The 72089-nt window shown below is 45.0% G+C and overlaps 4 non-coding genes across 4 annotated transcripts; all 4 read right to left on the bottom strand.

Annotated features, from left to right (window-relative positions):
- Window positions 1-4631: 4631 nt before the first annotated feature.
- TRNAA-CGC (transfer RNA alanine (anticodon CGC)) lies at window positions 4632-4703 on the bottom strand. The gene has a single exon. It is a non-coding gene; the product is annotated as a tRNA-Ala (tRNA).
- Window positions 4704-10226: 5523 nt separating this feature from the next.
- TRNAA-CGC (transfer RNA alanine (anticodon CGC)) lies at window positions 10227-10298 on the bottom strand. Its single transcript has one exon. It is a non-coding gene; the product is annotated as a tRNA-Ala (tRNA).
- Window positions 10299-45257: 34959 nt separating this feature from the next.
- On the bottom strand, window positions 45258-45329 carry TRNAA-CGC (transfer RNA alanine (anticodon CGC)). The gene has a single exon. It is a non-coding gene; the product is annotated as a tRNA-Ala (tRNA).
- Window positions 45330-51837: 6508 nt separating this feature from the next.
- TRNAA-CGC (transfer RNA alanine (anticodon CGC)) lies at window positions 51838-51909 on the bottom strand. The gene has a single exon. It is a non-coding gene; the product is annotated as a tRNA-Ala (tRNA).
- Between the last annotated feature and the right edge of the window lie 20180 nt (window positions 51910-72089).

Genomic DNA, 72089 nt, shown 5'->3' with positions numbered 1-72089 from the left:
ATTACTCGAAATAAACAAAATCATCTCGTCAATGCAACGCGATAAACTTTTTGTCAACAAAAATAGAAACACATTTCTAACATAAAGGAAAGGGCACCGAAGTTTTAGTAGATTATCTCCTCGCATTTCATGGTGCCGTAGTAGTACAACACAAAAAAGATAGCGCAAAAGTTCAAATTGATTGATTTGTGGTGTTTCACGTCCCAAAACTACCATATGATTATGAGAGACGCCGTAGTGGAGGGCTCCAGAAATTTCGACCACCTGAGGTTCTTTACCGTGCACCCAAATCTGAGCACACGGGCCTACAACATTTCCGCCTCCATCGGAAATGCAGCCGCCGCAGCCGGGAAACGAACCCGCGACCTGCGGGTCAGCAGCCGAGTACCTTAGCCACTAGACCACTGCGGAGGGGCCGCAAAAGTTCAGAGAGCTCTGGAGGCGCCACGGTTCAAACCAGGAACATCTCACAAGCGAAGCAAGCGCTCTACCTCTGAGCTGCACCCCTGTTATGTCAGGAGCACTTATTTATGCGTTTGATGGTGCTCAACAGATTATTTTAACAACAAAATAAATTATTACTCGAAATAAACAAAATCATCTCGTCGTTGCAACGTGATACAATTTTTTTGTTAACAAAGAAAGAAACATATTTCTATCATAAAAGAAAAGGGCAGCAATGTTTTAGCAGAATCACTCGTCGCATTTCAAGCTGCCGTAGTATTACAACACATAAAAAAGATAGCACTAAAGTCGAGAGCGCTTTGGAGGTGCCGGTGTTCGAACCCGCGACTTCTAACATGCGAAGCAAGCGCTCTACCTCTGAGCTACACCCCCGTTATGTCAGGAACACTAACGTATGCTATTCATGGTGCTCAAGAAATTATTTTAACAAAAAAACTAATTAATACTCGAAATAAACAAAATCATCTCGTTAATGCAACGCGATAAATTTTTTGTCAACAAAGATAAAAACACATTTCTATCATAAAGGAAAGGGCACACATGTTTTAGTAGATTATCTCGTCGCATTTCATGGTGCCGTAGTAGTAACACACAAAAAGATAGCGCAAAAGTTCAAATTGATTGATTTGTGGTGTTTCATGTCCCAAAACCACCATATGATTATGAGAGACGCCGTAGTGGAGAGCTCCGGAAATTTCGACCACCTGGGGTTCTTTAACGTGCACCCTAATCTGAGCGCACGGGCCTACAACATTTCCGCCTCTATCGGAAATGCAGCCACCGCAGCCGGGAAACGAACCCGCGACCTGCGGGTCAGCAGCCGAGTACCTTAGCCACTAGACCTCCGCGTAGGGCCCGCAAACGTTCAGAGAGCTCTGGAGGCGCCACGGTTCGAACCAAGGACTTCTCACATGCGAAGCAAGCGCTCTACCTCTGAGCTGCACCCCTGTTATGTCAGGAGCACTTATTTATGCGTTTGTTGGTGCTCAACAGATTATTTAAACAACAAAATAACTTATTACTCAAAATAAACAAAACCATCTCGTCATTGCAACGTGATATAATTTTTTGTTAACGAAGAAAGAAACATATTTATATCATAAAAGAAAAGGGCAGCAATGTTTTAGTAGAATCACTCGTCGCATTTCAAGCTGCCGTAGTATTACAACACATTAAAAAGATAGCGCTAAAGTCGAGAGCACTTTGGAGGTGCCGGGGTTCGAACCCGGGACTTCTCACATGCGAAGCAAGCGCTATAACTCTGAGCTACACCCCCGTTATGTCAGGAGCACTTATGTATGCTATTGATGGTGCTCAAGAAATTATTTTAACAAAAAAAATAATTATTACTCGAAATAAACAAAATCATCTCGTCATTGCAACGCGATACATTTTTTGTCAACAAAGATAGAAACACATTTCTATCATAAAGGAAAGGGCACCGATGTTTTAGTACATTATCTCGTCGCATTTCATGGTGCCGTAGTAGTACAACACAAAAAAGTTAGCGCAAAAGTTCAAATTGATTGATTTGTGGGGTTGCACGTCCCAAAACCACCTCATGATTATGAGAGACGCCGTAGTGGAGGGCTCCGGAAATTTCGACCACCCGGGGTACTTTACCGTGCACCCAAATCTGTGCAGACGGGCCTAAAACATTTCCGCCTCCATCGGAAATGCAGCCGCCGCAGCCGGGAAACGAACCCGCGACCTGCGGGTCAGCAGCCGAGTACCTTAGCCACTAGACCACTGCGGAGGGGCCGCAAAAGTTTAGAGAGCTCTGGAGGCGCCACGGTTCAAACCAGGAACATCTCACAAGCGAAGCAAGCGCTCTACCTCTGAGGTTCATCCCCGTTATGTCAGGAGCATTAATGTATGCTATTCATGGTGCTCAAGAAATTATTTTAACAAAAAAACTAATTATTACTCAAAATAAACAAAATCACCTCGTCAATGCAACGCGATAAATTTTTTGTCAACAAAAATAGAAACACATTTCTATCATAAAGGAAAGGGCACCGATGTTTTAGTAAATTATCTCGTCGTATTTCATGGTGCCGTAGTAGTACAACTCAAAAAAGATAGCGCAAAAGTTCAAATTGATTGATTTGTGGTGTTTCACGTCCCAAAACCACCATATGATTATGAGAGACGCCGTAGTGGAGGGCTCCGGAAATTTCGACCACCTGAGGTTCTTTAACGTGCACCCAAATCTGAGCACATGGGCCTACAACATTTCCGCCTCTATCGGAAATGCAGCCGCCGCAGCCGGGAAAGGAGCCGCAACCTGCGGGTCAGCAGCCGAGTACCTTATCCACTAAACCACCGCGTAGGGGCCGCAAAAGTTCAGAGAGCTCTGGAGGCGCCACGGTTCGAACCAGGGACTTCTCACATGCGAAGCAAGCGCTCTACCTCTGAGCTGCACACCTGTTATGTCAGGAGCACTTATTTATGCGTGTGATGGTGCTCAACAGATTACTTTAACAACAAAATATATTATTACTCGAAATAAACAAAATCATCTCGTCAATGCAACGCGATAAACTTTTTGTCAACAAAAATAGAAACACATTTCTAACATAAAGGAAAGGGCACCGAAGTTTTAGTAGATTATCTCCTCGCATTTCATGGTGCCGTAGTAGTACAACACAAAAAAGATAGCGCAAAAGTTCAAATTGATTGATTTGTGGTGTTTCACGTCCCAAAACTACCATATGATTATGAGAGACGCCGTAGTGGAGGGCTCCAGAAATTTCGACCACCTGAGGTTCTTTACCGTGCACCCAAATCTGAGCACACGGGCCTACAACATTTCCGCCTCCATCGGAAATGCAGCCGCCGCAGCCGGGAAACGAACCCGCGACCTGCGGGTCAGCAGCCGAGTACCTTAGCCACTAGACCACTGCGGAGGGGCCGCAAAAGTTTAGAGAGCTCTGGAGGCGCCACGGTTCAAACCAGGAACATCTCACAAGCGAAGCAAGCGCTCTACCTCTGAGCTGCACCCCTGTTATGTCAGGAGCACTTATTTATGCGTTTGATGGTGCTCAACAGATTATTTTAACAACAAAATAAATTATTACTCGAAAGAAACAAAATCATCTCGTCGTTGCAACGTGATACAATTTTTTTGTTAACAAAGAAAGAAACATATTTCTATCATAAAAGAAAAGGGCAGCAATGTTTTAGCAGAATCACTCGTCGCATTTCAAGCTGCCGTAGTATTACAACACATAAAAAAGATAGCACTAAAGTCGAGAGCGCTTTGGAGGTGCCGGTGTTCGAACCCGCGACTTCTAACATGCGAAGCAAGCGCTCTACCTCTGAGCTACACCCCCGTTATGTCAGGAACACTAACGAATGCTATTCATGGTGCTGAAGAAATTATTTTAACAAAAAAACTAATTAATACTCGAAATAAACAAAATCATCTCGTCAATGCAACGCGATAAATTTTTTGTCAACAAAGATAGAAACACATTTCTATCATAAAGGAAAGGGCACCGATGTTTTTAGTAGATTATCTCGTCGCATTTCATGGTGCCGTAGTGGTACAACACAAAAAAGATAGCGCAAAAGTTCAAATTGATTTATTTGTGGGGTTGCACGTCCCAAAACCACCTCATGATTATGAGAGATGCCGTAGTGGAGGGCTCCAGAAATTTCGACCACTTGGGGTTCTTTAACGTGCACCCAGATCTGACCACACGGGCCTACATTTGCGCCTCTATCGGAAATGCAGCCGCCGCAGCCGGGAAACGAACCCGCAACCTGCGGGTCAGCAGCCGAGTACCTTAGCCACTAGACAACCGCGTAGGGGCCGCAAAAGTTCAGAGAGCTCTGGAGGCGCCACGGTTCGAACCAGGAACTTCTCACATGCGAAGGAAGCGCTCTACTTCTGAGCTGCACCCCTGTTATGTCAGGAGCACTTATTTATGCGTTTGATGGTGCTCAACAGATTATTTTAACAACAAAATAAATTATTACTCGAAATAAACAAAATCATCTCGTCGTTGCAACGTGATACAATTTTTTTGTCAACAAAGAAAGAAACATATTTTTATCATAAAAGAAAAAGGCAGCAATGTTTTAGTAGAATCACTCGTCGCATTTCAAGCTGCCGTAGTATTACAACACATAAAAAGATAGCACTAAAGTCGAGAGCGCTTTGGAGGTGCCGGGGTTCGAACCCGGGACTTCTAACATGCGAAGCAAGCGCTCTACCTCTGAGCTACACCCCCGTTATGTCAGGAACACTTATGTATGCTATTGATGGTGCTCAAGAAATTATTTTAACAAAAAAAATAATTATTACTCGAAATAAACAAGATCATTTCGTCATTGCAACGCGATAAATTTTTTGTCAACAAAGATAAAAACACTATTCTATCATAACAGAAAGGGAACCGATGTTTTAGTAGATTATCTCGTCGCATTTCATGGTGCCGTAGTAGTACAACACAAAAAAGATAGCGCAAAAGTTCAAATTGATTGATTTGTGGGGTTGCACGTCCCAAAACCACCTCATGAATATGAGAGATTCCGTAGTGGTGGGCTCCGGAAATTTCGACCACCTGGGGTTCTTTAACGTGCACCCAAATCTGAGCACACGGGCCTACATTTCCGCCTCTATCGGAAATGCAGCCGCCGCAGCTGGGAAACGAACCCGCAACCTGCGGGTCAGCAGCCGAGTACCTTAGCCACTAGACCACCGCGAAGGAGCCGCAAAAGTTCAGAGAGCTCTGGGGGCGCCACGGTTCGAACCAGGGACTTCTCACATGCGAAGCAAGCGCTCTACTTCTGAGCTGCACCCCTGTTATGTCAGGAGCACTTATTTATGCGTTTGATGGTGCTCAACAGATTATTTAAACAACAAAATTAGTTATTACTCGAAATAAACAAAACCATCTCGTCATTGCAACGTGATATAATTTTTTTGTTAACACAGAAAGAAACATATTTCTATCATAAAAGAAAAGGGCAGCCATGTTTTAGTAGAATCACTCGTCGCAGTTCAAGCTGCCGTAGTAATACAACACATTAAAAAGATAGCGCTAAATTCGAGAGCACTTTGGAGATGCCAGGGTTCAAACCCGGGACTTCTCACATGCGAAGCAAGCGTTATAACTCTGAGCTACACCCCCTTTATGTCAGGAGCACTTATGCATGCTATTGATGGTGCTCAAGAAATTATTTTAACAAAGAAAATAATTATTACTCGAAATAAACAAAATCATCTCGTCATTGCAACGCGATAAATTTTTTGTCAACAAAGATAGAAACACATTTCTATCATAAAGGAAAGGGCACCGATGTTTTAGTAGATTATTTTGTCGCATTTCATGGTGCCGTAGTAGTACAACACAAAAAAGATAGCGCAAAAGTTCAAATTGATTTATTTGTGGGGTTTCACGTCCCAAAACCACCATATGACTATGAGAAACGCCATAGTGGAGGGCTCCGGAAATTTCGACCACCTGGGGTTCTCTAACGTGCACCCAAATCTGAGCACACGGGCCTACAACAATTCCGCCTCTATCGGAAATGCAGCCGCCGTGGCCGGGAAAAGAACCCGCAACCTGCGGGTCAGCAGCCGAGTACCTTAGCCACTAGACCACCGCGTAGGGGCCGCAAAAGTTCAGAGAGCTCTGGAGGCACCACGGTTCGAACCAGAGACTTCTGACATGCGAAGCAAGCGCTCTACCTCTGAGCTGCACACCTGTTATGTCAGGAGCACTTATTTATGCGTTTGATGGTGCTCAACAGATTATTTTAACAACAAAATATATTATTACTCGAAATAAACAAAATCATCTCGTCAATGCAACGCGATAAATTTTTTGTCAAAAAAAGTGAAACACATTTCTATCATAAAGGAAAGGGCAGCGATGTTTTAGTAGATTATCTCATCGCATTTCATGGTGCCGTAGTAGTACAACACAAAAAAGATAGCGCAAAAGTTCAAATTGATTGATTTGTGGTGTTTCACGTCCGAAAACCACCATATGATTATGAGAGACGCCGTAGTCGAGGGCTCCGGAAATTTCGACCACCTGAGGTTCTTTAACGCGCACCTAAATCTGAGCACACGGGCCTACAACATTTCCGCCTCCATCGGAAATGCAGCCGCCGCCGCCGGGAAACGAACCCGTGACCTGCGGGTGAGCAGCCGAGTATTTTAACCACTAGACCACTGCGGAGGGGCCGCAAAAGTTTAGAGAGCTCTGTAGGCGCCACGGTTCAAACCAGGAACATCTCACAAGCGAAGCAGGCGCTCTACCTCTGAGCTACACCCCCGTTATGTCAGGAGCACTAATGTAGGCTACTCATGGGGCTCAAGAAATTATTTTAACAAAAAAACTAATTAATACTCGAAATAAACAAAATGATCTCGTCATTGCGACGAGATCAATTTTTTGTCAACAAAGATAGAAACACTATTCTATCATAAAAGAAAGGGCACCGATGTTTTAGTAGATTATCTCGTCGCATTTCCTGGTGCCGTAGTAGTACAACACAAAAAAGATAGCGCAAAAGTTCAAATTGATTGATTTGTGGTGTTTCACGTCCCAAAACCACCATATGGTTATGAGAGACGCCGTAGTGGAGGGCTCCGGAAATTTAGACCACCTGAGGTTCTTTAACGTGCACCCAAATCTGAGCACACGGGCCTACAACAATTCCGCCTCTATCGGAAATGCAGCCGCCGCAGCCGGGAAACGAACCCGCGACCTGCGGGTCAGCAGCCGAGTACCTTAGCCACTAGACCACTGCGGAGGGGCCGCAAAAGTTTAGAGAGCTCTGGAGGCGCCACGGTTCAAACCAGGAACATCTCACAAGCGAAGCAAGCGCTCTACCTCTGAGGTTCATCCCCGTTATGTCAGGAGCATTAATGTATGCTATTCATGGTGCTCAAGAAATTATTTTAACAAAAAAACTAATTATTACTCAAAATAAACAAAATCACCTCGTCAATGCAACGCGATAAATTTTTTGTCAAGAAAAATAGAAACACATTTCTATCATAAAGGAAAGGGCACCGATGTTTTAGTAAATTATCTCGTCGTATTTCATGGTGCCGTAGTAGTACAACTCAAAAAAGATAGCGCAAAAGTTCAAATTGATTGATTTGTGGGGTTGCACGTCCCAAAACCACCTCATGATTATGAGAGACGCCGTAGTGGAGGGCTCCGGAAATTTCGACCACCCGGGGTACTTTACCGTGCACCCAAATCTGAGCAGACGGGCCTAAAACATTTCCGCCTCCATCGGAAATGCAGCCGCCGCAGCCGGGAAACGAACCCGCGACCTGCGGGTCAGCAGCCGAGTACCTTAGCCACTAGACCACTGCGGAGGGGCCGCAAAAGTTTAGAGAGCTCTGGAGGCGCCACGGTTCAAACCAGGAACATCTCACAAGCGAAGCAAGCGCTCTACCTCTGAGGTTCATCCCCGTTATGTCAGGAGCATTAATGTATGCTATTCATGGTGCTCAAGAAATTATTTTAACAAAAAAACTAATTATTACTCAAAATAAACAAAATCACCTCGTCAATGCAACGCGATAAATTTTTTGTCAACAAAAATAGAAACACATTTCTATCATAAAGGAAAGGGCACCGTGGTTTTAGTAAATTATCTCGTCGTATTTCATGGTGCCGTAGTAGTACAACTCAAAAAAGATAGCGCAAAAGTTCAAATTGATTGATTTGTGGTGTTTCACGTCCCAAAACCACCATATGATTATGAGAGACGCCGTAGTGGAGGGCTCCGGAAATTTCGACCACCTGAGGTTCTTTAACGTGCACCCAAATCTGAGCACATGGGCCTACAACATTTCCGCCTCTATCGGAAATGCAGCCGCCGCAGCCGCGAAAGGAGCCGCAACCTGCGGGTCAGCAGCCGAGTACCTTATCCACTAAACCACCGCGTAGGGGCCGCAAAAGTTCAGAGAGCTCTGGAGGCGCCACGGTTCGAACCAGGGACTTCTCACATGCGAAGCAAGCGCTCTACCTCTGAGCTGCACACCTGTTATGTCAGGAGCACTTATTTATGCGTGTGATGGTGCTCAACAGATTACTTTAACAACAAAATATATTATTACTCGAAATAAACAAAATCATCTCGTCAATGCAACGCGATAAACTTTTTGTCAACAAAAATAGAAACACATTTCTAACATAAAGGAAAGGGCACCGAAGTTTTAGTAGATTATCTCCTCGCATTTCATGGTGCCGTAGTAGTACAACACAAAAAAGATAGCGCAAAAGTTCAAATTGATTGATTTGTGGTGTTTCACGTCCCAAAACTACCATATGATTATGAGAGACGCCGTAGTGGAGGGCTCCAGAAATTTCGACCACCTGAGGTTCTTTACCGTGCACCCAAATCTGAGCACACGGGCCTACAACATTTCCGCCTCCATCGGAAATGCAGCCGCCGCAGCCGGGAAACGAACCCGCGACCTGCGGGTCAGCAGCCGAGTACCTTAGCCACTAGACCACTGCGGAGGGGCCGCAAAAGTTTAGAGAGCTCTGGAGGCGCCACGGTTCAAACCAGGAACATCTCACAAGCGAAGCAAGCGCTCTACCTCTGAGCTGCACCCCTGTTATGTCAGGAGCACTTATTTATGCGTTTGATGGTGCTCAACAGATTATTTTAACAACAAAATAAATTATTACTCGAAAGAAACAAAATCATCTCGTCGTTGCAACGTGATACAATTTTTTTGTTAACAAAGAAAGAAACATATTTCTATCATAAAAGAAAAGGGCAGCAATGTTTTAGCAGAATCACTCGTCGCATTTCAAGCTGCCGTAGTATTACAACACATAAAAAAGATAGCACTAAAGTCGAGAGCGCTTTGGAGGTGCCGGTGTTCGAACCCGCGACTTCTAACATGCGAAGCAAGCGCTCTACCTCTGAGCTACACCCCCGTTATGTCAGGAACACTAACGAATGCTATTCATGGTGCTGAAGAAATTATTTTAACAAAAAAACTAATTAATACTCGAAATAAACAAAATCATCTCGTCAATGCAACGCGATAAATTTTTTGTCAACAAAGATAGAAACACATTTCTATCATAAAGGAAAGGGCACCGATGTTTTTAGTAGATTATCTCGTCGCATTTCATGGTGCCGTAGTGGTACAACACAAAAAAGATAGCGCAAAAGTTCAAATTGATTTATTTGTGGGGTTGCACGTCCCAAAACCACCTCATGATTATGAGAGATGCCGTAGTGGAGGGCTCCAGAAATTTCGACCACTTGGGGTTCTTTAACGTGCACCCAGATCTGACCACACGGGCCTACATTTGCGCCTCTATCGGAAATGCAGCCGCCGCAGCCGGGAAACGAACCCGCAACCTGCGGGTCAGCAGCCGAGTACCTTAGCCACTAGACAACCGCGTAGGGGCCGAAAAAGTTCAGAGAGCTCTGGAGGCGCCACGGTTCGAACCAGGAACTTCTCACATGCGAAGGAAGCGCTCTACTTCTGAGCTGCACCCCTGTTATGTCAGGAGCACTTATTTATGCGTTTGATGGTGCTCAACAGATTATTTTAACAACAAAATAAATTATTACTCGAAATAAACAAAATCATCTCGTCGTTGCAACGTGATACAATTTTTTTGTCAACAAAGAAAGAAACATATTTTTATCATAAAAGAAAAGGGCAGCAATGTTTTAGTAGAATCACTCGTCGCATTTCAAGCTGCCGTAGTATTACAACACATAAAAAGATAGCACTAAAGTCGAGAGCGCTTTGGAGGTGCCGGGGTTCGAACCCGGGACTTCTAACATGCGAAGCAAGCGCTCTACCTCTGAGCTACACCCCCGTTATGTCAGGAACACTTATGTATGCTATTGATGGTGCTCAAGAAATTATTTTAACAAAAAAAATAATTATTACTCGAAATAAACAAGATCATTTCGTCATTGCAACGCGATAAATTTTTTGTCAACAAAGATAAAAACACTATTCTATCATAACAGAAAGGGAACCGATGTTTTAGTAGATTATCTCGTCGCATTTCATGGTGCCGTAGTAGTACAACACAAAAAAGATAGCGCAAAAGTTCAAATTGATTTATTTGTGGGGTTTCACGTCCCAAAACCACCATATGACTATGAGAAACGCCATAGTGGAGGGCTCCGGAAATTTCGACCACCTGGGGTTCTCTAACGTGCACCCAAATCTGAGCACACGGGCCTACAACAATTCCGCCTCTATCGGAAATGCAGCCGCCGTGGCCGGGAAAAGAACCCGCAACCTGCGGGTCAGCAGCCGAGTACCTTAGCCACTAGACCACCGCGTAGGGGCCGCAAAAGTTCAGAGAGCTCTGGAGGCACCACGGTTCGAACCAGAGACTTCTGACATGCGAAGCAAGCGCTCTACCTCTGAGCTGCACACCTGTTATGTCAGGAGCACTTATTTATGCGTTTGATGGTGCTCAACAGATTATTTTAACAACAAAATATATTATTACTCGAAATAAACAAAATCATCTCGTCAATGCAACGCGATAAATTTTTTGTCAAAAAAAGTGAAACACATTTCTATCATAAAGGAAAGGGCACCGATGTTTTAGTAGATTATCTCATCGCATTTCATGGTGCCGTAGTAGTACAACACAAAAAAGATAGCGCAAAAGTTCAAATTGATTGATTTGTGGTGTTTCACGTCCGAAAACCACCATATGATTATGAGAGACGCCGTAGTCGAGGGCTCCGGAAATTTCGACCACCTGAGGTTCTTTAACGCGCACCTAAATCTGAGCACACGGGCCTACAACATTTCCGCCTCCATCGGAAATGCAGCCGCCGCCGCCGGGAAACGAACCCGTGACCTGCGGGTGAGCAGCCGAGTATTTTAACCACTAGACCACTGCGGAGGGGCCGCAAAAGTTTAGAGAGCTCTGTAGGCGCCACGGTTCAAACCAGGAACATCTCACAAGCGAAGCAGGCGCTCTACCTCTGAGCTACACCCCCGTTATGTCAGGAGCACTAATGTAGGCTACTCATGGGGCTCAAGAAATTATTTTAACAAAAAAACTAATTAATACTCGAAATAAACAAAATGATCTCGTCATTGCGACGAGATCAATTTTTTGTCAACAAAGATAGAAACACTATTCTATCATAAAAGAAAGGGCACCGATGTTTTAGTAGATTATCTCGTCGCATTTCCTGGTGCCGTAGTAGTACAACACAAAAAAGATAGCGCAAAAGTTCAAATTGATTGATTTGTGGTGTTTCACGTCCCAAAACCACCATATGGTTATGAGAGACGCCGTAGTGGAGGGCTCCGGAAATTTAGACCACCTGAGGTTCTTTAACGTGCACCCAAATCTGAGCACACGGGCCTACAACAATTCCGCCTCTATCGGAAATGCAGCCGCCGCAGCCGGGAAAAAAACCCGCAAACTGCGGGTCAGCAGCCGAGTACCTTAGCCACTAGACCACCGCGTAGGTGCCGCAAAAGTTCAGAGAGCTCTGGAGGCGCCACGGTTCGAACCAGGAACTTCTCACATGCGAAGCAAGCGCTCTACCTCTGAGCTGCACCCCTGTTATGTCAGGAGCACTTATTTATGCGTTTGATGGTGCTCAACAGATTAATGTAACAACAAAATAAATTATTACTCGATATAAATAAAATCATCTCGTCAATGCAACGCGATAAATTTTTTGTCAACAAAAATAGAAACACATTTCTATCATAAAAGAAAGGGCACCGATGTTTTAGTAGAATATCTCGTCGCATTTAATGGTGCCGTAGTAGTACAACACAAAAAAGATAGCGCAAAAGTTCAAATTCATTGATTTGTGGTGTTTCACGTCCCAAAACCACCATATGAAATGAGAGACGCCGTAGTGGAGGGCTCCGGAAATTTCGACCTCCCGGGTTTCTTTAACGTGCACCCAAATCTGAGCACACGGGCCTACAACATTTCCGCATCCATCGGAAATGCAGCCGCCGCAGCCGGGAAACGAACCCGCGACCTGCGGGTCAGCAGCCGAGTACCTTAGCCACTAGACCACTGCGGAGGGGCCGCAAAAGTTCAGAGAGCTCTGGAGGCGCCACGGTTCGAACGAAGGACTTCTCACATGCGAAGCAAGCGCTCTACCTGTGAGCTGCACCCCTGTTATGTCAGGAGCACTTATTTATGCGTTTGTTGGTGCACAACAGTTTATTTAAACAACAAAATAAATTATTACTCGAAATAAACAAAACCATCTCGTCATTGCAACGTGATATAATTTTTTGTTAACACAAAAAGAAACATATTTCTATCATAAAAGAAAAGGGCAGCAATGTTTTAGTAGAATCACTCGTCGCATTTCATGGTGCCGTAGTAATACAACACAGTAAAAAGATAGTGCTAAATTCGAGAGCACATTGGAGATGCCAGGGTTCAAACCCGGGACTTCTAACATGCGAAGCAAGCGCTATAACTCTGAGCTACACCCCCGTTATGTCAGGAGCACTTATGTATGCTATTGATGGTGCTGAAGAAGTTATTTTCACAAAAAATTAATTACTTGAAATAAACAAAATCGTCTCGTCGTTGCAACGCGATAAAATTTTTGTCAACAAAGATAGAAACACATTTCTAACATAAAGGAAAGGGCACCGATGTTTTAGTAGATTATCTCGTCGCATTTCATGGTGCCGTAGTAGTACAACACAAAAAAAAATAGCGGAAAAGTGCCAATTGATTGATTTGTGGGGTTGCACGTCCCAAAACCACCTCATGATTATGAGAGGCGCTGTAGTGGAGGGCTCCGGAAATTTCGACCACCCGGGGTTCTTTAACATGCACCCAAATCTGAGCAAACGGGCCTACAACATTTCCACCTCCATCGGAAAAGCAGCCGCCGCAGCCGGGAAACGAACCCGCGACCTGCGGGTCAGCAGCGGAGTACCTTAGCCACTAGACCACCGCGGAGGGGCCGCAAAAGTTTAGAGAGCTCTGGAGGCGCCACGGTTCGAACGAGGAACATCTCACAAGCTAAGCAAGCGCTCTACCTCTGAGCTGCGCCCCTGTTATGTCAGGAGCACTTATTTATGCGTTTGATGGTGCTCAACAGATTATTTTAACAGCAAAAATAAATTATTACTCGAAATAAACAAAATCCTCTCGTCATTGCAACGTGATACAATTTTTTCGTCAACAAAGAAAGAAAAATATTTCTATCATAAAAGAAAAGGGCAGCAATGTTTTAGTAGAATCACTCGTCGCATTTCATGGTGCCGTAGTAATACAACACAGTAAAAAGATAGTGCTAAATTCGAGAGCACATTGGAGATGCCAGGGTTCAAACCCGGGACTTCTAACATGCGAAGCAAGCGCTATAACTCTGAGCTACACCCCCGTTATGTCAGGAGCACTTATGTATGCTATTGATGGTGCTCAAGAAATTATTTTAACAAAAAAAATAATAATTACTTGAAATAAACAAAATAATTTCGTCATTGCAACGCGATAAATTTTTTGTCAACAAAGATAGAAACACATTTCTATCATAAAGGTAAGGGCACCGATGTTTTAGTAGATTATCTCGTCGCATTTCATGGTGCTGTAGTAGTACAACACAAAAAAGATAGCGCAAAAGTTCAAATTGATTGATTTGTGGGGTTGCACGTCCCAAAACCACCTCATGATTATGAGAGACGCCGTAGTGGAGGGCTCCGGAAATTTAGACCACCCGGGGTTCTTTACCGTGCACCCAAATCTGAGCACACGGGCCTACAACATTTCCGCCTCCATCGGAAATGCAGCCGCCGCAGCCGGGAAACGAACCCGCGACCTGCGGGTCAGCAGCCGAGTACCTTAGCCACTAGACCACCGCGTAGGGCCCGCAAAAGTTCAGAGAGCTCTGGAGGCGCCACGGTTCGAACCAAGGACTTCTCACGTGCGAAGCAAGCGCTCTACCTCTGAGCTGCACCCCTGTTATGTCAGGAGCACTTATTTATGCGTTTGTTGGTGCTCAACAGATTATTTAAACAACAAAATAAATTATTACTCGAAATAAACAAAACCATCTCGTCATTGCAACGTGATATAATTTTTTTGTTAACACAGAAAGAAACATATTTCTATCATAAAAGAAAAGGGCAGCAATGTTTTAGTAGAATCACTCGTCGCAGTTCAAGCTGCCGTAGTAATACAACACATTAAAAAGATAGCGCTAAATTCGAGAGCACTTTGGAGATGCCAGGGTTCAAACCCGGGACTTCTCACATGCGAAGCAAGCGCTTTAACTCTGAGCTACACCCCCGTTATGTCAGGAGCACTTATGTATGCTATTGATGGTGCTCAAGAAATTATTTTAACAAAAAAAATAATTATTACTCGAAATAAACAAAATCATTTCGTCATTGCAACGCGATAAATTTTTTGTCAACAAAGATAAAAACACTATTCTATCATAACAGAAAGGAAACCGATGTTTTAGTAGATTATCTCGTCGCATTTCATGGGGCCGTAGTAGTACAACACAAAAAAGATAGCGCAAAAGTTCAAATTGATTGATTTCTAGTGTTTCACGTCCCAAAACCACCATATGATTATGAGAGACGCCGTAGTGGAGGGCTCCGGAAATTTCGACCACCTGAGGTTCTCTAACGTGCACCCAAATCTGAGCACACTGGCCTACAACAATTCCGCCTCTATCGGAAATGCAGCCGCCGCGGCCGAGAAAAGAACCCGCAACCTGCGGGTCAGCAGCCGAGTACCTTAGCCACTAGACCACCGCGTAGGGGCCGCAAAAGTTCAGAGAGCTCTGGAGGCGCCACGGTTCAAACCAGGAACATCTCACAAGCGAAGCAAGCGCTCTACCTCTGAGCTACACCCCCGTTATGTCAGGAGCACTAATGTAGGCTACTCATGGGGCTCAAGAAATTATTTTAACAAAAAAACTAATTAATACTCGAAATAAACAAAATGATCTCGTCATTGCAACGCGATCAATTTTTTGACAACAAAGATAGAAACACTATTCTATCATAAAAGAAAGGGTACCGATGTTTTAGTAGATCATCTCGTCGCATTTCATGGTGCCGTAGTAGTACAACACAAAAAAGATAGCGCAAAAGTTCAAATTGATTGATTTGTGGGGTTGCACGTCCCAAAACCACCTCATGATTATGAGAGACGCCGTAGTGGAGGGCTCCGAAAATTTCGACCACCCGGGGTTCTTTACCGTGCACCCAAGTCTGAGCAAACGGGGCTACAACATCTCCGCCTCCATCGGAAATGCAGCCGCCGCAGCCGGGAAACGAACCCGCGACCTGCGGGTCAGCAGCCGAGTACCTTAGCCACTAGACCACTGCGGAGGGGCCGCAAAAGTTTAGAGAGCTCTGGAGGCGCCACGGTTCAAACTAGGAACATCTCACAAGCGAAGCAAGCGCTCTACCTCTGAGCTACACCCCCGTTATGGCAGGAGCACTAATGTATGCTATTCATGGTGCTCAAGAAATTATTTTAACAAAAAACTAATTAATACTCGGAATAAACAAAATCATCTCGTCAATGCAACGCGATAAATTTTTGTCAACAAAGATAGAAACACATTTCTATCATAAAAGAAAGGGTACCGATGTTTTAGTAGATCATCTCGTCGCATTTCATGGTGCCGTAGTAGTAAAACACAAAAAAGATAGCGCAAAAGTTCAAATTGATTGATTTGTGGGGTTGCACGTCCCAAAACCACCTCATGATTATGAGAGACGCCGTAGTGGAGGGCTCCGGAAACTCTGACCACCTGGGGTTATTTAACGTGCACCCAAATCTGAGCACACGGGCCTACAACATTTCCGCCTCTATCGGAAATGCAGCCACCGCAGCCGGGAAACAAACCCGCGACCTGCGGGTCAGCAGCCGAGTACCTTAGCCACTAGACCACCGCGTAGGGCCCGCAAAAGTTCAGAGAGCTCTGGAGGCGCCACGGTTCGAACCAAGGACTTCTCACGTGCGAAGCAAGCACTCTACCTCTGAGCTGCACCTCTGTTATGTCAGGAGCACTTATTTATGCGTTTGTTGGTGCTCAACAGATTATTTAAACAACAAAATAAATTATTACTCGAAATAAACAAAACCATCTCGTCATTGCAACGTGATATAATTTTTTTGTTAACACAGAAAGAAACATATTTCTATCATAAAAGAAAAGGGCAGCAATGTTTTAGTAGAATCACTCGTCGCAGTTCAAGCTGCCGTAGTAATACAACACATTAAAAAGATAGCGCTAAATTCGAGAGCACTTTGGAGATGCCAGGGTTCAAACCCGGGACTTCTCACATGTGAAGCAAGCGCTTTAACTCTGAGCTACACCCCCGTTATGTCAGGAGCACTTATGTATGCTATTGATGGTGCTCAAGAAATTATTTTAACAAAAAAAATAATTATTACTCGAAATAAACAAAATCATTTCGTCATTGCAACGCGATAAATTTTTTGTCAACAAAGATAAAAACACTATTCTATCATAACAGAAAGGAAACCGATGTTTTAGTAGATTATCTCGTCGCATTTCATGGGGCCGTAGTAGTACAACACAAAAAAGATAGCGCAAAAGTTCAAATTGATTGATTTCTAGTGTTTCACGTCCCAAAACCACCATATGATTATGAGAGACGCCGTAGTGGAGGGCTCCGGAAATTTCGACCACCTGAGGTTCTCTAACGTGCACCCAAATCTGAGCACACTGGCCTACAACAATTCCGCCTCTATCGGAAATGCAGCCGCCGCGGCCGAGAAAAGAACCCGCAACCTGCGGGTCAGCAGCCGAGTACCTTAGCCACTAGACCACCGCGTAGGGGCCGCAAAAGTTCAGAGAGCTCTGGAGGCGCCACGGTTCAAACCAGGAACATCTCACAAGCGAAGCAAGCGCTCTACCTCTGAGCTACACCCCCGTTATGTCAGGAGCACTAATGTAGGCTACTCATGGGGCTCAAGAAATTATTTTAACAAAAAAACTAATTAATACTCGAAATAAACAAAATGATCTCGTCATTGCAACGCGATCAATTTTTTGACAACAAAGATAGAAACACTATTCTATCATAAAAGAAAGGGTACCGATGTTTTAGTAGATCATCTCGTCGCATTTCATGGTGCCGTAGTAGTACAACACAAAAAAGATAGCGCAAAAGTTCAAATTGATTGATTTGTGGGGTTGCACGTCCCAAAACCACCTCATGATTATGAGAGACGCCGTAGTGGAGGGCTCCGAAAATTTCGACCACCCGGGGTTCTTTACCGTGCACCCAAGTCTGAGCAAACGGGGCTACAACATCTCCGCCTCCATCGGAAATGCAGCCGCCGCAGCCGGGAAACGAACCCGCGACCTGCGGGTCAGCAGCCGAGTACCTTAGCCACTAGACCACTGCGGAGGGGCCGCAAAAGTTTAGAGAGCTCTGGAGGCGCCACGGTTCAAACTAGGAACATCTCACAAGCGAAGCAAGCGCTCTACCTCTGAGCTACACCCCCGTTATGTCAGGAGCACTAATGTATGCTATTCATGGTGCTCAAGAAATTATTTTAACAAAAAACTAATTAATACTCGGAATAAACAAAATCATCTCGTCAATGCAACGCGATAAATTTTTGTCAACAAAGATAGAAACACATTTCTATCATAAAAGAAAGGGTACCGATGTTTTAGTAGATCATCTCGTCGCATTTCATGGTGCCGTAGTAGTAAAACACAAAAAAGATAGCGCAAAAGTTCAAATTGATTGATTTGTGGGGTTGCACGTCCCAAAACCACCTCATGATTATGAGAGACGCCGTAGTGGAGGGCTCCGGAAACTCTGACCACCTGGGGTTATTTAACGTGCACCCAAATCTGAGCACACGGGCCTACAACATTTCCGCCTCTATCGGAAATGCAGCCACCGCAGCCGGGAAACAAACCCGCGACCTGCGGGTCAGCAGCCGAGTACCTTAGCCACTAGACCACCGCGTAGGGCCCGCAAAAGTTCAGAGAGCTCTGGAGGCGCCACGGTTCGAACCAAGGACTTCTCACGTGCGAAGCAAGCACTCTACCTCTGAGCTGCACCCCTGTTATGTCAGGAGCACTTATTTATGCGTTTGTTGGTGCTCAACAGATTATTTAAACAACAAAATAAATTATTACTCGAAATAAACAAAACCATCTCGTCATTGCAACGTGATATAACTTTTTTGTTAACACAGAAAGAAACATATTTCTATCATAAAAGAAAAGGGCAGCAATGTTTTAGTAGAATCACTCGTCGCAGTTCAAGCTGCCATAGTAATACAACACATTAAAAAGATAGCGCTAAATTCGAGAGCACTTTGGAGATGCCAGGGTTCAAACCCGGGACTTCTCACATGCGAAGCAAGCGCTTTAACTCTGAGCTACACCCCCGTTATGTCAGGAGCACTTATGTATGCTATTGATGGTGCTCAAGAAATTATTTTAACAAAAAAAATAATTATTACTCGAAATAAACAAAATCATTTCGTCATTGCAACGCGATAAATTTTTTGTCAACAAAGATAAAAACACTATTCTATCATAACAGAAAGAAAACCGATGTTTTAGTAGATTATCTCGTCGCATTTCATGGGGCCGTAGTAGTACAACACAAAAAAGATAGCGCAAAAGTTCAAATTGATTGATTTCTAGTGTTTCACGTCCCAAAACCACCATATGATTATGAGAGACGCCGTAGTGGAGGGCTCCGGAAATTTCGACCACCTGAGGTTTTCTAACGTGCACCCAAATCTGAGCACACTGGCCTACAACAATTCCGCCTCTATCGGAAATGCAGCTGCCGCGGCCGAGAAAAGAACCCGCAACCTGCGGGTCAGCAGCCGAGTACCTTAGCCACTAGACCACCGCGTAGGGGCCGCAAAAGTTCAGAGAGCTCTGGAGGCGCCACGGTTCAAACCAGGAACATCTCACAAGCGAAGCAAGCGCTCTACCTCTGAGCTACACCCCCGTTATGTCAGGAGCACTAATGTAGGCTACTCATGGGGCTCAAGAAATTATTTTAACAAAAAAACGAATTAATACTCGAAATAAACAAAATGATCTCGTCATTGCAACGCGATCAATTTTTTGTCAACAAAGATAGAAACACTATTCTATCATAAAAGAAAGGGCACCGATGTTTTAGTAGATTATCTCGTCGCATTTCATGGTGCCGTAGTAGTACAACACAAAAAAGATAGCGGAAAAGTGCAAATTGATTGATTTGTGGTGTTTCACGTACCAAAACCACCATATGGTTGTGAGAGACGCCGTAGTGGAGGGCTCCGGAAATTTCGACCACCTGAGGTTCTTTAACGTGCACCCAAATCTGAGCACACGGGCCTACAACAATTCCGCCTCTATCGGAAATGCAGCCGCCGCAGCCGGGAAAAAAACCCGCAAACTGCGGGTCAGCAGCCGAGTACCTTAGCCACTAGACCACCGCGTAGGGGCCGCAAAAGTTCAGAGAGCTCTGGAGGCGCCACGGTTCGAACCAGGAACTTCTCACATGCGAAGCAAGCGCTCTACCTCTGAGCTGCACCCCTGTTATGTCAGGAGCACTTAATTATGCGTTTGATGGTGCTCAACAGATTAATGTAACAACAAAATAAATTATTACTCGATATAAACAAAATCATCTCGTCAATGCAACGCGATAAATTTTTTGTCAACAAAAATAGAAACACATTTCTATCTTAAAAGAAAGGGCACCGATGTTTTAGTAGATTATCTCGTCGCATTTCATGGTGCCGTAGTAGTACAACACAAAAAAGATAGCGCAAAAGTTCAAATTCATTGATTTGCGGTGTTTCACGTCCCAAAACCACCATATGAAATGAGAGACGCCGTAGTGGAGGGCTCCGGAAATTTCGACCACCCGGGTTTCTTTAACGTGCACCCAAATCTGAGCACACGGGCCTACAACATTTCCGCATCCATCTGAAATGCAGCCGCCGCAGCCGGGAAACGAACCCGCGACCTGCGGGTCAGCAGCCGAGTACCTTAGCCACTAGACCACTGCGGAGGGGCCGCAAAAATTCAGAGAGCTCTGGAGGCGCCACGGTTCGAACGAAGGACTTCTCACATGCGAAGCAAGCGCTCTACCTCTGAGCTGCACCCCTGTTATGTCAGGAGCACTTATTTATGCGTTTGTTGGTGCACAACAGATTAATTAAACAACAAAATAAATTATTACTCGAAATAAACAAAACCATCTCGTCATTGCAACGTGATATAATTTTTTTGTTAACACAGAAAGAAACATATTTCTATCATAAAAGAAAAGGGCAGCAATGTTTTAGTAGAATCACTCGTCGCAGTTCAAGCTTCCGTAGTATTACAACACATAAAAAAGATAGCGCTAAAGTCGAGATCACTTTGGAGGTGCCGGGGTTCGAACCCGGGACTTCTCACATGCGCAGCAAGCACTCTACCTCTGAGCTACTCCCCCGTTATGTCAGGAGCACTTATGTATGCTAATGACGGTGCTGAAGAAGTTATTTTCACAAAAAATTAATTACTTGAAATGAACAAAATCGTCTCGTCGTTGCAACGCGATAAAATTTTTGTCAACAAAGATAGAAACACATTTCTATCATAAAGGAAAGGGCACCGATGTTTTAGTAGATTATCTCGTCGCATTTCATGGTGCCGTAGTAGTACAACACAAAAAAGATAGCGGAAAAGTGCAAATTGATTGATTTGTGGGGTTGCACGTCCCAAAACCACCTCATGATTATGAGAGGCGCTGTAGTGGAGGGCTCCGGAAATTTCGACCACCCGGGGTTCTTCAACATGCACCCAAATCTGAGCAAACTGGCCTACAACATTTCCGCCTTCATCGGAAATGCAGCCGCCGCAGCCGGGAAACGAACCCGCGACCTGCGGGTCAGCAGCGGAGTACCTTAGCCACTAGACCACTGCGGAGGGGCCGCAAAAGTTTAGAGAGCTCTGGAGGCGCCACGGTTCGAACCAGGAACATCTCACAAGCTAAGCAAGCGCTCTACCTCTGAGCTGCACCCCTGTTATGTCAGGAGCACTTATTTATGCGTTTGATGGTGCTCAACAGATTATTTTAACAGCAAAATAAATTATTACTCGAAATAAACAAAATCCTCTCGTCATATCAACGTGATACAATTTTTTCGTCAACAAAGAAAGAAAAATATTTCTATCATAAAAGAAAAGGGCAGCAATGTTTTAGTAGAATCACTCGTCGCATTTCATGGTGCCGTAGTAATACAACACAATAAAAAGATAGAGCTAAATTCCAGAGCACATTGGAGATGCCAGGGTTCAAACCCGGGACTTCTAACATGCGAAGCAAGCGCTATAACTCTGAGCTACACCCCCGTTATGTCAGGAGCACTTATGTATGCTATTGATGGTGCTCAAGAAATTATTTTAACAAAAAAATAATAATTACTTGAAATAAACAAAATAATTTCGTCATTGCAACGCGATAAATTTTTTGACAACAAAGATAGAAACACTATTCTATCATAAAAGAAAGGGTACCGATGTTTTAGTAGATCATCTCGTCGCATTTCATGGTGCCGTAGTAGTACAACACAAAAAAGATAGCGCAAAAGTTCAAATTGATTGATTTGTGGGGTTGCACGTCCCAAAACCACCTCATGATTATGAGAGACGCCGTAGTGGAGGGCTCCGAAAATTTAGACCACCCGGGGTTCTTTACCGTGCACCCAAATCTGAGCACACGGGCCTACAACATCTCCGCCTCCATCGGAAATGCAGCCGCCGCAGCCGGGAAACGAACCCGCGACCTGCGGGTCAGCAGCCGAGTACCTTAGCCACTAGACCACCGCGTAGGGCCCGCAAAAGTTCAGAGAGCTCTGGAGGCGCCACGGTTCGAACCAAGCACTTCTCACGTGCGAAGCAAGCACTCTACCTCTGAGCTGCACCCCTGTTATGTCAGGAGCACTTATTTATGCGTTTGTTGGTGCTCAACAGATTATTTAAACAACAAAATAAATTATTACTCGAAATAAACAAAACCATCTCGTCATTGCAACGTGATATAACTTTTTTGTTAACACAGAAAGAAACATATTTCTATCATAAAAGAAAAGGGCAGCAATGTTTTAGTAGAATCACTCGTCGCAGTTCAAGCTGCCATAGTAATACAACACATTAAAAAGATAGCGCTAAATTCGAGAGCACTTTGGAGATGCCAGGGTTCAAACCCGGGACTTCTCACATGCGAAGCAAGCGCTTTAACTCTGAGCTACACCCCCGTTATGTCAGGAGCACTTATGTATGCTATTGATGGTGCTCAAGAAATTATTTTAACAAAAAAAATAATTATTACTCGAAATAAACAAAATCATTTCGTCATTGCAACGCGATAAATTTTTTGTCAACAAAGATAAAAACACTATTCTATCATAACAGAAAGAAAACCGATGTTTTAGTAGATTATCTCGTCGCATTTCATGGGGCCGTAGTAGTACAACACAAAAAAGATAGCGCAAAAGTTCAAATTGATTGATTTCTAGTGTTTCACGTCCCAAAACCACCATATGATTATGAGAGACGCCGTAGTGGAGGGCTCCGGAAATTTCGACCACCTGAGGTTTTCTAACGTGCACCCAAATCTGAGCACACTGGCCTACAACAATTCCGCCTCTATCGGAAATGCAGCTGCCGCGGCCGAGAAAAGAACCCGCAACCTGCGGGTCAGCAGCCGAGTACCTTAGCCACTAGACCACCGCGTAGGGGCCGCAAAAGTTCAGAGAGCTCTGGAGGCGCCACGGTTCAAACCAGGAACATCTCACAAGCGAAGCAAGCGCTCTACCTCTGAGCTACACCCCCGTTATGTCAGGAGCACTAATGTAGGCTACTCATGGGGCTCAAGAAATTATTTTAACAAAAAAACTAATTAATACTCGAAATAAACAAAATGATCTCGTCATTGCAACGCGATCAATTTTTTGTCAACAAAGATAGAAACACTATTCTATCATAAAAGAAAGGGCACCGATGTTTTAGTAGATTATCTCGTCGCATTTCATGGTGCCGTAGTAGTACAACACAAAAAAGATAGCGGAAAAGTGCAAATTGATTGATTTGTGGTGTTTCACGTACCAAAACCACCATATGGTTGTGAGAGACGCCGTAGTGGAGGGCTCCGGAAATTTCGACCACCTGAGGTTCTTTAACGTGCACCCAAATCTGAGCACACGGGCCTACAACAATTCCGCCTCTATCGGAAATGCAGCCGCCGCAGCCGGGAAAAAAACCCGCAAACTGCGGGTCAGCAGTCGAGTACCTTAGCCACTAGACCACCGCGTAGGGGCCGCAAAAGTTCAGAGAGCTCTGGAGGCGCCACGGTTCGAACCAGGAACTTCTCACATGCGAAGCAAGCGCTCTACCTCTGAGCTGCACCCCTGTTATGTCAGGAGCACTTAATTATGCGTTTGATGGTGCTCAACAGATTAATGTAACAACAAAATAAATTATTACTCGATATAAACAAAATCATCTCGTCAATGCAACGCGATAAATTTTTTGTCAACAAAAATAGAAACACATTTCTATCTTAAAAGAAAGGGCACCAATGTTTTAGTAGATTATCTCGTCGCATTTCATGGTGCCGTAGTAGTACAACACAAAAAAGATAGCGCAAAAGTTCAAATTCATTGATTTGCGGTGTTTCACGTCCCAAAACCACCATATGAAATGAGAGACGCCGTAGTGGAGGGCTCCGGAAATTTCGACCACCCGGGTTTCTTTAACGTGCACCCAAATCTGAGCACACGGGCCTACAACATTTCCGCATCCATCTGAAATGCAGCCGCCGCAGCCGGGAAACGAACCCGCGACCTGCGGGTCAGCAGCCGAGTACCTTAGCCACTAGACCACTGCGGAGGGGCCGCAAAAATTCAGAGAGCTCTGGAGGCGCCACGGTTCGAACGAAGGACTTCTCACATGCGAAGCAAGCGCTCTACCTCTGAGCTGCACCCCTGTTATGTCAGGAGCACTTATTTATGCGTTTGTTGGTGCACAACAGATTAATTAAACAACAAAATAAATTATTACTCGAAATAAACAAAACCATCTCGTCATTGCAACGTGATATAATTTTTTTGTTAACACAGAAAGAAACATATTTCTATCATAAAAGAAAAGGGCAGCAATGTTTTAGTAGAATCACTCGTCGCAGTTCAAGCTTCCGTAGTATTACAACACATAAAAAAGATAGCGCTAAAGTCGAGATCACTTTGGAGGTGCCGGGGTTCGAACCCGGGACTTCTCACATGCGCAGCAAGCACTCTACCTCTGAGCTACTCCCCCGTTATGTCAGGAGCACTTATGTATGCTAATGACGGTGCTGAAGAAGTTATTTTCACAAAAAATTAATTACTTGAAATGAACAAAATCGTCTCGTCGTTGCAACGCGATAAAATTTTTGTCAACAAAGATAGAAACACATTTCTATCATAAAGGAAAGGGCACCGATGTTTTAGTAGATTATCTCGTCGCATTTCATGGTGCCGTAGTAGTACAACACAAAAAAGATAGCGGAAAAGTGCAAATTGATTGATTTGTGGGGTTGCACGTCCCAAAACCACCTCATGATTATGAGAGGCGCTGTAGTGGAGGGCTCCGGAAATTTCGACCACCCGGGGTTCTTCAACATGCACCCAAATCTGAGCAAACTGGCCTACAACATTTCCGCCTTCATCGGAAATGCAGCCGCCGCAGCCGGGAAACGAACCCGCGACCTGCGGGTCAGCAGCGGAGTACCTTAGCCACTAGACCACTGCGGAGGGGCCGCAAAAGTTTAGAGAGCTCTGGAGGCGCCACGGTTCGAACCAGGAACATCTCACAAGCTAAGCAAGCGCTCTACCTCTGAGCTGCACCCCTGTTATGTCAGGAGCACTTATTTATGCGTTTGATGGTGCTCAACAGATTATTTTAACAGCAAAATAAATTATTACTCGAAATAAACAAAATCCTCTCGTCATATCAACGTGATACAATTTTTTCGTCAACAAAGAAAGAAAAATATTTCTATCATAAAAGAAAAGGGCAGCAATGTTTTAGTAGAATCACTCGTCGCATTTCATGGTGCCGTAGTAATACAACACAATAAAAAGATAGAGCTAAATTCCAGAGCACATTGGAGATGCCAGGGTTCAAACCCGGGACTTCTAACATGCGAAGCAAGCGCTATAACTCTGAGCTACACCCCCGTTATGTCAGGAGCACTTATGTATGCTATTGATGGTGCTCAAGAAATTATTTTAACAAAAAAATAATAATTACTTGAAATAAACAAAATAATTTCGTCATTGCAACGCGATAAATTTTTTGACAACAAAGATAGAAACACTATTCTATCATAAAAGAAAGGGTACCGATGTTTTAGTAGATCATCTCGTCGCATTTCATGGTGCCGTAGTAGTACAACACAAAAAAGATAGCGCAAAAGTTCAAATTGATTGATTTGTGGGGTTGCACGTCCCAAAACCACCTCATGATTATGAGAGACGCCGTAGTGGAGGGCTCCGAAAATTTAGACCACCCGGGGTTCTTTACCGTGCACCCAAATCTGAGCACACGGGCCTACAACATCTCCGCCTCCATCGGAAATGCAGCCGCCGCAGCCGGGAAACGAACGCGCGACCTGCGGGTCAGCAGCCGAGTACCTTAGCCACTAGACCACTGCGGAGGGGCCGCAAAAGTTTAGAGAGCTCTGGAGGCGCCACGGTTCAAACCAGGAACATCTCACAAGCGAAGCAAGCGCTCTACCTCTGAGCTACACCCCCGTTATGTCAGGAGCACTAATGTATGCTATTCATGGTGCTCAAGAAATTATTTTAACAAAAAACTAATTAATACTCGGAATAAACAAAATCATCTCGTCAATGCAACGCGATAAATTTTTGTCAACAAAGATAGAAACACATTTCTATCATAAAAGAAAGGGTACCGATGTTTTAGTAGATCATCTCGTCGCATTTCATGGTGCCGTAGTAGTACAACACAAAAAAGATAGCGCAAAAGTTCAAATTGATTGATTTGTGGGGTTGCACGTCCCAAAACCACCTCATGATTATGAGAGACGCCGTAGTGGAGGGCTCCGGAAACTTTGACCACCTGGGGTTATTTAACGTGCACCCAAATCTGAGCACACGGGCCTACAACATTTCCGCCTCTATCGGAAATGCAGCCACCACAGCCGGGAAACAAACCCGCGACCTGCGGGTCAGCGGCCGAATACCTTAGCCACTAGACCACTGCGTAGGGCCCGCAAAAGTTCAGAGAGCTCTGGAGGCGCCACGGTTCGAACCAAGGACTTTTCACACGCGAAGCAAGCGCTCTACCTCTGAGCTGCACCCCTGTTATGTCAGGAGCACTTATTTATGCGTTTGTTGGTGCTCAACAGATTATTTAAACAACAAAATAAATTATTACTCGAAATAAACAAAACGATCTCGTCATTGCAACGTGATACAATTTTTTTGTTAACAAAGAAAGAAACATATTTCTATCATAAAAGAAAAGGGCAGCAAGGTTTTAGTAGAATCACTCGTCGCATTTAATGGTGCCGTAGTATTACAACGCATTAAAAAGATAGCGCTAAATTCGAGAGCACTTTGGAGATGCCAGGGTTCAAACCCGGGACTTCTCACATGCGAAGCAAGCGCTATACCTCGGAGCTGCACCCCCGTTATGTCAGGAGCACTTATGTATGCTATTGATGGTGCTCAACAGATTAATTTAACAACAAAATAAATTATTACTCGAAATGAACAAAATCATCTCGTCAATGCAACGCGATAAATTTTTTGTCAACAAAAATAGAAACACATTTCTATCATTAAGGAAAGGGCACCGATGTTTTAGTAGATTATCTCGTCGCATTTCATGGTGCCGTAGTAGTACAACACAAAAAAGATAGCGCAAAAGTTCAAATTGATTGATTTGTGGGGTTTCACGTCCCAAAACCACCATATGATTATGAGAGGCGCCGAAGTGGAGGGCTCCGGAAATTACGACAACCTGGGGTTCTTTAACGTGCACCCAAATCTGAGCACACGGCCACACAACATTTCCGCCTCCATCGGAAATGCAGCCGCTGCAGCCGGGAAACGAACCCGCGACCTGCGGGTCAGCAGCCGAGTACCTTAGCCACTGGACCACCGCGGAGGGGCCGCAAAAGTTCAGAAAGCTCTGGAGGCGCCACGGTTCGAACCAGGGACTTCTCAAATGCGAAGCAAGCGCTCTACCTCTGAGCTGCACCCCTGTTATGTCAGGAGCACTTATTTATGCGTTTGATGGTGCTCAACAGATTATTTTAACAACAAAATAATTTATTACTCGAAATAAACAAAATCATCTCGTCATTGCAACGTGATACAATTTTTTTGTCAACAAAGAAAGAAACATATTTCTATCATAAAAGAAAAGGGCAGCAATGTTTTAGTAGAATCACTCGTCGCATTTCAAGGTGCCGTAGTATTACAACACATAAAAAAGATAGCGCTTATGTCGAGAGCACTTTCGAGGTTCCGGGGTTCAAACCCGAGACTTCTCAAATGCGAAGCAAGCGCTCTACCTCTGAGCTACACCCCCGTTATGTAAGGAGCACTTATGTATGCTATTGATGGTGCTCAAGAAATGATTTTCACAAAAAATAATTATTACTCGAAATAAACAAAATCATCTCGTCATTGCAACGCGATGAATTTTTTGTCAACAAAGATAGAAACACATTTCTATCATAAAGGAAAGGGCACCGATGTTTTAGTAGATTATCTCGTCGCATTTCATGGTGCCATAGTAGTACAACACAAAAAAGATAGCGCAAAAGTTCAAATTGATTGATTTGTGGGGTTTCACGTCCCAAAACCACCATACGATTATGAGAGACGCCGTAGTGTAGGGCTCCGGAAATTTCGACCAACCGGGGTTTCTCTAACGTGCACCCAAATCTAAGCACACGGGCCTACAACATTTCCGCCTCCATCGGAAATGCAGCCGCCGCAGCCGGGAAACGAACCCGTGACCTGCGGGTCAGCAGCCGAGTACATTAGCCACTAGACCATCGCGGAGGGGCCGCAAAAGTTCAGAGAGCTCTGGAGGCGCCACGGTTCGAACGAGGGACTTCACACATGCGAAGCAAGCGCTCTACCTCTGAGCTGCACCCCTGTTATGTCAGGAGCACTTATTTATGCGTTTGATTGTGCTCAACAGATTATTTTAAACACAAAATAAATTATTACTCGAAATAAACAAAACCATCTCGTCATTGCAACGTGATACAATTTTTTTGTTAACAATGTAAGAAACATATTTCTATCATAAAAGAAAAGGGCAGCAATGTTTTAGTAGAATCACTCGTCGCATTTAATGGTGCCGTAATTACAACACATTAAAAAGATAGCGCTAAATTCGAGAGCACTTTGGAGATGCAAGGGTTCAAACCCGGGACTTCTCACATGCGAAGCAAGCGCTATACCTCTGAGCTGCACCCCCGTTATGTCAGGAGCACTTATGTATGCTATTGATGGCTCTCAAGAAATTATTTTAACAAAAAAATTAATTATTACTCGAAATAAACAAAATCATTTCGTCATTGCAACACGATAAATTTTTTGTCAACAAAGATAGCAACACTATTCTATCATAAAAGAAAGGGCACCGATGTTTTAGTAGATTATCTCGTCGCATTTGTGCCGTAGTAGTACAACACAAAAAAGATAGCGCAAAAGTTCAAATTGATTGATTTGTGGTGTTTCACGTCTCAAAACCACCATATGGTCATGAGAGACGCCGTAGTGGAGGGCTCCGGAAATTTCGACCACCTGAGGTGCTTTAACGTGCACCCAAATCTGAGCACATGGGCCTACAACAATTTCGCCTCTATCGGAAATGCAGCCGCCGCAGCCGGGAAAAGAACCCGCAACCTGCGGGTCAGCAGCCGAGTACCTTAGCCACTAGACCACCGCGTAGGGGCCGCAAAAGTTCAGAGAGCTCTGGAGGCGCCACGGTTCGAACCAGGGACTTCTCACATGCGAAGCAAGCGCTCTACTTCTGAGCTGCACACCTGTTATGTCAGGAGCACTTATTTATGCGTTTGATGGTGCTCAACAGATTATTTTAACAACAAAATAAATTAATACTCGAAATGAACAAAATCATCTCGTCAATGCAACGCGATAAATTTTTTGTCAACAAAGATAGAAACACATTTCTATCATAAAGGTAAGGGCACCGATGTTTTAGTAGATTATCTCGTCGCATTTCATGGTGCTGTAGTAGTACAACACAAAAAAGATAGCGCAAAAGTTCAAATTGATTGATTTGTGGGGTTGCACGTCCCAAAACCACCTCATGATTATGAGAGACGCCGTAGTGGAGGGCTCCGGAAATTTCGACCACCCGGGGTTCTTTACCGTGCACCCAAATCTGAGCACACGGGCCTACAACATTTCCGCCTCCATCGGAAATGCAGCCGCCGCAGCCGGGAAAAGAACCCGCGACCTGCGGGTCAGCAGCCGAGTACCTTAGCCACTAGACCACCGCGTAGGTCCCGCAAAAGTTCAGAGAGCTCTGGAGGCGCCACGGTTCGAACCAAGGACTTCTCACGTGCGAAGCAAGCGCTCTACCTCTGAGCTGCACCCCTGTTATGTCAGGAGCACTTATTTATGCGTTTGTTGGTGCTCAACAGATTATTTAAACAACAAAAACAATTATTACTCGAAATAAAAAAAACCATCTCGTCATTGCAACGTGATATAATTTTTTTGTTAACACAAAAAGAAACATATTTCTATCATAAAAGAAAAGGGCAGCAATGTTTTAGTAGAATCACTCGTCGCAGTTCAAGCTGCCGTAGTAATACAACACATTAAAAAGATAGCGCTAAATTCGAGAGCACTTTGGAGATGCCAGGGTTCAAACCCGGGACTTCTCACATGCGAAGCAAGCGCTATAACTCTGAGCTACACCCCCGTTATGTCAGGAGCACTTATGTATGCTATTGATGGTGCTCAAGAAATTATTTTCACAAAAAATAATTATTACTCGAAATAAACAAAATCATCTCGTCAATGCAACGCGGTAAATGTTTGTCAACAAAGATAGAAACACATTTCTATCATAAAGGAAAGGGCACCGATGTTTTAGTAGATTATTTTGTCGCATTTCATGGTGCCGTAGTAGTACAACACAAAAAAGATAGCGCAAAAGTTCAAATTGATTTATTTGTGGGGTTTCACGTCCCAAAACCACCATATGACTATGAGAAACGCCATAGTGGAGGGCTCCGGAAATTTCGACCACCTGGGGTTCTCTAACGTGCACCCAAATCTGAGCACACGGGCCTACAACAATTCCGCCTCTATCGGAAATGCAGCCGCCGTGGCCGGGAAAAGAACCCGCAACCTGCGGGTCAGCAGCCGAGTACCTTACCCACTAGACCACCGCGTAGGGGCCGCAAAAGTTCAGAGAGCTCTGGAGGCACCACGGTTCGAACCAGAGACTTCTGACATGCGAAGCAAGCGCTCTACCTCTGAGCTGCACACCTGTTATGTCAGGAGCACTTATTTATGCGTTTGATGGTGCTCAACAGATTATTTTAACAACAAAATATATTATTACTCGAAATAAACAAAATCATCTCGTCAATGCAACGCGATAAATTTTTTGTCAAAAAAATTGAAACACATTTCTATCATAAAGGAAAGGGCACCGATGTTTTAGTAGATTATCTCATCGCATTTCATGGTGCCGTAGTAGTACAACACAAAAAAGATAGCGCAAAAGTTCAAATTGATTGATTTGTGGTGTTTCACGTCCGAAAACCACCATATGATTATGAGAGACGCCGTAGTCGAGGGCTCCGGAAATTTCGACCACCTGAGGTTCTTTAACGCGCACCTAAATCTGAGCACACGGGCCTACAACATTTCCGCCTCCATCGGAAATGCAGCCGCCGCCGCCGGGAAACGAACCCGCGACCTGCGGGTGAGCAGCCGAGTATTTTAACCACTAGACCACTGCGGAGGGGCCGCAAAAGTTTAGAGAGCTCTGTAGGCGCCACGGTTCAAACCAGGAACATCTCACAAGCGAGGCAGGCGCTCTACCTCTGAGCTACACCCCCGTTATGTCAGGAGCACTAATGTAGGCTACTCATGGGGCTCAAGAAATTATTTTAACAAAAAAACTAATTAATACTCGAAATAAACAAAATGATCTCGTCATTGCGACGAGATCAATTTTTTGTCAACAAAGATAGAAACACTATTCTATCATAAAAGAAAGGGCACCGATGTTTTAGTAGATTATCTCGTCGCATTTCATGGTGCCGTAGTAGTACAACACAAAAAAGATAGCGCAAAAGTTCAAATTGATTGATTTGTGGTGTTTCACGTCCCAAAACCACCATATGGTTATGAGAGACGCCGTAGTGGAGGGCTCCGGAAATTTCGACCACCTGAGGTTCTTTAACGTGCACCCAAATCTGAGCACACGGGCCTACAACAATTCCGCCTCTATCGGAAATGCAGCCGCCGCAGCCGGGAAAAAAAACCCGCAAACTGCGGGTCAGCAGCCGAGTACCTTAGCCACTAGACCACCGCGTAGGGGCCGCAAAAGTTCAGAGAGCTCTGGAGGCGCCACGGTTCGAACCAGGAACTTCTCACATGCGAAGCAAGCGCTCTACCTCTGAGCTGCACCCCTGTTATGTCAGGAGCACTTATTTTTCGTTTGATGGTGCTCAACAGAATAATGTAACAACAAAATAAATTATTACTCGATATAAACAAAATCATCTCGTCAATGCAACGCGATAAATTTTTTGTCAACAAAAATAGAAACACATTTCTATCATAAAAGAAAGGGCACCGATGTTTTAGTAGAATATCTCGTCGCATTTCATGGTGCCGTAGTAGTACAACACAAAAAAGATAGCGCAAAAGTTCAAATTCATTGATTTGTGGTGTTTCACGTCCCAAAACCACCATATGAAATGAGAGACGCCGTAGTGGAGGGCTCCGGAAATTTCGACCTCCCGGGTTTCTTTAACGTGCACCCAAATCTGAGCACACGGGCCTACAACATTTCCGCATCCATCGGAAATGCAGCCGCCGCAGCCGGGAAACGAACCCGCGACCTGCGGGTCAGCAGCCGAGTACCTTAGCCACTAGACCACTGCGGAGGGGCCGCAAAAGTTCAGAGAGCTCTGGAGGCGCCACGGTTCGAACGAAGGACTTCTCACATGCGAAGCAAGCGCTCTACCTCTGAGCTGCACCCCTGTTATGTCAGGAGCACTTATTTATGCGTTTGTTGGTGCACAACAGATTATTTAAACAACAAAATAAATTATTACTCGAAATAAACAAAACCATCTCGTCATTGCAACGTGATATAATTTTTTGTTAACACAGAAAGAAACATATTTCTATCATAAAAGAAAAGGGCAGCAATGTTTTAGTAGAATCACTCGTCGCAGTTCAAGCTGCCGTAGTATTACAACACCTAAAAAAGATAGCGCTAAAGTCGAGATCACTTTGGAGGTGCCGGGGTTCGAACCCGGGACTTCTCACATGCGCCGCAAGCACTCTACCTCTGAGCTACTCCCCCGTTATGTCAGGAGCACTTATGTATGCTAATGATGGTGCTGAAGAAGTTATTTTCACAAAAAATTAATTACTTGAAATAAACAAAATCGTCTCGTCGTTGCAACGCGATAAAATTTTTGTCAACAAAGATAGAAACACATTTCTAACATAAAGGAAAGGGCACCGATGTTTTAGTAGATTATCTCGTCGCATTTCATGGTGCCGTAGTAGTACAACACAAAAAAGATAGCGGAAAAGTGCCAATTGATTGATTTGTGGGGTTGCACGTCCCAAAACCACCTCATGATTATGAGAGGCGCTGTAGTGGAGGGCTCCGGAAATTTCGACCACCCGGGGTTCTTTAACATGCACCCAAATCTGAGCAAACGGGCCTACAACATTTCCGCCTCCATCGGAAAAGCAGCCGCCGCAGCCGGGAAACGAACCCGCGACCTGCGGGTCAGCAGCGGAGTACCTTAGCCACTAGACCACTGCGGAGGGGCCGCAAAAGTTTAGAGAGCTCTGGAGGCGCCACGGTTCGAACGAGGAACATCTCACAAGCTAAGCAAGCGCTCTACCTCTGAGCTGCACCCCTGTTATGTCAGGAGCACTTATTTATGCGTTTGATGGTGCTCAACAGATTATTTTAACAGCAAAATAAATTATTACTCGAAATAAACAAAATCCTCTCGTCATTGCAACGTGATACAATTTTTTCGTCAACAAAAAAAGAAAAATATTTCTATCATAAAAGAAAAGGGCAGCAATGTTTTAGTAGAATCACTCGTCGCATTTCATGGTGCCGTAGTAATGCAACACAGTAAAAAGATAGTGCTAAATTCGAGAGCACATTGGAGATGCCAGGGTTCAAACCCGGGACTTCTAACATGCGAAGCAAGCGCTATAACTCTGAGCTACACCCCCGTTATGTCAGGAGCACTTATGTATGCTATTGATGGTGCTCAAGAAATTATTTTAACAAAAAAAATAATAATTACTTGAAATAAACACAATAAATTCGTCATTGCAACGCGATAAATTTTTTGTCAACAAAGATAGAAACACATTTCTATCATAAAGGTAAGGGCACCGATGTTTTAGTAGATTATCTCGTCGCATTTCATGGTGCTGTAGTAGTACAACACAAAAAAGATAGCGCAAAAGTTCAAATTGATTGATTTGTGGGGTTGCACGTCCCAAAACCACCTCATGATTATGAGAGACGCCGTAGTGGAGGGCTCCGGAAATTTCGACCACCCGGGGTTCTTTACCGTGCACCCAAATCTGAGCACACGGGCCTACAACATTTCCGCCTCCATCGGAAATGCAGCCGCCGCAGCCGGGAAACGAACCCGCGACCTGCGGGTCAGCAGCCGAGTACCTTAGCCACTAGACCACCGCGTAGGGCCCGCAAAAGTTCAGAGAGCTCTGGAGGCGCCACGGTTCGAACCAAGGACTTCTCACGTGCGAAGCAAGCGCTCTACCTCTGAGCTGCACCCCTGTTATGTCAGGAGCACTTATTTATGCGTTTGTTGGTGCTCAACAGATTATTTAAACAACAAAATAAATTATTACTCGAAATAAACAAAACCATCTCGTCATTGCAACGTGATATAATTTTTTTGTTAACACAGAAAGAAACATATTTCTATCATAAAAGAAAAGGGCAGCAATGTTTTAGTAGAATCACTCGTCGCAGTTCAAGCTGCCGTAGTAATACAACACATTAAAAAGATAGCGCTAAATTCGAGAGCACTTTGGAGATGCCAGGGTTCAAACCCGGGACTTCTCACATGCGAAGCAAGCGCTTTAACTCTGAGCTACACCCCCGTTATGTCAGGAGCACTTATGTATGCTATTGATGGTGCTCAAGAAATTATTTTAACAAAAAAAATAATTATTACTCGAAATAAACAAAATCATTTCGTCATTGCAACGCGATAAATTTTTTGTCAACAAAGATAAAAACACTATTCTATCATAACAGAAAGGAAACCGATGTTTTAGTAGATTATCTCGTCGCATTTCATGGGGCCGTAGTAGTACAACACAAAAAAGATAGCGCAAAAGTTCAAATTGATTGATTTGTGGGGTTGCACGTCCCAAAACCACCTCATGATTATGAGAGACGCCGTAGTGGAGGGCTCCGAAAATTTCGACCACCCGGGGTTCTTTACCGTGCACCCAAATCTGAGCACACGGGGCTACAACATCTCCGCCTCCATCGGAAATGCAGCCGCCGCAGCCGGGAAACGAACCCGCGACCTGCGGGTCAGCAGCCGAGTACCTTAGCCACTAGACCACTGCGGAGGGGCCGCAAAAGTTTAGAGAGCTCTGGAGGCGCCACGGTTCAAACCAGGAACATCTCACAAGCGAAGCAAGCGCTCTACCTCTGAGCTACACCCCCGTTATGTAAGGAGCACTTATGTATGCTATTGATGGTGCTCAAGAAATTATTTTAACAAAAAAAATAATTATTACTCGAAATAAACAAAATAATTTCGTCATTGCAACGCGATAAATTTTTTGTCAACAAAGACAAAAACACTATTCTATCATAACAGAAAGGAAACCGATGTTTTAGTAGATTATCTCGTCGCATTTCATGGGGCCGTAGTAGTACAACACAAAAAAGATAGCGCAAAAGTTCAAATTGATTGATTTGTGGGGTTGCACGTCCCAAAACCACCTCATGATTATGAGAGACGCCGTAGTGGAGGGCTCCGAAAATTTCGACCACCCGGGGTTCTTTACCGTGCACCCAAATCTGAGCACACGGGCCTACAACATCTCCGCCTCCATCGGAAATGCAGCCGCCGCAGCCGGGAAACGAACCCGCGACCTGCGGGTCAGCGGCCGAATACCTTAGCCACTAGACCACTGCGTAGGGCCCGCAAAAGTTCAGAGAGCTCTGGAGGCGCCACGGTTCGAACCAAGGACTTTTCACACGCGAAGCAAGCGCTCTACCTCTGAGCTGCACCCCTGTTATGTCAGGAGCACTTATTTATGCGTTTGTTGATGCTCAACAGATTATTTAAACAACAAAATAAATTATTACTCGAAATAAACAAAACGATCTCGTCATTGCAACGTGATACAATTTTTTTGTTAACAAAGAAAGAAACATATTTCTATCATAAAAGAAAAGGGCAGCAAGGTTTTAGTAGAATCACTCGTCGCATTTAATGGTGCCGTAGTATTACAACGCATTAAAAAGATAGCGCTAAATTCGAGAGCACTTTGGAGATGCCAGGGTTCAAACCCGGGACTTCTCACATGCGAAGCAAGCGCTATACCTCTGAGCTGCACCCCCGTTATGTCAGGAGCACTTATGTATGCTATTGATGGTGCTCAACAGAATAATTTACCAACAAAATAAATTATTACTCGAAATGAACAAAATCATCTCGTCAATGCAACGCGATAAATTTTTTGTCAACAAAAATAGAAACACATTTCTATCATTAAGGAAAGGGCACCGATGTTTTAGTAGATTATCTCGTCGCATTTCATGGTGCCGTAGTAGTACAACACAAAAAAGATAGCGCAAAAGTTCAAATTGATTGATTTGTGGGGTTTCACGTCCCAAAACCACCATATGATTATGAGAGACGCCGAAGTTGAGGGCTCCGGAAATTACGACAACCTGGGGTTCTTTAACGTGCACCCAAATCTGAGCACACGGCCACACAACATTTCCGCCTCCATCGGAAATGCAGCCGCTGCAGTCGGGAAACGAACCCGCGACCTGCGGGTCAGCAGCCGAGTACCTTAGCCACTGGACCACCGCGGAGGGGCCGCAAAAGTTCAGAAAGCTCTGGAGGCGCCACGGTTCGAACCAGGGACTTCTCAAATGCGAAGCAAGCGCTCTACCTCTGAGCTGCACCCCTGTTATGTCAGGAGCACTTATTTATGCGTTTGATGGTGCTCAACAGATTATTTTAACAACAAAATAATTTATTACTCGAAATAAACAAAATCATCTCGTCATTGCAACGTGATACAATTTTTTTGTTAACAATGAAAGAAACATATTTCTATCATAAAAGAAAAGGGCAGCAATGTTTTAGTAGAATCACTCGTCGCATTTAATGGTGCCGTAATTACAACACATTAAAAAGATAGCGCTAAATTCGAGAGCACTTTGGAGATGCCAGGGTTCAAACCCGGGACTTCTCACATGCGAAGCAAGCGCTATACCTCTGAGCTGCACCCCCGTTATGTCAGGAGCACTTATGTATGCTATTGATGGTTCTCAAAAAATTATTTTAACAAAAAAATTAATTATTACTCGAAATAAACAAAATCATTTCGTCATTGCAACACGATAAATTTTTTGTCAACAAAGATAGCAACACTATTCTATCATAAAAGAAAGGGCACCGATGTTTTAGTAGATTATCTCGTCGCATTTGTGCCGTAGTAGTACAACACAAAAAAGATAGCGCAAAAGTTCAAATTGATTGATTTGTGGTGTTTCACGTCTCAAAACCACCATATGGTTATGAGAGACGCCGTAGTGGAGGGCTCCGGAAATTTCGACCACCTGAGGTGCTTTAACGTGCACCCAAATCTGAGCACAAGGGCCTACAACAATTTCGCCTCTGTCGGAAATGCAGCCGCCGCAGCCGGGAAACGAACCCGCGACCTGCGGGTCAGCAGCCGAGTACCTTAGCCACTAGACCACTGCGGAGGGGCCGCAAAAGTTTAGAGAGCTCTGGAGGCGCCACGGTTCAAACCAGGAACATCTCACAAGCGAAGCAAGCGCTCTACCTCTGAGCTACACCCCCGTTATGTCAGGAGCACTAATGTATGCTATTCATGGTGCTCAAGAAATTATTTTAACAAAAAACTAATTAATACTCGGAATAAACAAAATCATCTCGTCAATGCAACGCGATAAATTTTTGTCAACAAAGATAGAAACACATTTCTATCATAAAAGAAAGGGTACCGATGTTTTAGTAGATCATCTCGTCGCATTTCATGGTGCCGTAGTAGTACAACACAAAAAATATAGCGCAAAAGTTCAAATTGATTGATTTGTGGGGTTGCACGTCCCAAAACCACCTCATGATTATGAGAGACGCCGTAGTGGAGGGCTCCGGAAACTTTGACCACCTGGGGTTATTTAACGTGCACCCAAATCTGAGCACACGGGCCTACAACATTTCCGCCTCTATCGGAAATGCAGCCACCGCAGCCGGGAAACAAACCCGCGACCTGCGGGTCAGCGGCCGAATACCTTAGCCACTAGACCACTGCGTAGGGCCCGCAAAAGTTCAGAGAGCTCTGGAGGCGCCACGGTTCGAACCAAGGACTTTTCACACGCGAAGCAAGCGCTCTACCTCTGAGCTGCACCCCTGTTATGTCAGGAGCACTTATTTATGCGTTTGTTGGTGCTCAACAGATTATTTAAACAACAAAATAAATTATTACTCAAAATAAACAAAACGATCTCGTCATTGCAACGTGATACAATTTTTTTGTTAACAAAGAAAGAAACATATTTCTATCATAAAAGAAAAGGGCAGCAAGGTTTTAGTAGAATCACTCGTCGCATTTAATGGTGCCGTAGTATTACAACGCATTAAAAAGATAGCGCTAAATTCGAGAGCACTTTGGAGATGCCAGGGTTCAAACCCGGGACTTCTCACATGCGAAGCAAGCGCTATACCTCTGAGCTGCACCCCCGTTATGTCAGGAGCACTTGTGTATGCTATTGATGGTGCTCAACAGATGAATTTAACAACAAAATAAATTATTACTCGAAATGAACAAAATCATCTCGTCAATGCAACGCGATAAATTTTTTGTCAACAAAAATAGAAACACATTTCTATCATTAAGGAAAGGGCACCGATGTTTTAGTAGATTATCTCGTCGCATTTCATGGTGCCGTAGTAGTACAACACAAAAAAGATAGCGCAAAAGTTCAATTTGATTGATTTGTGGGGTTGCACGTCCCAAAACCACCTCATGATTATGAGAGACGCCGTAGTGGAGGGCTCCGGAAACTTTGACCACCTGGGGTTATTTAACGTGCACCCAAATCTGAGCACACGGCCACACAACATTTCCGCCTCCATCGGAAATGCAGCCGCTGCAGTCGGGAAACGAACCCGCGACCTGCGGGTCAGAAGCCGAGTACCTTAGCCACTGGACCACCGCGGAGGGGCCGCAAAAGTTCAGAAAGCTCTGGAGGCGCCACGGTTCGAACCAGGGACTTCTCAAATGCGAAGCAAGCGCTCTACCTCTGAGCTGCACCCCTGTTATGTCAGGAGCACTTATTTATGCGTTTGATGGTGCTCAACAGATTATTTTAACAACAAAATAATTTATTACTCGAAATAAACAAAATCATCTCGTCATTGCAACGTGATACAATTTTTTTGTCAACAAAGAAAGAAACATATTTCTATCATAAAAGAAAAGGGCAGCAATGTTTTAGTAGAATCACTCGTCGCATTTCAAGGTGCCGTAGTATTACAACACATAAAAAAGATAGCGCTTATGTCGAGAGCACTTTCGAGGTTCCGGGGTTCAAACCCGAGACTTCTCAAATGCGAAGCAAGCGCTCTACCTCTGAGCTACACCCCCGTTATGTAAGGAGCACTTATGTATGCTATTGATGGTGCTCAAGAAATGATTTTCACAAAAAATAATTATTACTCGAAATAAACAAAATCATCTCGTCATTGCAACGCGATGAATTTTTTGTCAACAAAGATAGAAACACATTTCTATCATAAAGGAAAGGGCACCGATGTTTTAGTAGATTATCTCGTCGCATTTCATGGTGCCATAGTAGTACAACACAAAAAAGATAGCGCAAAAGTTCAAATTGATTGATTTGTGGGGTTTCACGTCCCAAAACCACCATACGATTATGAGAGACGCCGTAGTGTAGGGCTCCGGAAATTTCGACCAACCGGGGTTTCTCTAACGTGCACCCAAATCTAAGCACACGGGCCTACAACATTTCCGCCTCCATCGGAAATGCAGCCGCCGCAGCCGGGAAACGAACCCGTGACCTGCGGGTCAGCAGCCGAGTACATTAGCCACTAGACCATCGCGGAGGGGCCGCAAAAGTTCAGAGAGCTCTGGAGGCGCCACGGTTCGAACGAGGGACTTCACACATGCGAAGCAAGCGCTCTACCTCTGAGCTGCACCCCTGTTATGTCAGGAGCACTTATTTATGCGTTTGATTGTGCTCAACAGATTATTTTAAACACAAAATAAATTATTACTCGAAATAAACAAAACCATCTCGTCATTGCAACGTGATACAATTTTTTTGTTAACAATGAAAGAAACATATTTCTATCATAAAAGAAAAGGGCAGCAATGTTTTAGTAGAATCACTCGTCGCATTTAATGGTGCCGTAATTACAACACATTAAAAAGATAGCGCTAAATTCGAGAGCACTTTGGAGATGCCAGGGTTCAAACCCGGGACTTCTCACATGCGAAGCAAGCGCTATACCTCTGAGCTGCACCCCCGTTATGTCAGGAGCACTTATGTATGCTATTGATGGTTCTCAAAAAATTATTTTAACAAAAAAATTAATTATTACTCGAAATAAACAATATCATTTCGTCATTGCAACACGATAAATTTTTGTCAACAAAGATAGCAACACTATTCTATCATAAAAGAAAGGGCACCGATGTTTTAGTAGATTATCTCGTCGCATTTGTGCCGTAGTAGTACAACACAAAAAAGATAGCGCAAAAGTTCAAATTGATTGATTTGTGGTGTTTCACGTCTCAAAACCACCATATGGTTATGAGAGACGCCGTAGTGGAGGGCTCCGGAAATTTCGACCACCTGAGGTGCTTTAACGTGCACCCAAATCTGAGCACATGGGCCTACAACAATTTCGCCTCTATCGGAAATGCAGCCGCTGCAGCCGGGAAAAGAACCCGCAACCTGCGGGTCAGCAGCCGAGTACCTTAGCCACTAGACCACCGCGTAGGGGCCGCAAAAGTTCAGAGAGCTCTGGAGGCGCCACGGTTCAAACCAGGAACATCTCACAAGCGAAGCAAGCGCTCTACCTCTGAGCTACACCCCCGTTATGTCAGGAGCACTAATGTATGCTATTCATGGTGCTCAAGAAATTATTTTAACAAAAAACTAATTAATACTCGGAATAAACAAAATCATCTCGTCAATGCAACGCGATAAATTTTTGTCAACAAAGATAGAAACACATTTCTATCATAAAAGAAAGGGTACCGATGTTTTAGTAGATCATCTCGTCGCATTTCATGGTGCCGTAGTAGTACAACACAAAAAAGATAGCGCAAAAGTTCAAATTGATTGATTTGTGGGGTTGCACGTCCCAAAACCACCTCATGATTATGAGAGACGCCGTAGTGGAGGGCTCCGGAAACTTTGACCACCTGGGGTTATTTAACGTGCACCCAAATCTGAGCACACGGGCCTACAACATTTCCGCCTCTATCGGAAATGCAGCCACCGCAGCCGGGAAACAAACCCGCGACCTGCGGGTCAGCGGCCGAATACCTTAGCCACTAGACCACTGCGTAGGGCCCGCAAAAGTTCAGAGAGCTCTGGAGGCGCCACGGTTCGAACCAAGGACTTTTCACACGCGAAGCAAGCGCTCTACCTCTGAGCTGCACCCCTGTTATGTCAGGAGCACTTATTTATGCGTTTGTTGGTGCTCAACAGATTATTTAAACAACAAAATAAATTATTACTCGAAATAAACAAAACGATCTCGTCATTGCAACGTGATACAATTTTTTTGTTAACAAAGAAAGAAACATATTTCTATCATAAAAGAAAAGGGCAGCAAGGTTTTAGTAGAATCACTCGTCGCATTTAATGGTGCCGTAGTATTACAACGCATTAAAAAGATAGCGCTAAATTCGAGAGCACTTTGGAGATGCCAGGGTTCAAACCCGGGACTTCTCTCATGCGAAGCAAGCGCTATACCTCTGAGCTGCACCCCCGTTATGTCAGGAGCACTTATGTATGCTATTGATGGTGCTCAACAGATTAATTTAACAACAAAATAAATTATTACTCGAAATGAACAAAATCATCTCGTCAATGCAACGCGATAAATTTTTTGTCAACAAAAATAGAAACACATTTCTATCATTAAGGAAAGGGCACCGATGTTTTAGTAGATTATCTCGTCGCATTTCATGGTGCCGTAGTAGTACAACACAAAAAAGATAGCGCAAAAGTTCAAATTGATTGATTTGTGGGGTTTCACGTCCCAAAACCACCATATGATTATGAGAGACGCCGAAGTGGAGGGCTCCGGAAATTACGACAACCTGGGGTTCTTTAACGTGCACCCAAATCTGAGCACACGGCCACACAACATTTCCGCCTCCATCGGAAATGCAGCCGCTGCAGTCGGGAAACGAACCCGCGACCTGCGGGTCAGCAGCCGAGTACCTTAGCCACTGGACCACCGCGGAGGGGCCGCAAAAGTTCAGAAAGCTCTGGAGGCGCTACGGTTCGAACCAGGGACTTCTCGAATGCGAAGCAAGCGCTCTACCTCTGAGCTGCACCCCTGTTATGTCAGGAGCACTTATTTATGCGTTTGATGGTGCTCAACAGATTATTTTAACAACAAAATAATTTATTACTCGAAATAAACAAAATCATCTCGTCATTGCAACGTGATACAATTTTTTTGTCAACAAAGAAAGAAACATATTTCTATCATAAAAGAAAAGGGCAGCAATGTTTTAGTAGAATCACTCGTCGCATTTCAAGGTGCCGTAGTATTACAACACATAAAAAAGATAGCGCTTATGTCGAGAGCACTTTCGAGGTTCCGGGGTTCAAACCCGAGACTTCTCAAATGCGAAGCAAGCGCTCTACCTCTGAGCTACACCCCCGTTATGTAAGGAGGACTTATGTATGGTATTGATGGTGCTCAAGAAATGATTTTCACAAAAAATAATTATTACTCGAAATAAACAAAATCATCTCGTCATTGCAACTCGATGAATTTTTTGTCAACAAAGATAGAAACACATTTCTATCATAAAGGAAAGGGCACCGATGGTTTAGTAGATTATCTCGTCGCATTTCATGGTGCCATAGTAGTACAACACAAAAAAGATAGCGCAAAAGTTCAAATTGATTGATTTGTGGGGTTTCACGTCCCAAAACCACCATACGATTATGAGAGACGCCGTAGTGTAGGGCTCCGGAAATTTCGACCAACCGGGGTTTCTCTAACGTGCACCCAAATCTAAGCACACGGGCCTACAACATTTCCGCCTCCATCGGAAATGCAGCCGCCGCAGCCGGGAAACGAACCCGTGACCTGCGGGTCAGCAGCCGAGTACATTAGCCACTAGACCATCGCGGAGGGGCCGCAAAAGTTCAGAGAGCTCTGGAGGCGCCACGGTTCGAACGAGGGACTTCACACATGCGAAGCAAGCGCTCTACCTCTGAGCTGCACCCCTGTTATGTCAGGAGCACTTATTTATGCGTTTGATTGTGCTCAAAAGATTATTTTAAACACAAAATAAATTATTACTCGAAATAAACAAAACCATCTCGTCATTGCAACGTGATACAATTTTTTTGTTAACAATGAAAGAAACATATTTCTATCATAAAAGAAAAGGGCAGCAATGTTTTAGTAGAATCACTCGTCGCATTTAATGGTGCCGTAATTACAACACATTAAAAAGATAGCGCTAAATTCGAGAGCACTTTGGAGATGCCAGGGTTCAAACCCGGGACTTCTCACATGCGAAGCAAGCGCTATACCTCTGAGCTGCACCCCCGTTATGTCAGGAGCACTTATGTATGCTATTGATGGTTCTCAAGAAATTATTTTAACAAAAAAATAATTATTACTCGAAATAAACAAAATCATTTCGTCATTGCAACACGATAAATTTTTTGTCAACAAAGATAGCAACACTATTCTATCATAAAAGAAAGGGCACCGATGTTTTAGTAGATTATCTCGTCGCATTTGTGCCGTAGTAGTACAACACAAAAAAGATAGCGCAAAAGTTCAAATTGATTGATTTGTGGTGTTTCACGTCCCAAAACCACCATATGATTATGAGAGACGCTATAGTGGAGGACACCGGAAATTTCGACCACCTGAGGTGCTTTAACGTGCACCCAAATCTGAGCACATGGGCCTACAATAATTTCGCCTCTATCGGAAATGCAGCCGCCGCAGCCGGGAAAAGAACCCGCAACCTGCGGGTCAGCAGCCGAGTACCTTAGCCACTAGACCACCGCGTAGGGGCCGCAAAAGTTCAGAGAGCTCTGGAGGCGCCACGGTTCGAACCAGGGACTTCTCACATGCGAAGCAAGCGCTCTACCTCTGAGCTGCACACCTGTTATGTCAGGAGCACTTATTGATGCGTTTGATGGTGCTCAACAGATTATTTTAACAACAAAATATATTATTACTCGAAATAAACAAAATCATCTCGTCAATGCAACGCGATAAATTTTTTGTCAACAAAAATAGAAACACATTTCTATCAGAAAGGAAAGGGCACCGATGTTTTAGTAGATTATCTCGTCGCAATTCATGGTGCTGTAGTAGTACAACACAAAAAAGATAGCGCAAAAGTTCAAATTGATTGATTTGTGGGGTTTCACGTCCCAAAACCACCATACGATTATTAGAGACGCCGTAGTGTAGGGCTCCGGAAATTTCGACCAACCGGGGTTTCTCTAACGTGCACCCAAATCTAAGCACACGGGCCTACAACATTTCCGCCTCCATCGGAAATGCAGCCGCCGCAGCCGGGAAACGAACCCGCGACCTGCGGGTCAGCAGCCGAGTACATTAGCCACTAGACCATCGCGGAGGGGCCGCAAAAGTTCAGAGAGCTCTGGAGGCGCCACGGTTTGAACCAGGGACTTCTCACATGCGAAGCAAGCGCTCTACCTTTGAGCTGCACCCCTGTTACGTCAGGAGCACTTATTTATGCGTTTGATGGTGCTCAACAGATTATTTTAACAGCAAAATAAATTATTACTCGAAATAAACAAAATCTGCTTGTCATTGCAACGTGATACAAATTTTTCGTCACCAAAGAAAGAAAAATATTTCGATCATAAAAGAAAAGGGTAGCAATGTTTTAGTAGAATCACTCGTCGCATTTCAAGCTGCCGTAGTATTACAACACATAAAAAAGATAGCACTAAAGTCGAGAGCACTTTGGAGGTGCCGGGGTTCGAACCCGGGACTTCTCACATGCGAAGCAAGCGCTCTACCTCTGAGCTACACCCCCGTTATGTCAGGAGCACTTATGTATGCTATTGATGGTGCTCAAGAAATTATTTTCACAAAAAAAATATAATTATTTCTCGAAAAAAACAAAATCATCTCGTCAATGCAACGCGATAAATTTTTTGTCAACAAAGATAGCAACACATTTCTATCATTCAGGAAAAGGCACCGATGTTTTAGTAGATTATCTCGTCGCATTTCATGGTGCCGTAGTAGTAACACACAAAAAAGATAGCGCAAAAGTTCAACTTGATTGATTTGTGGTGTTTCATGTTCCAAAACCACCATATGATTATGAGAGACGCTGTACAGGAGGGCTCCGGAAATTTCGACCACCTGGGGATCTTTAACGTGCACCCAAATCTGAGCACACGGGCCTACAACATTTCCGCCTCTATCGGAAATGCAGCCGCCGCAGCCGGGAAACGAACCCGCGACCTGAAGGTCAGCAGCCGAGTACCTTAGCCACTAGACCACCGAGGAGGGGCCGCAAAAGTTCGGAGAGCTCTGGAGGCGCCACGTTTTGAACCAGGGACTTCTCACATGCGAAGCAAGCGCTCTAGCTCTGAGCTGCGCCCCTCTTATGTGAGGAGCACTTATTTATGCGTTTGATGGTGCTCAACAGATTATTTTAACAACAAAATAAATTATTACTCGAAATAAACAAAATCATCTCGTCATTGCAACGTGATACAATTTTTTTGTCAACAAAGAAAGAAACATATTTCTATCATAAAAGAAAAGGGCAGCAAAGTTTTAGTAGAATCACTCGTCGCATTTCATGGTGCCGTAGTATTACAACACATAAAAAAGATAGCGCTAAAGTCAAGAGCACTTTGAAGGGGACGGGGTTTGAACCCAGGAATTCTCACATGCGAAGCAAGCGCTCTACCTCTTAGCTACACCCCCGTTATGTCAGGAGAACTTATGTATGCTATTGATGGTGCTCAAGAAATTATTTTAACAAAAACATTAATTATTACTCGAAATAAAGAAAATAATCTCGTCATTGCAACGCGAAAAATTTTTTGTCAACAAAGATAGAAACACGTTTCTATCATAAAGGAAAGGGCACCGATGTTTTAGTAGATTATCTCGTCGCATTTCATGGTGCCGTAGTAGTACAACACAAAAAGATAGCGCAAAAGTTCAAATTGATTGATTTGTTGGATTTCACGTCCCAAAACCACCATATGATTATGAGAGACGCCGTAGTGGAGGGCTCCGGAAACTTTGACCACCTGGGGTTATTTAACGTGCACCCAAATCTGAGCACACGGGCCTACAACATTTCCGCCTCTATCGGAAATGCAGCCACCGCAGCCGGGAAACAAACCCGCGACCTGCGGGTCAGCGGCCGAATACCTTAGCCACTAGACCACTGCGTAGGGCCCGCAAAAGTTCAGAGAGCTCTGGAGGCGCCACGGTTCGAACCAAGGACTTTTCACACGCGAAGCAAGCGCTCTACCTCTGAGCTGCACCCCTGTTATGTCAGGAGCACTTATTTATGCGTTTGTTGGTGCTCAACAGATTATTTAAACAACAAAATAAATTATTACTCGAAATAAACAAAACGATCTCGTCATTGCAACGTGATACAATTTTTTTGTTAACAAAGAAAGAAACATATTTCTATCATAAAAGAAAAGGGCAGCAAGGTTTTAGTAGAATCACTCGTCGCATTTAATGGTGCCGTAGTATTACAACGCATTAAAAAGATAGCGCTAAATTCGAGAGCACTTTGGAGATGCCAGGGTTCAAACCCGGGACTTCTCACATGCGAAGCAAGCGCTATACCTCTGAGCTGCACCCCCGTTATGTCAGGAGCACTTGTGTATGCTATTGATGGTGCTCAACAGATTAATTTAACAACAAAATAAATTATTACTCGAAATGAACAAAATCATCTCGTCAATGCAACGCGATAAATTTTTTGTCAACAAAAATAGAAACACATTTCTATCATTAAGGAAAGGGCACCGATGTTTTAGTAGATTATCTCGTCGCATTTCATGGTGCCGTAGTAGTACAACACAAAAAAGATAGCGCAAAAGTTCAAATTGATTGATTTGTGGGGTTGCACGTCCCAAAACCACCTCATGATTATGAGAGACGCCGTAGTGGAGGGCTCCGGAAACTTTGACCACCTGGGGTTATTTAACGTGCACCCAAATCTGAGCACACGGCCACACAACATTTCCGCCTCCATCGGAAATGCAGCCGCTGCAGTCGGGAAACGAACCCGCGACCTGCGGGTCAGCAGCCGAGTACATTAGCCACTAGACCATCGCGGAGGGGCCGCAAAAGTTCAGAGAGCTCTGGAGGCGCCACGGTTCGAACGAGGGACTTCACACATGCGAAGCAAGCGCTCTACCTCTGAGCTGCACCCCTGTTATGTCAGGAGCACTTATTTATGCGTTTGATTGTGCTCAACAGATTATTTTAAACACAAAATAAATTATTACTCGAAATAAACAAAACCATCTCGTCATTGCAACGTGATACAATTTTTTTGTTAACAATGAAAGAAACATATTTCTATCATAAAAGAAAAGGGCAGCAATGTTTTAGTAGAATCACTCGTCGCATTTAATGGTGCCGTAATTACAACACATTAAAAAGATAGCGCTAAGTTCGAGAGCACTTTGGAGATGCCAGGGTTCAAACCCGGGACTTCTCACATGCGAAGCAAGCGCTATACCTCTGAGCTGCACCCCCGTTATGTCAGGAGCACTTATGTATGCTATTGATGGTTCTCAAGAAATTATTTTAACAAAAGAAATAATTATTACTCGAAATAAACAAAATCATTTCGTCATTGCAACACGATAAATTTTTTGTCAACAAAGATAGCAACACTATTCTATCATAAAAGAAAGGGCACCGATGTTTTAGTAGATTATCTCGTCGCATTTGTGCCGTAGTAGTACAACACAAAAAAGATAGCGCAAAAGTTCAAATTGATTGATTTGTGGTGTTTCACGTCTCAAAACCACCATATGGTTATGATAGACGCCGTAGTGGAGGGCTCCGGAAATTTCGACCACCTGAGGTGCTTTAACGTGCACCCAAATCTGAGCACATGGGCCTACAACAATTTCGCCTCTATCGGAAATGCAGCCGCCGCAGCCGGGAAAAGAACCCGCAACCTGCGGGTCAGCAGCCGAGTACCTTAGCCACTAGACCACCGCGTAGGGGCCGCAAAAGTTCAGAGAGCTCTGGAGGCGCCACGGTTCGAACCAGGGACTTCTCACATGCGAAGCAAGCGCTCTACTTCTGAGCTGCACACCTGTTATGTCAGGAGCACTTATTTATGCGTTTGATGGTGCTCAACAGATTATTTTAACAACAAAATAAATTATTACTCGAAATGAACAAAATCATCTCATCAATGCAACGTGATAAATTTTTTGTCAACAAAAATAGAAACACATTTCTATCATTAAGGAAAGGGCACCGATGTTTTAGTAGATTATCTCGTCGCATTTCATGGTGCCGTAGTAGTACAACACAAAAAAGATAGCGCAAAAGTTCAAATTGATTGATTTGTGGGGTTTCACGTCCCAAAACCACCATATGATTATGAGAGCCGCCGAAGTGGAGGGCTCCGGAAATGACGACAACCTGGGGTTCTTTAACGTGCACCCAAATCTGAGCACACGGGCACACAACATTTCCGCCTCCATCGGAAATGCAGCCGCTGCAGCCGGGAAACGAACCCGCGACCTGCGGGTCAGCAGCCGAGTACCTTAGCCACTAGACCACCGCGGAGGGGCCGCAAAAGTTCAGAAAGCTCTGGAGGCGCCACGGTTCGAACCAGGGACTTCTCACATGCGAAGCAAGCGCTCTACCTCTGAGCTGCACCCCTGTTATGTCAGGAGCACTTATTTATGCGTTTGATGGTGCTCAACAAATTATTTTAACAACAAAATAATTTATTACTCGAAATAAACAAAATCATCTCGTCATTGCAAAGTGATACAATTTTTTTGTTAACAAAGAAAGAAACATATTTCTATCATAAAAGAAAAGGGCAGCAATGTTTTAGTAGAATCAGTCGTCGCATTTCAAGGTGCCGTAGTATTACAACACATAAAAAAGATAGCGCTAAAGTCGAGAGCACTTTCGAGGTGCCGGGGTTCAAACCCGAGACTTCTCAAATGCGAACCAAGCGCTCTACCTCTGAGCTACACCCCCGTTATGTAAGGAGCACTTATGTATGCTATTGATGGTGCTCAAGAAATGATTTTCTCAAAAACTAATTATTACTCGAAATAAACAAAATCATCTCGTCATTGCAACGCGATGAATTTTTTGTCAACAAAGATAGAAACACATTTCTATCATAAAGGAAAGGGCATTGATGTTTTAGTAGATTATCTCGTCGCATTTCATGGTGCCATAGTAGTACAACACAAAAAAGATAGCGCAAAAGTTCAAATTGATTGATTTGTGGGGTTTCACGTCCCAAAACCACCATACGATTATGAGAGACGCCGTAGTGTAGGGCTCCGGAAATTTCGACCAACCGGGGTTTCTCTAACGTGCACCCAAATCTAAGCACACGGGCCTACAACATTTCCGCCTCCATCGGAAATGCAGCCGCCGCAGCCGGTAAACGAACCCGTGACCTGCGGGTCAGCAGCCGAGTACATTAGCCACTAGATCATCGCGGAGGGGCCGCAAAAGTTCAGAGAGCTCTGGAGGCGCCACGGTTCGAATGAGGGACTTCTCACATGCGAAGCAAGCGCTCTACCTCTGAGCTGCACCCCTGTTATGTCAGGAGCACTTATTTATGCGTTTGATTGTGCTCAACAGATTATTTTAACAACAAAATAAATTATTACTCGAAATAAACAAAACCATCTCGTCATTTAAACGTGATATAATTTTTTGTTAACTATGAAAGAAACATATTTCTATCATAAAAGAAAAGGGCAGCAATGTTTTAGTAGAATCACTCGTCGCATTTAATGGTGCCGTAGTTTTACAACACATTAAAAAGATAGCGCTAAATTCGAGAGCACTTTGGAGATGCCAGGGTTCAAACCCGGGACTTCTCACATGCGAAGCAAGCGCTATACCTCTGAGCTGCACCCCCGTTATGTCAGGAGCACTTATGTATGCTATTGATGGTTCTCAAGAAATTATTTTAACAAAAAAATTAAATATTACTCGAAATAAACAAAATCATTTCGTCATTGCAACACGATAAATTTTTTGTCAACAAAGATAGCAACACTATTCTATCATAAAGGAAAGGGCACCGATGTTTTAGTAGATTATCTCGTCGCATTGGTGCCGTAGTAGTACAACACAAAAAAGATAGCGCAAAAGTTCAAATTGATTGATTTGTGGTGTTTCACGTCCCAAAACCACCATATGATTATGAGAGACGCTATAGTGGAGGACACCGGAAATTTCGACCACCTGAGGTGCTTTAACGTGCACCCAAATCTGAGCACATGGGCCTACAATAATTCCGCCTCTATCGGAAATGCAGCCGCCGCAGCCGGGAAAAGAACCCGCAACCTGCGGGTCAGCAGCCGAGTACCTTAGCCACTAGACCACCGCGTAGGGGCCGCAAAAGTTCAGAGAGCTCTGGAGGCGCCACGGTTCGAACCAGGGACTTCTCACATGCGAAGCAAGCGCTCTACCTCTGAGCTGCACACCTGTTATGTCAGGAGCACTTATTGATGCGTTTGATGGTGCTCAACAGATTATTTTAACAACAAAATATATTATTACTCGAAATAAACAAAATCATCTCGTCAATGCAACGCGATAAATTTTTTGTCAACAAAAATAGAAACACATTTCTATCAGAAAGGAAAGGGCACCGATGTTTTAGTAGATTATCTCGTCGCAATTCATGGTGCTGTAGTAGTACAACACAAAAAAGATAGCGCAAAAGTTCAAATTGATTGATTTGTGGGGTTTCACGTCCCAAAACCACCATACGATTATTAGAGACGCCGTAGTGTAGGGCTCCGGAAATTTCGACCAACCGGGGTTTCTCTAACGTGCACCCAAATCTAAGCACACGGGCCTACAACATTTCCGCCTCCATCGGAAATGCAGCCGCCGCAGCCGGGAAACGAACCCGCGACCTGCGGGTCAGCAGCCGAGTACATTAGCCACTAGACCATCGCGGAGGGGCCGCAAAAGTTCAGAGAGCTCTGGAGGCGCCACGGTTTGAACCAGGGACTTCTCACATGCGAAGCAAGCGCTCTACCTTTGAGCTGCACCCCTGTTACGTCAGGAGCACTTATTTATGCGTTTGATGGTGCTCAACAGATTATTTTAACAGCAAAATAAATTATTACTCGAAATAAACAAAATCTGCTTGTCATTGCAACGTGATACAAATTTTTCGTCACCAAAGAAAGAAAAATATTTCGATCATAAAAGAAAAGGGTAGCAATGTTTTAGTAGAATCACTCGTCGCATTTCAAGCTGCCGTAGTATTACAACACATAAAAAAGATAGCACTAAAGTCGAGAGCACTTTGGAGGTGCCGGGGTTCGAACCCGGGACTTCTCACATGCGAAGCAAGCGCTCTACCTCTGAGCTACACCCCCGTTATGTCAGGAGCACTTATGTATGCTATTGATGGTGCTCAAGAAATTATTTTCACAAAAAAAATATAATTATTTCTCGAAAAAAACAAAATCATCTCGTCAATGCAACGCGATAAATTTTTTGTCAACAAAGATAGAAACACATTTCTATCATTCAGGAAAAGGCACCGATGTTTTAGTAGATTATCTCGTCGCATTTCATGGTGCCGTAGTAGTAACACACAAAAAAGATAGCGCAAAAGTTCAACTTGATTGATTTGTGGTGTTTCATGTTCCAAAACCACCATATGATTATGAGAGACGCTGTAAAGGAGGGCTCCGGAAATTTCGACCACCTGGGGATCTTTAACGTGCACCCAAATCTGAGCACACGGGCCTACAACATTTCCGCCTCTATCGGAAATGCAGCCGCCGCAGCCGGGAAACGAACCCGCGACCTGAAGGTCAGCAGCCGAGTACCTTAGCCACTAGACCACCGAGGAGGGGCCGCAAAAGTTTGGAGAGCTCTGGAGGCGCCACGTTTTGAACCAGGGACTTCTCACATGCGAAGCAAGCGCTCTAGCTCTGAGCTGCGCCCCTCTTATGTGAGGAGCACTTATTTATGCGTTTGATGGTGCTCAACAGATTATTTTAACAACAAAATAAATTATTACTCGAAATAAACAAAATCATCTCGTCATTGCAACGTGATACAATTTTTTTGTCAACAAAGAAAGAAACATATTTCTATCATAAAAGAAAAGGGCAGCAAAGTTTTAGTAGAATCACTCGTCGCATTTCATGGTGCCGTAGTATTACAACACATAAAAAAGATAGCGCTAAAGTCAAGAGCACTTTGAAGGGGACGGGGTTTGAACCCAGGAATTCTCACATGCGAAGCAAGCGCTCTACCTCTTAGCTACACCCCCGTTATGTCAGGAGAACTTATGTATGCTATTGATGGTGCTCAAGAAATTATTTTAACAAAAACATTAATTATTACTCGAAATAAAGAAAATAATCTCGTCATTGCAACGCGAAAAATTTTTTGTCAACAAAGATAGAAACACGTTTCTATCATAAAGGAAAGGGCACCGATGTTTTAGTAGATTATCTCGTCGCATTTCATGGTGCCGTAGTAGTACAACACAAAAAGATAGCGCAAAAGTTCAAATTGATTGATTTGTTGGGTTTCACGTCCCAAAACCACCATATGATTATGAGAGACGCCGTAGTGGAGGGCTCCGGAAATTTCGACCACCTGGGGTTCTTTAACGTGCACCCAAATCTGAGCACACGGGCCTACAACATTTCCGCCTTCATTGGAAATGCAGCCAACGCAGCCGGGAAACGAACCCGCGACCTGCGGGTCAGCAGCCGAGTACCTTATCCACTACACCTCCACGGAGGGGCCGCAAAAGTTCAGAGAGCTCTGGAGGCACCACGGTTTGAACCAGGGACTTCTCACATGCGAAGCAAGCGCTCTACCTCTGAGCTGCACCCCTGTTATGTCAGGAGCACTTATTTATGCATTTGATGGTGCTCAACAGATTATTTTAACAACAAAATAAATTATTACTCGAAATAAACAAAATAATCTCGTCATTGCAACGTGATACAATTTTTTTTGTCAACAAAGAAACAAAAATATTTCTATCTTAAAAGAAAAGGGCAGCAATGTTTTAGTAGAATCACTCGTCGCATTTCATGGTGCCGTAGTAATACAACACATAAAAAAGATAGCGCTAAAATCAAGAGAGGTTTAGAGATGCCGGGGTTCGAACCCGGGACTTCTCAAAGGCGAAGCAAGCGCTCTACCTCTGAGCTACACTCCCGTTTTGTCAGGAGCACTTATTTATGCGTTTGATGGTGCTCAACAGATTATTTTAACAACAAAATAAATTACTACTCGAACTATACAAAATCATCTTGTGATTGCAACGCGATACATTTTTTTGTCAACAAGAAAAGAAACACACTCCTATCATAAAAGAAAAGGGCATCAATGTTCTAGTAGATTTACTCGTCGCATTTTATGATGCCATAGTATTACTACACCTAGAAAAGATAGCGCAAAAGTCGAGAGCGCTCTGGAGGTGCCGGGGTTTGAACCCGGAACTTCTCACATGCGAAGCAAGTGCTCTATTTCTGAGCTTTACCCTCGTTATGTAAGGAGCACTTATTTATGTGTTGGATGATGCTCAACAGATTATTTTACAACAAAATAAATTATTACTCGAAATAAACAAAATGATCTCGTTATTGCAACGCGATACCATTTTTTTGTCAACTAAGAAACCGTGCTAATTTTCATTAAATCAGGCCGGAGCTAGAATATTTTTATCAGGAACTTTTTTTGTCGTCGTTTGCCTCAAAAACCGTGAACGAAAACTGGATTTTTATTAAAGAAAAAAATTTAGAGATAGTTGACAAGCTTTTACCGCTGATCTCTGCATCCAACGATTAAACTAACCCTTGGTTTACTAAACATCTTCGAACATTACGAAATAAAAAGAAACGTTTCTATGATACTGCAAAACGCATTGGCTCTATGTCCTACTGGGATAAATACGAGGTCTGCTTACAAGACTATTGTAAAGCCTTAGACACAGCTAAAAAGAAATATTATTCGCAGGACTTGCCATCTCTGCTCAAAAATAACCACAAAATGTTCTAGCAAAGAATTTCACCCAACAAGTCTCATAATCACATTACAATACACGATATTTAACTAACACCGCTTTCTGATGAAGCTTCCGCCATTGCTTTCAATGAGTACTTCGCTTCTGTTTTTACACAGGAAGATTGTTCCAATGTGCCATTTTTTCCAGATCACCCTTTCGCTTTATTGGCCCCAATCATTGTCACTGCCGAAGGTATAGCCCAACTCATCACGAATCTTAAGGTTTCTACTTCATCAAGTATTGATAACAATAACCCTAAAATACTGAAGAACACCACAGATATTTCCAGCCGCTTCCTTTGTCTCCTATTTAACCAGTCGCTATCATCAGGCGAACTGCCCAAGGATTGGAAGATTGGTAAGGTGATTATTGTATTTAAGTCCGGTGACAGGCACTCGCCCCGTAATTATCAACCCATTTCACTTACATGCATCTCTTGCAAACTACTTGAACATATCGTGGCTTTTCATATTTACGATCACCTTGAATCACGCAACTTCTTCTTCTCCCATCAGCATGGCTTTAGAAAAGGCTACTCATGTGACACCCAGTTATTCGAATTCATGCCTGGCAGTCACTTTAATATGAACACTAACGAATAAACCGATTGCCTCTTCCTTGATTTCGCCAAGGCATTCGATACTGTCCCTCTTTGTCGTTTAATCTCTAAATTGGCCGCACTTCGTATTGATTCATTAATCCTGTCTTGGCTACGAAGCTTCTTCTCTTCGCGTGAGCAACTTACGGTGATCAACGACATTTCATCTAACCTTTGCGACGTCACATCCGGTGTTCCCCAAGGTAGTGTAATAGGTCCGTTACTTTTTCTAATATACATTATTGATTTGCCCGATAACCTTTCATCCACAGTTGGGTTGTTCGCTGACAATTGCGCCTTATACCGCAACATTAAATGTTTTATTGATCATTCCGCTCTCCAAAATGACCTTGACCTAATCTTCCCGTAGTGCGAAACTTGGCAGAGGTCCCATAACGCCTCTAAATGCATGTTAATCTCATTCACTCGAAAGCATACCAATTCAGCATTTCACTGTAGGATTAATAAGGCCGTTGTGTCAGCTACACAATCATACAAATATTTACGCGGTCACCTTACATCGGATCTGTCCTGTACTACGGATATAGCAGCTGTCTCATCGAAAGCATCTCAATCTCTCGAATAACTCCACAGAAACTCGCGCAACGCTCATTCTAACGTACGCGCATTATCATATATTAGTTATGTTCGCCCGCAGCTAGAGCATGCATCATCCACATGGTCACCATATCAAGAATACTAGGTATGTATTTAGGAAGCCGTCCAGAAAAGGGCAGCGAGATTCATCTCCGGAAACTACGACTATCATTCAAGTATTACCCTAATAAAACATGACCTTGCATTTCAGTCACTAGAATTACGCTGTAACATTGCACTTTTATGTATGTTTCATAGGTACATTTATAGTAACGAAATTCACTGCCACTTTATTCTCCTGCGCGCACTTCCCAGCGCATTCACAATGCACGTAGTTTTATGCGCATTCATGGTCACACGCAGGGATTTAACTTATCATCACTACCTAGGGCCATTGCATATTGAAACGCTCTTCCGATTTATGTTGTATCCATTTGTAACCGTCAAATTTTTGGGGAAAACCTGATTTCCTTGCACTCTAGTATTGTATAACGCTGCTGTTACACCTTGATTTTCATAATTATATATATATATATATATATATATGCTCGTCTGATTTTCTCCTTTATTGTTATTTCGTTTTTTACTGATTCCCCCCTTACCATGCCCTTCAGTGAGCCTGTAAGGCATTTCGAATATATAAATAAATAAAAAAACACATTTATATCATAAACGAAAAGGGCAGCGACATTATAGTAGATTTACTCGTCGCATTTCATGATGCCGTAGTATTACAACACATAAAAAAGATAGCGCAAAAGTCGAGAGTGCTCTGGAGGTGCCGGGGTTGGAACCCGGGACTTCTCACATGTGAAGCAAGCGCCCTACCTCTGAGCTACACCCCCGTTATGTCAGGAGCACTTATTTATGCATTTGATGGTTCTCAACAAATTATTTTAACAAAAAAATAAATTATTACCCTAAATAAACAAAACCTTCACGTCATTGCAACGTGATACAATTGTTTTGTAAACAACGAAAGAAACACATTTTTATCATAAAAGAAAAGGGCAGCGATGCTCTAGTAGATTTTCTCGTCGCATTTGTTGGTGCCGTAGTATTACAACACATATAAAAGATAGCGCAAAAGTCAAGAGCGCTGTGGCGGTACTGGGGTTTGAACCCGGGACTTTTCACATGCGAAGCAAGTGCTCTACCTATGAGCTACAGCCCCGTTATGTCAGGAGCACTTATTTAAGCGTTTGATGGTGCTCAACTGGTTATTTTACCAACACAAGAAGTTGTTACTCGAAATAAACAAAAAAACTCTCGTCATTCTGAGCACACGGGCCTGCGACATTTCCGCCTCCATTGGGAATGCAGCCACCGCAGCCGGGATTTGAACCCGCGACCTGCGGGTCAGCAGCCGAGTACCTTAGCCACTAGACCACCGCGGCGGGGCGATGAAGGCCTGCTAGTCACTATGTACAACCTATGTGGCCTTGCTACACAAAGTAGGTATTTCTGTGAAAATCTGGACAATGATCAGTTTCTTTCCCATATCATAACTTAGCAGTGGAACTCTTTACCAGATTATGCGATCAAAATAACATATCTGAGAGTTGCAACTGGTGGGAAAATAGGCGAGAGGAGTCATAAGTAAAGGTCAGAGAAAGCAGGCGTAAGGCGTTTGAGGCATAGCCTAGTCTTGTACAGCATGTACAGCATAGCAAGGGATGGAGAGAAAGTGAGGGTGAGAAGGGGGAAAGGGGGGCAGTAAGGCAACCAGTCTCGCTTATTTCAGGGTCTTTGCACCCCTAGCGTGTAGCTCAGAGGTGCTTGCTGAAGCTCTAAGCCCGTGTGCTCCGATTTAGGCGCACGTTAAAAAACCCCTGGGGGCCGAAATTTCTGCAGCCCTTCACGACGGCGTCTCTCATATTTATAGGGCGGTTTGGAGACGTTAAATTGCAGATATTATTATTAATAATATTAATTATATTAATATTATTATTGTATGGTCGCCCGTTTGATGTCGTCACCGACCATCATGCACTATGCTGGCTTTCATCATTGAAGGATCCCTAAGGCCATCTCGCCTGTTGGGCTCTTCGCTTACAAAACTACGACATCCGTGTGCTGTACCGCAACGGACGCCAGCATGCTGACGCCGATGCCCTCTCACGCTCCCCTCTACGTCAAGACGACGTGCCCTGCTCAGTAGCCTCATTTGCTGTATCTGCCATTGATGTTGAGATCCTCGATACCGAACAAAAAAAGGATAATTGAATCGCCCCGCTGATCGACTTGCTCTCTGATCCATCCAAAACACCATCCACGCGTGCCTTGCGTCGTCAAGCTCACAATTTCGCCATCCGTGACGGCCTCTTACACCGACGAAATTACGACTCCGATGGCCGGCAGTGGTTACTCGTCAAACCCCGCAGTCTGCGGTCGGAGATATGTAAATCTTTCCATTCTGATCCGTAATGTGTGCACTCTGGGGTATCCAAAACTTACCACCGCATTCGACAACGCTTCTTCTGGCGCGGGATGTACCGCTACGTGCAGCAGTTCGTTCGCTCTTGCCTCACTTGCCAACGCCCCAAACCGTCGGCACACATGTCGCACGCCGGTCTGCAACCGTTACCTTGCCCTGACCGTCTCTTTCGGCGCGTAGGTATCGATTTGTATAGACCACTTCCTTTGACGTCGGCTGGTAACCGCTGGGCCATCGTTGCCGTAGACCATTTAACGTGATACGCCGAAAACGCCGCTCTCCCTGCGGCTACTGCGCGCGATGTTGCGTCCTTCCTGCTGCATCGATTCATACTGCGCCACGGACCACCCCAAGAGCTTCTCAGCGATCGAGGCTGTGTCTTCTTGTCGGAAGTCGTCGAAGCCATTCTGACGGAGTGCCATTCTGTCCCCCGCAAAACTACTGCTTACCACCCGCAGACGAATGGCCTCACCGAACGCTTTAACCGCACCCGTGGCGACATGCTCTCGATGTACGTCGCTGCCAACTACTAGAATTGGGACAATATACTGCCCTTCGTCACCTACGCCTACAACACCGCCCCTCAGAGCACGACCAGTTTTTCACCTTTCTACTTGCTGTACGGAAGCACCGGTCGCACACCATGGACACGATACTCCCGTACACGCCGAATCTGAGTGTGCACCCATTTCTGAAACAGCCAGGCTTGCCGAAGAGTGTCGTGAGCTTGCCAAGACATTTAAGACACGTGAGCAAGAGTGGCAGAAGATTATTCGTGATGACTCCGCCACTTCTGAGCCCACGTTTCTTCCTGGTGCGCTTGTATGGCTCTCAACCCCGACCTCTGCAGCTGGCCTCTCTTCCAAACAACTTCCCAAATATAAAGGCCCCTACCGTGTCATCGAGCGCACTCTTCCCGTCAACTATCTGATCGAACCCGTTGAACAATCTTCGGACATGCGCCACCGTGGGCGCGACATCGTCAACGTGAGGCGCTTGAAGGCTTATTATGATCCGCTCATAGTAACAAGCTGTTAGGTCGCCAGGCGGCTCCCTCTTCGACCCCGGGGTAATTGTAGCGAAGCCTCCGAACTCGGAAATGGGTCGAACTCTTGAGTACCTCCTAGTGGGGCTACCCAACAAGGATGCCGCTCGCGCTGAGAGTCCGTGCTTGGCCGCGACTGTCGTCATTTTGTATGCTAGCTGGTTGCCGGCTAATAGCCTTAACTATATTATTATTATTATTATTATTATTATTATTATTATTATTATTATTATTGGGCTAGTCCGTTCATACCTGTTTTGTGATGTGTGAGAACATGTCGTTTGGCACTTCACGCAGAAACATTGCTTGTGTAACATGTTGCAATAAATCGTTCAAAAGTTAACACACCCAATGCTCCTATTTGCTTGATCTTTTCTTCGTTTTGCGCTAAGCGACTATCACCCTTTTTTAAGGCGCGAAGCTCCTTAAGACCTCACCCATTCATCCCCGTTGTCGTTTGTAACCACCGGTGGTACATACCCGCTCTCTGGCACATATACGCATCTTTATATGTTACGGAAAACATAGCACGGCGTCGTTATCAAGCATTCGGTGTTAATAAAGCGCTGACAGCAGAAATGTGGTATATACTCTCGTTTAGTCCTGGGATGGCGCTGGATGGCAGTACTTGTATATGATGAATATAAGATAAAATGAAGCAATATGGCGGTACTTGAAGTGTTTACTAGATAGATGAACGGACGCACGGATGAACAGATAGAAAAGCAGATAGACAGACGGACAGACAGACACTTGCACGGACGTATGGACGAATGAACGGGCGCACGCACAAACAGACGCACTAACGGAGGCAAGTACGGATGAACTGACGTACGGACGGGCGCACGCACGGACGAGTGGACGCACGAACGGAAGCACGGACGCATTGACGAACGCTTCACCCCACTCATGGTCAATCATTTCTTGGACATGCTGTGATTTTTTTTGTTTTTGTTCGCGTAGCTCCTCCGTTTTTTAGCATAAGTAAGTTTCTAACGGCCATCGTACTTTTATGAGAGCGATATTTAGCTGGACCGGAAGACCCACGTCGCTACGTTGCGATTGGCTGTAGCGGTGCATGCACATTTACGATCATATTGAGGTTTTCTTTAAAGACACGATTCTCTTCCCGCACACCTACAAAAACTACGCTGTTCATAGATATACCTATATGTTTGCCAATCTATGAAGCCTCCCCCCCTCTTCCTCAGCATGGGAAAAATGCTCATGTAGTTACCTGGTACGACGACCGAATGAGAAAAGAGTGCAATACGAGATGTCGGTATTGTTTCCGGTGCGGAGTAAACGTACACTGCCGACAACAAAATTTATTCGGACAAACAACAGCGTATACCAGGAAAACGCACCCTGTTGCTCTTATGGTACAGCAATCTGTAAACTATCAGTGTTGTAAAGTGGCTGTAATCAGGATTGAAAATGCAATGCGCAATATTTACTGCCGGTTTTCTTCGTTCCTCATAGCCCGAGATGTCCACCCTATAAAGCTTATATAGAAAAACACGTTAGCATGCTTTCGCATCAAGTTTCAGCGAATGGCTATTGTTTCTCGCACAGAGCCGTCAAAGAAACAGGAGTAGCCGTGTGAAAAACATTAGGGAATATCGTGCTTTGCACTGTGTGTACGACATTTGTTCAGCCTGCAGGAAATGACACGAAGTTTTTCATACAGCTTCAATGCCTTCGATGCGCAAAGCAACTTCGCGTTATACACCCCGGTTGCTTTGCCCGCGTTGTTCAAGTATTGTGCGCTGATTGTCTGATTATAAGTCGAAACATGTGCATCTCTTTAGAATGGCGTTCTCGATGGCGACTCGAACGGGCCAAGCTCTGTGAAGAGTTTTCATGTGGGTTGAAACATCGTCAGCGCGATGGCCTCACGTTGAAACAACGCGAGTCTATCACCCTCACAACGTTTCATTAGAACACTTTACCGCGTTATTCGATCCGTGTCGACGTCGCTTGTAACTTAGCGAATAGACTCAGCACGCAAATGCAGTCTTGGGGAGACCTTGCATTGATAACTTTAGGAAGTGGCGCGTGAAGCTTTTTGATAACAGCGCTCCATCTAGTTTTTGTTTAATTAAACGGTGTGAAACTACCGGAGTTTTAGGGCACATAAATAACGGGAGACATTTACAATAGCTGCGTAAATCTTAAGAAACCGAAAAACTGGCTGATCTGAGGCGCCTAATTAACGTGTCCTTTTTGGGCGACGCTAGGTCCTTCCTTAGTGTATGCAAAGCAGGGTGGAACCACAGTCTGTCCGAGATTATGCGAGAATATCAAAACTCCAGCGCCACAAATGACGTGCAAAGCTGGCCTTGGCGCCCCCGGTAGAAGCGCGGAATTTTTCGTCGCTCGTAATCGGTTTATGCACGCCGAGCAACTCGGCGTCACGGCTGTGCCGGCTGTCTCCGTCGGCGGGCGCGGCTGATAAGAAACTGCGCGAAGAGTTTTTCGCGGACACCCGATGTTTTACCTTGAGCTTTAAAAGCCTTGTTTTTAATAGATGCGGCTGTATTCCAATGATTGCACTGCTGAGTAAGGGGCCGTGGGTTTGATCACAGGACCGATGGCTCAACCACAATAAATGAATTACTGAAAAAATCAAATGCTTATACGCGATGAGCATTGAGTCCGTGTGACGCATTTATTAAAAAGCGAACACAAGCCAAGCGATCAATGATCCGAACCAGAGCAATCACAAGCACTAACAACGATCCTCGTCCTCGTCTTTTGCCGGCACGGCTGTTTGCACCAAATCTATTGTAAAAATCACTCCCCCACGGAAAAGAAACCATCCTGGCGACCTCAGAAACAGGTACGACTGGTGGGTCATTATGCGGCTTCAGACGGTCGACATGAACAGTCTCACGGCCGCGATGGCACCGGCCTGTGGATGACTGAACGGGCTCGACATTATATTTTACCGGTGATGCTTGACGCACGATGAGGCAGCTTTGAAGAAAGAGCAGGAGCTCAGAAGGCAACACGAAGCCACAGCAATGTTCCAGGTGAATATGCAGGTTGGCGTCATGGCGGTCCTTTTGGTGTTCTTGGTCTTGTGTGGTTAACGAACCTTCTACCGGCCTGCATTCTTCCGCATAGGTGACCACTTCCGAGAGAGTTGCAGACTCTAAAGTGTCCGAGTAATACAACAGAATGGTATCCATAAATAAGGAGGGTTCACGGCCAAAGAGAAGAAAGAAGGGAAAAACTCCTGTCGTAGATTGAGTGGCGCTGTTGGAAACATACGTAACAAAAGGTAGTATGCGGTACCAGTTGGTGTGCTCAGCAGAGACATACATAGACAGCATGTCGCCTAATGTGCGATTGAGTGAGTGAAACAACTTTATTGATGATCCTGCATAAAGAGGGAAGGGGTAGGGGGATTAAAGCGAGACACTAGCGTGCTCGGACGTCTCGGAGCAGCAACCTATTCGCGTCAAACCCGTGGGGGCGCCGCTTTCTGCCGCTGGCGTTCCAGGATGCTAAGCACGTGCTGGACCACGTCTCTTTGGTTGCCTGGCTCTCGGCTGATGATTTTGCTGCTTATTGCAGTTGGCATTACTTCTTGGTTACCCGGCGGTGGTGCACAGTCTCAGAGGAGGTGTCTCTGGGTGGCTCGCGCCTTCTTGCAGTGTTGGCATACATCAGTGGTGTAAACCTCCGGGCAAACGTGCTTTGCCCAGACGGGGGTCCATATGGCTTGTACTTGCAACTGCCGTAGAGTGGCTGCTTCTCTGTGTTGTAGGTCTCGGTGGGGTTGTTAAAGTGTTCAGTCAGGCCATTGGTTCGGGGATGGTACGAACTGGCCGTTCGATGAACAACGTTGCATTCACGAAGGAGTGCTTGTTTGGTGTTGAGGTCAGGGGTTTGACCAGGATCCCACCCGCTGCAATCTGTTGTTGAGGTGTTGGGACTTCACCGTTGCCGGCACCAAGAGACTCGAGAGAAAAACGCCGAGCATGAAAAGACTCATGAGGAAAACTGAACAGGGGTTTATTCTACCTATTTACAAGCGAGCATCTCTCGCCACGAGACGAACATCTCGACGAAGATGTCGTCCTACATTGTGACAATCTCGTCAAAGACCCTCTCAGAAGCACACTGCTGCTTTTTGTCCCTTCGCAGTCTTTAGACCCCAGGCCAAGGGAAATGGGAATATACGTTTTCGCCCAATTAGGTCACCATTGTTGAGGGTCATTTTGTCGGATCCACCCCCAACACACACACACATACACACACACACACACACACACACAACCCAAAACAGGTAATACCGGTCACGCTGTTGCTTCCGGGGAATCGTGCTGCCAGAAAACGGGATGTAATGAGTCCGTCCTGTCGCTGCTCGGGCTGACCACCCATACTGTCGAACAGTGGTTGCAGGCCAGTCAGCTCTAATGACACGTGCTTGGTCACCTGGCGTTGATTTGAGCGTCGGTGACCTCTCAGCCAGAGACACACAGCGTGGTGGTCCGAGTTTCGTCTTCGACGGAAACTTGGCGTCGTGGCCTCGGTTTACGAGGGCGCCACGTGTCAAATTTCCGCGCCGGCGCAAGCGACATCAGTGCTGCATGCAGTAATTACAACCACGCACCTTCTAAATCATGAAAAACAGCCGGGAGCCTCCGCGTTCCTCATTACCGGCGGCTGCCTTTCTTCCGTCTCGGCGCTCGCGGCAAAGGCAGGCTCGGCGATCGCAGCAGCTCCTCCGGGGCCAGGAAACTCTTGAAAGGCCAGGAACCCAAATGCTGGCCGTGAAGGGGGGGTCTCAGAGTTGATGATGGCTGCAGGCATGCAGCTCGAAGAACCTCACACAAGCAAAGGCAAACAGCAGAAAAAACGACTCAGGCGCCACAACACCGCACCACGCACAAGCGCCTGGAATTCGCTCGGTGATCAAACAATGGCTTCAGAGAGGAACGTGCATCCACGGTCGCTGAGTACCTCGCGAGGCGTGCCATGGTGAAGAACAAGTTTGTGAAGTATAAATAAGCCGACTTCACGTGATGAGGCTTCTGGCAGCGTGGCAGTCTCAGCATATCATGTCAAATGATCAATAGCGACAATCACACAGCAATCAACGTCAGGTGTGTACAGAAGTGGACCATGCAAGGTAATTCCAATGCATTTGGAAGGTCGTGAGCGAAAGGGCAACGGCTGGAGCGGCCCAGTGACTGTACCCAATGGACTCTTCCGAGGGAAGCGATTTTAAATGAAAAGAAGAGAAAAGTGAGCCCCGTAGCTGTTTCTCAGGGGGAGGACACCTCAACAGTAGCTCATGAGGGATGGGAGTAGAGCATGGTTTAAAGGTAGAGAGACAGAGGAAGAGGAAGGAGAGAGCAAGGAACAGGGATAGAGAACGACGGAACTAAGGAGAAGACAGGAAAGATAGACAGGTTGCAGGATTCCGAAAACGGGGCACCACTGGCGATAGCTCTCGTCGGCGACAGGAGATGACGTAGGGCTAATCGAGTCGGCCAGAGCTACGCTGTCATCGTCATCGGAGACAGGCGTCAGGAGGTGGCGTAGGACCAACCCAGTCAGCCAGAGCTGCACTGTCGTTGGAGATCGCGAGGGCACAATCGGTCGTTGACACTTTAGGCGTGAACACACGTATTGGCGAACAAATCGGTACGTTCCACGCCCGTAGTGCAGCAGGTGAAGGTGTGCATACGTCTTTATTACACTGGCGTGCCCACATTGGAGGTCTGCATGGAACAATGCGCTGATATCAGTGCGTAGATTGCGAGGAATCACGAACAATCACTTGCGAGCGTCAGTGAGGTAATTGCGGCGGTAAAGTATACCATCGCGCGTGGTGAAATGGTGAGATGTGCGCCACAGCGAGTGACTGGTGGTGCTCTATGATGGCTTGCACAGGTACTCCATTAAAGATATTATCCAAGGCTCTAGGCGCTGCTCAGATGGCATGTCAGCGAGTGTGAGGGACGCTGATTCGTAGGTTCAAACTGGCGCATTGGCACACTAACGCTGAAGCGCAGACCGAGAAAGAGCGTCGGCGTTTTTTAGTGTCGGCGCCCTCACCTCTGAACGACGCCGATGTCATAGTCTTGGAGACGTCATGCCCAACGGAGAGGATGGCTGTTTGAGGGACAACCCGCAAAAAACGAGTTGATCAGTCACAGCATCAAATAGGCGGCCATACGCGTAAGGTCTAATTTGAGTGATTGCACCCAAACGATGGCTGGACATTCTTTCGCCCTAACAGAACAATTTTCTTCAGCTCTGGTCAGAGTGCGACTCGCGTAGGGAACGACGTACTTGTTGAAGCCAGACACGCGCTTAGCACGGAGAGCGCCAAGGCTGACTCCACTGGCGTCAGTGTAGATATCAGTAGGGGCATCTGGGTCAAACTGACGGAGAATTAGCGGCGATGTCAGAAGATTATGTAATTTCGCGAATGCGCTGTTACTGGTGGACGGCGATGCCAAATGTCTTGGCTCTCAGCAAGTAGACGTGGTGAAGGGGCAAATACGGATGCGAAATAACGAATGAATGGTTGAAAATACGAGCACAGTCCTATTAAGCTACGGAGTTCTTTGATTGTCGACGGCTTAGAAAACTCGGTGACGGCGCAGAGCTATGGGTGAAGTAGAACGCCATTCTTGCTGACAACGTGCCCTAAGGTGGTGAGCTTCCGGGCGGCGAAGTGACATTTCTTCAAATTTTTTTGTAGCTCAGCCTGGCGAGGCATTTCACGACACTTTCGAGGTGCTGGAGAGGGGTATAGAAGTTTTTCAAAAAACACGACGTGGTCCAGATAGTGATGGCGCGTGTGCCACTTCAGAGATCGAAGTGTGTTGTCCATTAGACGCTCGAAAGTGGCCCGGGCATCGCAAAGACCGAACGACATCACGCTAAACTCGTACAAGCCGTCAGAAGTTACAAACGCAGTTTTGGCACGGTCGGCTTCATCTATGGGTACCTGCCGGTACCCAGAGCGAAGATCTAGCGAAGAGAAGAACTCCGCTCTTTGCAAACAGTCGAGCACGTCATCAATTCTGGGGAGCGGATTGACATCTTTGCCGGTGATCTTCTTAAGGCGCCTCAATTCGACACAGAAGCGGAAACTATCGCCCTTCTTCTTCACAAGCACCACCGAAAATGCCCAAGGACTGTGGGATGGCTGTATCACTCCTCGACTAAGAATGTCAGTCACCTGGCTATCAATAACTCAGCGTTCAGTTCCTTCTTGGACTGAGACATGGAGGGCTTGCTAATGCATACACCTGTTCGCGTGCCATCTGCCCGGCCTCAACGATAACTCGAGTGCGCTCATCCCGTGCTTATACAGAGTCACTGTGTCCTTGAAAAGGGGCACACAGTTGCACTCAGTGTAGTGCTGAGCAAGAAAATTGAATTTCCCGTTTCTAACATTATTTCTCCCATGACCACACCCGATTGCCGAATTCCGGCAGTCAGGTGTGGTCCGCTCTTGCTGTGACGTCGTCCTCCCAGACTACGTCCACAACACCCTCGGTATAGGTCCAAAGTTCGCCGTCGACCGAAAGGTGTCCGCACCCGAGCTTGTTTCAAAGGTGCACTCTGTTGCTGGCCGTGCCTCACCAGAGGATTGGGAACGATGCATCTCAGAAGGCGTCGACGTGCTGCTACGGGGTAAGCCTACCATCAACAGCCTTCCGTTTCGGAAGACGGCCAAGTTTCTGAGAGACAGTGAACTTTGTGTCGTGCCATCATATAAGGAGGGTGGTTCGCTGTTCTTCCTAATTGCTTGTCCCTAGAAAAGGCGGTCACAGCTACTGGCTCTGTTTTCAAATGTTGTACTGACATTCGACTAGATAGAGTAAAATCTCAAGGCAAGAAAATGTGTCATAAACTGGAGTTAAAACAGTTAGCACAGCATATTAGTAAAAGCGACAAAAAATAAGCTCAGCGTGTTTTTTTCTGCCAAAACACATAAAGTCGACATGCATGCCCTTTCGAGTCATTGCGACGGAAAGTGGAACGTGGCAAAAGCAACTCGGCCTGTTTATTGAGACCCGTCTAAAGTGTCTAACCACCTATCACCCATTTCTGATAAAAAAAACTTGCAGACACTGATAGAATTTTTCAAGCAGTCAAATCAAACCTATGTCATCGGCTTTTAAATTGACATAAACGACCTATACTACTCACTGCCTCACGATGAGGTATTAGAATGTATAAGGGATAACATCGAAGTCTTCGGGGAATTGATCTTCCTATTAAAAACTGGCATCAGTGCGTGAGATTTCCTTGACTTTTTTGCTGTACCTTACCTCTACATTTGTTCAATGGAGTGATTGCGTTTATCTGCAGAAAAAAAAGTGTGTCAATTGGCTCATGCATAGAACCTTTCTCTGTAATCTACTATTGGCAAAAGTGGGCAATAAAGTGCAGAACAAGTTAGAGGGCACGCATGTCGTCAAAGTATTCAGATATGTGGATGATTTATTGGTTCTTCTCGATTGTACCCTTTCTATGTTCCACTCGACTGCGGCTCAAACGATAGGCTTGTTTGAAAATTATTTAAAGCCTCTTGTGTTGACACCTGAAATGCCCGAGAATGACAAGTTACGCTGTTTAGATTCAAGACTGTTTTTTAGCACACCGCATAATTTTTGGTGTTACGAACCACGTGCGCAGGAATCTTTACTTCCTTTTTCTTTGAAGTGGCTTTGAAAACAGGAAAAGGAAGAAAAAAGCGCAGTCCCGTTACTGCCTCTCTCAATGGAGGGCACCACCTCAGTTATGCGCAGGGAAGGGGGGAATGGTCGTATCGCGCACGCATTCGATCATTCCTTTTTCTTCCGCTCACAGCGAGTTAGTAAAGCGAGGCATTGCACGGATTTGCCTTGAGAATACCTTGAATGACGATAGTTATAGCGGGAGAACAAAGGGACGACAAACTCAGTTGGAAGTTAGCGCTCATGTCCTTTTTGTCTCGTTGTCGTCGTTCTGTTCTCGCGCTATAACTATCGTTGGCGTGGTAGCGTTCGGCTATGTTGCAACGTAGTCAGACATGATGGACGGTAAAGGTAGAGTCATTTTAGGGAGTTCCAGGCAGTAAAATAAAACCAGCACTCTCCACCACTTGCTAGTACGCGGTGAGCGCTGAGTCCGTAACGCGCGTTTTTAAAAGAGCGAACACAGGTCAAGCGATCAGCGATCCGAATCGAAGCAATCACGAGCACCAGAAATGGTCCTCGCCCTCGTGTTTTGCTGTCATCGCTATTTGCACCTTATCTATTGTACAAAATTATTAATAAATAATAAAGATAATACATACTTAGTGGTAAAAATAAAAAAACACAAAAGCGATGAAAGGGTCTTTATCTGTGCTAAATACGAGATGCTACGTATTAAAACTGTGATTTCGGCCCATGAAGAAGCTAGGGTTGTTTTTTTTTGCCTGCTGCAAAAAGCGACAACTTGAAAGCAGTGGTGCAAGCTGCTATACGGTAAGCAGGACCACTGTAGAGATTACAAGTGGGCACTGTCGCTGCTGACAAGTAATGTTACTACAATGTGCGTGCAAATGCTCCGAAAATGAGGGAGAGAAGAAAATGAACTAAATTGAGGCGAGTGACAGGCATGACGCTCTCGAATTCAAGTATGGTCAGTACTCGAACCTCATTCGTGCCACCCTGAACACGAACGGTAACGACCGTTCACAGAAAACCGTGGGAGAAGAAGCAGGTGAGTGAGAACGTGTCGAGAAAGCGGTGGGGAGTTCAAAAAGCCCGACAAAAAAGGCCACTCCGCGTGCTCTCGGTTGAGCGTTCGCTGCCCTGAAACTTGTTACTGCGGAGCTCGATTCGTCTCGGAGCACGTAGCGACGCAAAGCCCTGTTTGGCACGGCCGACTTCAACTCGAGGACTCGCACTGAGGGGCGGTGCGCCTCGTCCGCGCGCTCGAGCTCTGCTACACTAATTGTGCGCAGTGCCACGAAAGCACAAATCGAACATGAGACGGCGGGGTTCTCGTTCCAGCAAAGAACTATTAGCCACGCGTCCGAAAACGAACCGCGCGACAATGACAGTGATTTACAGCGTTTAATTGCGCAAGCGCCATGTCTGGCCATAGTGCACCCGAGCGGAATTTTCAATGGCGAAATTTCTTCCGGCGGTTCACGCTGTATAGAGTCCAAAACTCAGTCACTGTGACACGTTAAAAACATATATGTCATCATTGAATATGAAAATCTCTACGCTCCCCACCGGTCCAGGTTCGACTGTAGCCGCACTACAGTCGAACCTTGACCGGTGGGTACACGGTGCGTGTACGCCAAGTGAAATCTCACAAAAGACGTCGCGCATTGGCTTTAGAGCGCAATCTTCTGTACTGTGAATTTCTTCAGAACATCAGAAAGCACTGCATGATCGCAGGAATGTCAGAACACAACAGCATGTGACCGGAGAACTGGGTGCAACGCACATAAGGGTTCTTTGCGGTTAACTTTTACCTTTTCCACGTATCACGGTCATTTAGGCTGCTCTTAGTGAGCAAAGGTGATATTTAGAGCAACAGAATAAATGTGAAGGTGTATTTTTGTATAGGAGTATTTTCGTATTCCAAAAGAGATAGCCACAGGTGAACGTTGACATGTGGTATAGCTGGAAGTTTCCTAAGTGGTAGAAATCTGAAACTCGTTTCTTTCATGTGGTTTTGTTAAGATGAATGAAAGTAGGCAAACGTGTAGTTCACACGCGGTTTGGCAGTCATGAGTCTTTGTCATTTGCTCTTAAACATAGAGCAATACACTTGAATGAGACGGGAACTCTTGCACACATTTAATCTACGCTGATGGGGTTAGCGCTGTAGTGAATTAAATTTCCTCCTTTTCGCGTTTTAGGTACCGCTAAGCTTAAACTGCTCTGTGGGACGTCGTTGTTTTGATTTCAAAAAATAACTTTCGGCGTGCTACAAAATATGCGCAGACGAAATAAATTCCCACCGGTACATCTCCAGGATTGCAGTAAAACAGAAAGTTTTAAGGAAGCTTGAACGCAAGTGTGAAAATCTTTTGAAAGCTTGAAATTTCTTGGCTCTAACACTGTTGCCGAATCAGAGCACCAAGATTGTGTAGAAGCGCAGAGAACAAGCGTTTCGGTTTCAGCAGAATATGGCGGGACTGTCGGGCCTCGCTTATTAAATTGCGCCGCGGCCATTCTACTCTCTTCTTTAGTAGAATGAAGTCGGAGATTTTCATCGCTCTTTCCTTTTTTACGCTCCCAGCCGCTGAATGTCTAATTACCACGCTCCTCTCGCTTCTGCAGTCGCATCGATCCGGATCGAACGACAAGAGAGGAAGTGGTAATAAAAACGAGCAAAGAGCACTAAAAAATCTTTCCTAGGCCCTAATCTTGTTATTCTCGAAACCACGAGCGTGCGCTTGACACTACGTACTCTGGCGGCTGTAAATTTTTTCGGCCACCGCAGAACCACGGGCGCACTTCGTGCTGGTGCTCTCATTACCGACACCTCCTCGTATACACACCCTCCTCCTTCGACACCCTCCCGGCACGCTGCTCTGTATCTGCGACGACCGGCAGCAACTGCAGAGAACAGCGGTGTTCCTTTTCCTCCACTAGCTCTCCGTGGCGGACGACGGACAGTTCAAGTGATGACGGCGACAGAACCCTTCCTTCGCTGTATTCAGACAGCCCCTTTCCTTCCCGGCGAGGACTGTAGACGCCGTCCGTGCCACACGACTCCCCAACGACCCTCCTGCAGCATCCCCTTGCTTCCTTTTTATCTTCACCTTCTTGGCGACATAGCTGCTGACAGCCTCACCTACTTTTCATCTGTGCATCATTGGTCGCACGCTCCGCTTCGTCATCCACTTATCTCCTGCGAACGGGGTGGGCCCCTGTGCACCGCAATAATTCTCGCCTCTTGTAACAGTCCCCCTTGCCTAATTTTCTTGCTTTGCAAGACTTTTGGGTCGTCGACCGGGGGCCAGTTTTGCGCAGCATTGTTGCCGTTGCCACAACGCCACCACAGCGCCGTTTGTAAGCGCAGCGGGTGAAGTTGTTCGAGCTCCGTGTGTCACTCCGTGTTGCGAATTCTATACACTCTTCCCGAGTTTGTCGTCTGCACGCGCCCGTCTTTACTTACCCGAGTGAAGTGAGCTAGCTACACTTGACCGTCTGTACAGCAGGGCAAAAATGACGTCCCCAGAACACGTGAACGAACAGAAGAATGAGCTATAAACGTAACTTTAAGAGAAAAAAAGTGGCCCGTTAAAACGTATGTGCATGTACATTGTGAGTACACCGTGCGCTATGATTGGGGCGCGTGGCTTTGTATTTGTTATCCGTAAGAACCAAGTCAAAGAAAGCCAGGCAAGAAGGCCTTGCGTAGCATGCACAGCGCCGACACACGAGAACAGAAACTCTAAAGAAGAATGTGGATGCATCTCTTTCTGTCCCTCAGCTTTTGTTGTAGAAATTATCCACGCTGTGCTAAATAACCCAAGGCGTACCCTCCAAATAAGAAAATTGAACTTCACTGCAACGCAACGCTCGAGATTGCGCGAAAACTCGGTATGTATACTATACCGGTGCACGCAACTATATAGCGCAGTGGGAATGGAGTGTGCGCGTGTGGCTTCGGGCTATGCCGGCCGCAGCTATACGGCCTTCTCTGTTCGACAGCTGGTCCTGCACTCCACTGTGTATAGCGAATTAAGAATCAACGTCTGCAAGGAGCATGCTCCTTTGGGCCGGCGCATCAATGGTGGCTGGGACGCCCCGGCATTAGCACGAGCCGCGATCATTGTGCCGAGGGTGCGACGACGCGATAAAT

This window comes from Rhipicephalus microplus, chromosome X, assembly GCF_043290135.1.
Source record: "Rhipicephalus microplus isolate Deutch F79 chromosome X, USDA_Rmic, whole genome shotgun sequence".
Lineage (NCBI taxonomy): Eukaryota > Metazoa > Arthropoda > Arachnida > Ixodida > Ixodidae > Rhipicephalus > Rhipicephalus microplus.
The sequence above is the reverse complement of the archived record's forward strand: the minus strand, read 5'-3'. Positions and strand labels throughout refer to the sequence as shown.